Source organism: Meriones unguiculatus, chromosome 3 (assembly GCF_030254825.1).
Source record: "Meriones unguiculatus strain TT.TT164.6M chromosome 3, Bangor_MerUng_6.1, whole genome shotgun sequence".
Taxonomy (NCBI): Eukaryota; Metazoa; Chordata; class Mammalia; order Rodentia; family Muridae; genus Meriones; species Meriones unguiculatus.
Genome location: NC_083351.1, coordinates 151290033 through 151362121, shown reverse-complemented (window position 1 = coordinate 151362121; position 72089 = coordinate 151290033). Strand labels below are relative to the sequence as shown.

The following is a 72089-nucleotide window of genomic DNA, read 5'->3' as shown; positions in this document are numbered from 1 at the left end:
ACTTCACAGTGAGGCATTAACTTTGCCTCAGAGACTCTAATTTATGACTGTCTTGCTTTTCATTACACAGAAACCTAAGTCGTAACCTCATTTCTTATACATGCTTTTATATTACCCCCAAAAGACTGAAGGTGGATTGTGCGCCAACACATGCGTTTAATTTCAATCCATCCCTCTGAATAGCTCAAGCTATATTTAACAGAAATGCCCCAAATTACTGACGGCTGATTGAGAATTTGTGTGTGTGTGTGTTTCTCTTGATGAGAAGTTTCTGAAATAAAATATTTGGAACCAAAAGTCACAAACTTGACAGGAATCAAATTGATTCTGAAAGAATGTTTTGCTTGTTTATGTATTTGCTTACACAAAAATTACAATTTTTAGGCAACATCTGATCTTTCGGGTTTGATGTAGTTAATGTAAATACTCCAGATATCTGCACTGTCTTGGGAAACTCAAGCAACCTGGCAGGATTTGAATAGATTCTCTAATGGCAATGACTGACAGGGTCTAATAAGAGTTGGGAGGGTGTACGCTCCTGCGCCTCCTATCTGATCTACGTGTGGATTCAATTTGCAGCCTGTTCTAAGCATTGAGATCTTAGCAAAAGGTTTGTGGCTGGCTCTTTGATCACCTCCCCCTTAGGGGAGAGCAGCCTTACCAGGCTACCGAGGAAGACAATACAGCCAGTCCTGATGAGACTGGGTCAGAGGGAAGAGGAGAAAGACCTCCCCTATCTGTGGACAGGGGTAGGAGCATGGGAGGAGAAGAGGTAGGGAGGGTACGGTTGGGAGAGGATGAGGAAGGGGGATACAGCTGGGATACAAGATGAATAAATTGTAATTAATAAAAAATATTTTAAAAAAAGGTTTGTTATCGGCAAATCTCTGTATGATGCGGCTAACAGGTAACTGTTGTCTGCATACTCTTCGTCCTTTACCCCACATTTGAAAGCACTGGTGGGCCTTGCTACTCCTTTGGGGTGAATAGTGAGAGCTTATAAAGACATAGGTTGTGTATAGTATCAACCATGGCTTAGAAATGGAAAATTACTTCTAATCTTATCTGCCAGTTGAGAACTGAGCTGTAATTTCAGGGAAGAGAAAGAAAGGAAAGAGAAAAGATGGCAAAAGTCGGGTGCTGGTTCTGCCTATCAAGGCTGCTATTACCCTGACTACATCCCAGAGCCCAGACATTTGGTAGAATTTTCTGGGCTTTCTCATGGGAGGAAGACAAAGCACACTACCTTGGCCCTTTGTTATTAATGACAGGGTATTAATGCACAAGACTCATCCCTTAATCCTCCAAGAATCATGTCACCCATTAAACTACAATAGCAGGAGGATGTTTTTCTAATAAAGTCATGGATATCTCATTCATCATCATCAAGCACAAAAAAATAATCCCCTTGTTGGGTAACTGAAAGGATAACAAACTGGCAGCTGGGAGAACTACCAAGGAACTCATTTCTCGGGGCTTCAAGTTCTTCATCCATCAAGTGAGAGGATTAAGAGGGCTCCAACTTTCCTTGTGGCTGTAAGGCTCAATGATTTTGTTCAAGAGACGGTCCAAGATACTAAAGAATTCAACAAATGAAGCCATTTCCCTACGCCTCAGGAGTTCAGTAAAGGAAGGGATGGCTATAGAAAAAAAAAAAAACTCAGGAAGTAGAATTCCAAGCTAGTCACACACCATGTCCTGGACATAAAATGTAGAAGACAAGCCATGCTCTGTAAGTATGGACTTTCAAAGGAAGCAATAATTTCTAAGAGTGGGGATGATAGAGGACCTGCAAAGGGACTAAGAGCAAGGCTAGGGATTGAAGGGTGTTCAGATACTAACCACCCAAACGAAGGAGGCCCTCAAGCAGAGTTTCCTCAGCAAAAACCACATGTGGATTGTCTCCTAAACCATGCTTGAAAAGTCTTCCAACCTGTTCCATTCCCTCAAATGCATCTCCAACAGCTGATCCTTCTGAAAGTAAGTCTTACTAAAAAGTAAAAGGTCTTACTTAAAAGCCTTCCTGTTTAAAGCCTGCATGGCTTTTTCTACGGGATATATTCCAAATTCCCCAAAATAGCACAAAAATGACTCTGGATTCAGCCTGAAGGTGCTGCCACCAGTCCATGTCCTCCAACTCGCTCGCCTGTTCTCACACTGTAATGACACAAATACTAGTGCCCCTGAGGGGATCACAAGCATAACTGACAAATGGATCCAACATAAATTCACTTGCTGAAGCTGCTACCATCCTTTCAAATGCCTCCTTTTACTCACCTTCACTCCACTAATTTCCACCCATCATTGAAGGCTCTGTTTTGCTTCGTGACCCTTTCGTTTGTTAAACTTGTAATTACTTACTTGCTCATGGTCTTTCCCAACTAGGTAGTAAGTACAGGGCATAAACCCATCCTGTTTCTCCCCATATCTTCAGCACCTACTAAATGTCTAACACACTGTCTCAGATATGTGTTGAATGAATGGTTATAAAAAAAATGACAAAAGGGAAGAAGGAACTGCTGTGGAGCACGTGCGGTACCCAGCTCAGAGGTCAGGATGCACGTGAGCATCTAACACTGGCCTTACTTAACGTTAAAGAGCACATTGACATGAGACAGCTATAAATATCTCCTCCATTGATAGTTCAAGACCCAGAAGTCAGGCAGGATCAAATGCTGCACAGCGTCCCACAGCGCGCTCACTCTTCCATGGCATTAGACACAGCGTTTGAGCATTCCAATGTGAACGCCTTTAGGTTCAGACTTCACTCTGAAACTCAACCACGTTGCTATAGCAAAACAAGATTCACACTTTGCTCCCACGATGTGGAGCCTGAATCTCCAGTTACAATATTTTTTAGCTATAATGGAAAACAGGCTGAGACAAATAACTCAAAATTACGGCAGGGGCACTGGAGATGAGCTAAGAATCCGGCATTGTAAATGCCAACGCATCTCGTTTCCTCTCGTAAATCATTGTCAGTCCTGTTTTTTAAGGGGAGACGAGAGTATGTTCCAGGTGATGGCCACTTATGGGGAGACTGCAGATGGCCTTGAGTGCTTTAGGCTGGCTGGCTTAAAATGCTCCTGACTTGTGTCTGCTCCTTACTTCGGCGAATTGGAACACGGGCTTAAAACTTTCTTTAATGCCAAACAGCTGCTACTTTGCTGTGTTTCAATTAAAACTGAATGCTGCTACCCCAGACGCCCTGCCCAGGCAAATCTGTAGATGTCACTGAGCATCACCACCGATCCTGAAAAATGGCATCCCAGATGCATATTAATGAGCCATGGGTATCTGAGAGGTCAAAGCAGTTCTGACATTTATTATGTTATAGCACTATGTATAGCTATCAGCATACTAAATTCTTGTTCATGTGACTCGGAATCAAACATTTAGAATTAAGCCATCTTAAAAATCACTGGTCTGATGTCTTTTCAGTTTCAGAACTCGGCCCAGGGGATTTTTAAATTTTTTTCCAAAATCAAAAAGCATATATTGAATGTTCTCCCTAGCCAACACACCCACCACTAATTCTCATGAGGGCCCTTTCTTAATGCCTAGACTGGTATTCAGGTGTGCCTTCGAATGCCACCAACATCTAGCAAACTCCCACCTGCATGTTCTCTCCTATCCTTTGAATCACTTTTTCCCCTTAGCCTGAAGTCCTGCTTTGATCTTGGTAACTTTTCTTTATATTACCCTGAAAATCAGACAGAAGTAGCCATAATGGTAATTTTCACCCATTAACTTGCTCAGTTCCATGCTGGGCACAGAGGGAACAATCTCGGTGAACTTGAAACGAAGCTTTAGCATTATAAACTGTACACTATGACAGTGTGGTTACAGGCTATGTGAAGTCCCTTACTGTATCTCCCTGCCTTTCTTTGGTGTTGGGTACTTCAAGGAAGCCAAGAGACATCATGTTATTGATGAAGACATAAGACTTAGGGAATTTCTCTCATTGCCCTAGCAATAGAACCATGCCTAGTAGGCTAAGCTAATATAACAACTAAAGCCCAAAATAAGTTTGCTTTAACAGGTGTTTATCTCTTATTAGCTTAACAGTGTTAGACAAGTAATAAATTGACCTGATTTGAAATGATTCATGAGAGCAGGCTGATGATGGGACAGTCTTTCTTTTTTCCCCAGACAGTTTCCTAGATGTCCTTCCCTGTTCACACGCATTCCTGCTAGCTAGGAAAACAAAGGAAACATCAAAGAACAGATGAGAGGTTTGATGAGCCAGGCAGGAAGTGGAGCGTAACACCATGTTTATCCACAAGCTACTGAGGACAGTTCAGTCATTTGGAGACACCTCACTACAAAGGAGGCAGGGAAGCAACATCCCATTGGGTTTCCAGCAAGGAGAGAGCATAGCACACCAGTGATACAGGGTCTACTTCAACCATTGTGATGTGTCTTCCTTCTAAACAATAGCCCAGGGTTGTACAAATGAGGGGCATCTTGTATATATACTCAAATTCTTCCACCATTATGAGGTTAGAAACTCAGAGACATGTTGCTCCTCTCAAATGAAGAGAAGGGTATAGATGTAGTTAATGTCCTAAGCTAAAGAACGAGAATGTAGACAATAAACCAAGAATTTATGGTGGATCTTACGTACAGCTTGTCATAGAAAGTAACAGGTTTGGGTTTTTTTTTTTTTTTTTTTCAATACAACCTCATACCCCAACATACAGATTCAGGTTTTGAACTGAGTTTTCTCTCAGCTGAGTTTTAAAGATAAACCTATTCGATTAGGCACAAAAACAGCAGTTGCTGAGGTTCGCATGTCCTCGGAAGTGCTGAGCACTGCTCCTCGTCCGACATACACAGAGGGGATAACGTGTTGAATTCCTATCATGTCCCCCCCCATTTTTCACATGGAAAAACAGAGGCTGAGAGATGAAGAACTTGCTGGAGGTAAGTTAAAGAGCCGAGATCCTAACTCGGGGCTCCCGACAAAGTGATAGTTTTCCTCTATGAGCCACTGTTTCCTGTCAACTTTTCACCCATGTAGAAGAGCTGTACGTAGACTCTGCTTGAGTTTCTGGAATATTCTAGAGACTGTTAGAGATGCAGAATAGATATCAGTGTCATGACTTCCCTCCTTCCACATCCAGCTACCTGCCCACAGGAAGCACCAAGTGCAGAAACAACTGTGAGGCATTGCTCCCAAGTCCACTCCTTCATCCAGATGTATGCCTCCCCAGCCTCGGCTTTGGGAAACACAGCCTGGGAAGGCAGGATCAAGCCTGCTCAGAAATACAAGCTGAGGTATTAGCCTAGCAACTCCCCAAAGCAATTGTACAACATTGTTTGCCTAAGCCTTAAGTGCTCATGCCTGGCAGTATACAAACCAAAGTTCAAAGGGTTGCTCATTACCATAATGGGATGTAAGCCTTCGCTGTTGGCTGTGGAATAATGAAGATAATGCTTGTGGATTGTTCCTTCAATCTGTGTTTGTTTAGGTTTAAAAAAAGTCTGTGGCATAGCTGGTTTGTTTTTGTATTTTTTTTTCCTTTAAAAAAAATTTTTTTTGAGAAAAGCTCTCATTTCTATGGTCATTTCTGAAATAGCATTCAAAAAGATCTTTTATAAGGGTCAGAAAATTGTAAATTGGGTTTTCATCTCATAAAACATCTTATCCTTTATTTCCCATGCCCAATAAATAGCACACTAGATTAGCATTTCCATATTTGCCAACAGCAAGAGACTCGTTAGCCTGACAAAGCCAGATTTAATTAAAACACACACACACACACACACACACACACACACACACACACACACCAAATATCTCACAATGCTGCAAAACATTGGCAATGAACAGATGAGATGGGATTGAAAAATTCAAACATCTCTTTCCCCTCCGTGGTAAGTTCATCTGGAGCGATGATAAGGAGCTCACAGAGTAACACAAAATGCAAGTTTTCATCAGGATGTTCTAAGGCTTAACTTTCGAAAATTGATTTACAGCTCTTTGATGTGGCCTTTCTGCTCTCAGAGCCAAAACCAACTGAACCATTTGTTTTCAACTCTATATGCTTTGTGTTTATTCTAGAGACGGGCATTCCAAATGTACTAAGGTCTCAGCTTGGCAACTCTGACCTGAAAGGATAAAGAAGAAAAACGTATCATGGCAAACCTTATGTCCTGGAATGTTCGCGGCACCCCCAGCTCACAGGTTCCTCCTGTGTGAGCGGTGAAGCATTGTTCAGAAACTGTGTGCAAACAGAAAGTTCAAGGTTCAATAAAGAACTGGAGCATTTACCAGAAGGAACATCTAAAATAGGGAGAGGAAGGGTGAAAGAAGAAGGAAAGAGAGGAGGTCCAACTGGCCCTTCTACGCACTCCATCACTTTGTGAGCACCTTCCACCTAACCTTCCCAGGAGCCTGTGATGCAGAAACAGAGAACCTTGCTTTGTAGGTAAGGATATCCAAAGGATAAAATGGTCTTGATGTTGACTATCACAAGTTTTACTCTTCCTTGCATCCCTAGGAAGGTCGCTTACAGTTGTTAACTATCCTCCAAGGACTGACTGTCTGAGCTACTCCGCTTGTCTGTTGCTGAGATAAACCACCATTATCAAAAGCAACTTGAGGAGGAAAAGATTTCTTTTAGCTTATAGTTCCAGACCATCGTGAAGGGAAGTCACGACAAGAACCTGGAGGCAGGAACTGAATCAGAGGCCACAGAAAGAGCTGCTTACAAGCTTGGTCCCCTCTTATTCCTCCGTTTCCCCAGAGGTAGCACCACCCACAATGGACTGGGTCCTCCCGCATCAATCATCAGCCAGGAAACTGCCCCACGGGCTTGCAGATAGAGCCATCTCATGGAGGGATTTTCTCAGGTGAGGATTCCTTCTCTCAGATGACTTTCTGGCTTGCATCAAGTTGACAAAAAAGATGAGCAGAAGAGTGTTAAAGGCTTGTACGAAGCCTGTGGCAATGTTGGAAAGTGGCACGTCCTTTAGGAGGTTGGCCTTAGTAAGAGGACCTTAGATTGTTGGAGAACACCTTGAATAAGCATTGGTGGCCCACTTACTCTGTTTCCCCTTTGTTGCTAGCTGGGCAGATCTCCTTTGCTACACAGACCCACCCACGGACCTGAAATCTCTGAAACAATGAATGAAAACAAACCTTTCCCCTTTTTAAGATGATTCCCTGCAAGTATTTTGTCACAGTAACAGAAAGTCAACTCTGACCGTTACAGAACTGTGAGAAAAAGGCTATGCTACAGTGATACTCATCACCTTTCAGCCTGCTCTTCCTCTCAAGTAATTCTTCCCTTGATGAAAAGACTCTGGTGATCTCCCTCAGTGCTGAGGTTCAAATAATTACGTCCCAAAAAAAAGCATGTGAAGGAACACTTCTCCACTGCTGGTGGGAATGTAAACTTGTACAACCACTCTGGAAATCAATCTGGCGCTTTCTCAGACAACTAGGAATAGCACTTCCTCAAGATCCAGCCATACCACTACTGGGCATATATCCAAAAGAGGCTCAAGTACACAAAAAGGACATTTGCTCAACCATGTTTGTAGCAGCTTTATTTGTAATAGCCAGAAGCTGGAAACAACCCAGATGCCCCTCAACTGAAGAATGGATGCAGAAATTGTGGTACATCTACACAATGGAATATTACTCAGCAATGAAAAATAAGGAAATCATGAAATTTGCAGGTAAATGGTGGGATCTGGAAAGGATCATTCTGAGTGAGTTGTCCCAGAAGCAAAAAGACACACATGGTATATACTCACTCATATAGACATACAACATAGGACAAACCCACTAAAACCTGTGCATCTAAAGAAACTAAGCAAGAGAGAGGACCCTAACTAAAATGTCCAATCCCCATCCTGAAAGGCAAAGAGGATGGACATCAGAAGAAGAAGAAAACAGGAAACAACCTAGGAACCTACCACAGAGGGCCTCTGAAAGCCTCTGCCCTTCAGACTATCAAAGCAGATGCTGAGCCTGATGGGCAACTGTTGGGCAGAGTGAATGGAATTTTAGGTAAGAACTGGGAAATAGTAAGAGCTGGAGAGGACAGGGTCTCCACAAGGAGAGCAACAGAACATGAAAATTTGAACACAGGGAACTTCCCAGAGATTCATACTCCAACCAAGGACTATTCATGGAGATAACCCAGAACCCCTGCACAGATGTAGCCCAGGGCAGTTCAGAGTCCAATTGGGTTACATAGTAATGTGAAGAGGGACTGCCTCTGACATAATCTGATTGGCCTGCTCTTTGATCACCTTCCTCTGGGGGGAGCAGCCTTACCAGGCCATAGTAGAGGACAATGCAGCCACTTTTGATGTGAACTGACAGACTAAGATCAGAAAGGAGAGGAGAACCTCCCCTATTAGTGGACTTGGGGAGTGGCATGCAAGCAGAGGGAGGAGGGAGGGTGGGACTGGGAGGGGAGGAGGGAGGGGCTTATGGGGGGATGCAGAATGAATAAAGTGTAATTGATGAAAAATTTAAAAAAAAGGGAAAAAAATAATTTAAGAACCTTAAATGACTTTCAAAAGTGGAGGAAAACATGGAGTTAGTGAATTGGCATGGAGCACGTCTCGCCCCTGGGGGCAATGGTCTCCTGAACCTACTCAGACCTCGGACACCACCACTGCTAGTTCTAGAACTGACACAGGATGTTCCAACGAAGGGGTTAAGGCTTCTCATAATATTTCCTATAAGCCCACACCTGTTTGTCTATATCCCCCATTTTTATTCATTATTAGCCAGATAGAGCCAAGTAATTGTGGTAATGATACTTGCTTTTTTGCCCAATGCTGGAATGCTAGTAAATTTAGGTATGCCCTGGTTACTCGCATGCCTCACTGTGTGCCTGTGCCCGTTGATGCCCCTCACGCTATGACTCTCTTCAGACAGAAAAGGGATCTTGGAACTACAGCCACCATTGTTACTAGCATCTCATTGGCGGCTGTTGGAGCTACCACCGGGGCATTAGCCATGAGTCATACTGGGCAGACTGCTCAGACCCTGAACAATCATTTAGCCAATGTAGCTCATGCCTTAGTTGTACATAAAGGAATTAATGCTCAACTAAAAGAAAGCTTGATGGTGTTCAATCAGAGGATTGACCTCATGCAGGAGCAAATTGATACCCTATGGCAAATCGCTCAACTTGGCTATCAATGAAAATATGCTGGACTTTGAGTCACTAGCATATAACATGAGAATTTTTCCTGTGCTGCAAATCTGTCTAAACAATTGTCGAGCTATATTTTAGATAATTGGACTGGAGAATTCGATACTACGATGGAGCAGCTGAGAGTGGCCATTGTCACAGTAAATTCTACCAGAGTGGACGCAGGACTAGCCACAGGATTATCATCATGGATTGCTGCAGCCATGAAACATCTGAAGGAATGGGCGGGCATGGGAGCATTAGCAGGCCTTCTGGTGTTGTCACCTTGGTTTGCCTGTGGTATATATGCAAGATTAGAGTCTCACAACAGTGTGATGCAGCCATGATCATTCAGGCCTTTACAGCCATTGAAGCAGGACATTCTCCCCAAGCATGGTTGGATACCATAAAAAGCTAAAATGTTATGCTCAGGATGCGAGGCTAAGCACTGCACTCAGGGTCAGCCGCTTTGGACCCAGAGAAGAGCATGTCTGGTTGCATGCAGGTTGATGCCCCAGGTCCCGCCTCTGAGAAAAAGGTATCGGACGGGTCTGATGCTCTTTGGGTGGATGACACCTAAACGAACATCGGTACAAAGTCCCAATCTATTTCTAATATCAGAGATCAGACCTCTACTCTTGCCTGATGCGTCTAAAACAAAAAGGGGGAACTATAGAGAGCTGCGGAATGCTATGCCTTAAAGATGGAGCTGGTTTCCGCCTTCCACCTTCCTGATGGTGAGTGCTCTCGGTCACGAACAATTCCCATTTGGCTAAGGCTGAGGATCTGGCTTGCTTCCATGTATGTGGACCTATCTGCATTGCCCACGTGGCACGCCTGGGTTGGCTACCCAGAGGCTATTTAAGCTGTGGGCTGGCTTTCCCCAGGGTCCGAGGATTGTTCAAGGTTCCTGAATAAACTGCATTGAAAAAAAAAAAAAAGTATGTGAAAATTCAGTCCTCAGTGCAACACTGTTAGGAAGTGGGGCCTTATGGGAGGTGACTCAGTCATGAGAGCTCCCTAGGTTGTGTGGATGGATGTCTCAACAGGAAAGGCAGATGAAGAATGAGTTTACTCTACCCCTCCTCTCTGAAGCCATTTGATGAGGAGTATTTCTTCCCCACAGTGGATACTGCATTCAAAGAGCCATCTTGGAAGCGATTAGTGAACCCTTATCAAATATCAAGTCTGAATACACCTGGATCATGGACTTCAAAATGATGAAAATACATTTCTATGGTCTGCAAAAGATTGCCATAATAGTCAACACGAGGCTAAGGCACTGGGGAAACTTCACCACCCTTGGACAGAGAAGGGTTCATGATAGCTTCTCGTGTGGTCCAAACAGTAGCTTTCTCAAGCTCTGAAGGGCATATTGAGGTAACCAGCTGTCACCACTAGAAGGGGGAAGGGAGATGTGAGGTCTAGTCCAGAAGTGAGAGCAAAGACTGCTGTCCCCATTATGCTTCCTTTACCTCTTCATGGGTAACTGCAAGTGGTTTCCTCAAACATTTATAAAGAAACAAGCGTACACCAAAGGAAGCACATCGTTCTTGGAGACAATGGAATCCTATCATTTATTTAAAAAAAAAAATACATTCCTTCAACCAATGGCTTCAGAAAAAGTCCTAGTATTTCAAAACAAGACTTTTTTTGCTTTTTTATTTATTACAATTTATTCACTTTTTATCCCAGCTGTAGCCCCCTCCTTCTTCCCTCCCAATCCAACCTTTCCCCTTTCTTCAGCTCCCATTCCCCTCCCCAAGTCCAGTCCACTGATAGGGAAGGTCTTCCTCCCCTTCCAACTGACCCTAGCCAGTCTGGTCTCGTCAGGACTGGCTGCATCATCTTCCTCTGTGGCCTGGTAAGGCATTCCCCACTTCAGGGGGAGGTGATCAAAGAGCCAGCCACTGAGTTCATATGAGAGACAGCCCCTGTCCCCCTTACTAGTAAACCCACTCAGAGACTGAGCTGCCATTCTGAGCCAAGCATCCCTTTATAGGAGTTTTTATTGAAACTAGAACAAGCACTCTCTTTCTAAGGAATAGGGATAATATCTGTTCCCCTTTAAGTCTTAGTCCTCAAATCAGTAGCATGCAGGACAATATTTAAAATGTCCTTCATGATGATATAGAAGAAAGACAGAAAAGAAAGAGATTCTACCTGCAATCAATTAATGCCCTGGTGGAACTACACTGGCTGTGATTCATGACAAACTGCTCCAAAGCACAATGGTAGAAAAGTAGTGCTGTAACCATATTTCTGTGGTATCAATCATATGACAAACTACCAAAGACAATAATGCACATTGAACAGAAACTTATTTGGCTAACAGTTCTATAGGCTAAAAAGTCCGAAATTCAGTGGTGAAACCTGCTGAGGGCTTCCTGCTTCTTGCCCTGGGGGGGTTGGGGGTGGCAAAGACAGAATGGGACTGAATTTACTCACCTCCAAGATGACAAACACACTCTCGAGATAACATCTAAAACCCCCCCCCAGCTCATAAGAGCTGAGTCTCCTGCTGAAAGTCCTGCCTCTCAATCCCTATTACAGGAATTCAGAAGATATACAGACTCAGCCCTCAGCAGTCATCACCTCTCTCAATCAGAACTTGGTTCAGGTTGGCCAGAGCTTGCAATCAAGACTGAAACTGTAGTCTCTCTGAAAGCCTCATCAGAACATGCACATCCAACTGCACTCACCTGAGCCTTGATCCTTTGCCATAAGCAAACTGTAATGCATCATGCATCCTGCTTCACAGTTTGGTTCCTCCAGAGCACAGCACCCAAAAGAGAGTCAAGGAAGTGCTCAACATACAATCACATTCTTTCTTTAATAAATGTCAGTATTGACATCCTACTACTTTGGGATAGTGGTGTTGATTTGTCATTTTTTACAGATAGAAAATTGTCTTCTTTTCATTTTTTATTATAATTTATTCACTTTGTATTCCAGCTGTAGACCCCTCCCTCAGCCCTTCCCAATCATGTCTTCCCTCCCTCTTCTCCTCCCATTCCCCTCCCACAGTCCACTGATAGGGGAGGTACTCCTTCCCTCCGCTCTGACCCTAGCCTATCAGGTCTCATCAAGACAGTCTGCATCATCTTCCTCTGTGGCCTGGTAAGGCTGCACCCCCTTCAGAGGGAAGTGATCAAAGAGCCAGCCACTGAGTTCATGTCAGAGACAGTCCCTGTTCCCCTTACTAGGGAACCCACTTGGAGCCGGAGCTGCCTTGAGCTACATCTGTGCAGGGGTTCTAGGTTATCTCCATGCATGGTGCTTGGTTGGAAATTATCTTCTTAAAACTAAAATTCAATGTGATATGGATGAAAGATGAATGTGTTCACTGAAATCTGAGTCCCAGTTCCCTCAACTGCAAGACCTCTTTAAGCACATTTATACAGACTCTTAGAGCTTCCTTACCTATGCAATTATGAGAATTCTACTTATGAGAATTAAATGTATAAAAACATATCTAGTCTTTGACAACTGTTGGAACGTATATGTTTTCATGTCTCTAAAAGAATTTCTTTTTAATAAGCTAGAGGTAATTTTTGTGGTAATTTGGCCCTAGATCAGTCCGATTCTGCTCATGTCCTAAGAAATTAAGTAAGGTAGAAATTAAAAATCGGGAACTGATTTCTTAGATGGAAATGTTTGTATTCAAACCTGGAGTGGATGTTCATAATTAGTCAAGGCTACATTTGAATCCTTGATTCTCATGTGTCAGCCTTCTTAGTACAAGTCTAAGAATGGAAGATGCAGCCCGATGTGTTCTGGCTTGTCGATATATATTACCAATGTTATTATTAAAATTCTTAATAGAATATATGTATGCATGTATGCATGTATTGTTTGAAGTTCCATGCTTCTTCATGTTCTCATTAGTTACTATATGGCACGTAATGTTGAAGTTCTGCCTTGTAAGAGAATTATCTAGAGGTGCTAGATAATGTAACAACAATGGGATTTATTTAAAAAAAAAGAATTTCTTTTTATTCTTTGCATCTACCACACAATAAGATCTTAATACATAATTTGATGATGATGATGATGATAAAATTATCTACAAAAGGTAGTTATTAACAACCATGTTAATTAAGCCAATTAAATGTTTTAGGCCCCTTTTATTGATAGCCACACCAAGAGTGGGCTTGTGACTCTGGAAAATCTTTTGGTACCCAGGGTCAGGGATACAGATTTTTTTAAAGGTACAAACCACAAAGATCACAATTTACATCCAAGTTGAATGAGAATCAGAGTAGCCTTGAAACATTCATTCCTGGCAGAGGATAGTAATTATTTTAAACATAACATGCTAATTAAAATTTACTTATACCTTTTCTAGCTATTTTAGTTTAGTTAGTTTGATTAGTAGTCTAGACTATTGCCAAAACCATGGAAATCTCAACTGTATTGCTTCACAGTATTGTACTATATCTCAACTAACAGCTGTAAGGCAGATGTGACTGTGTGGGGAGGGCAATAGAGGGCCGAAAACTGTCTAAGCAAATACAAAATGGATCCAGAAAAAGATGGCAGTACCTTAGTCATTTTAATGATAGGTAATAGATGGATGGATAGATAGATAGATGGATAGATACATACATACATACATACATACATACATAAACAGACAGAAAGATGATAGACAAGTGATAAGTGACAGATGAGACTGACACAGACACAGATAAAATAAACATATAACAGATAAAATAGATGGTAAGTAGAGAGATGAATGCTATGGAAAGTACTTTCAACCAATGGAAGGCTTATCAAAGTCATCAAAGTGAGGGCACAGGGCTTCTGCATCCTCCACAAGTGTAAGCACACATGAATGAACAGCTGTCTCTCAGCCAAGTGGTGAGTTCCATCATTATCCAGGTCCTTAGGCGTACATTTCTTGCTTGAATAATGGTGCTCAGCTTGTCCACCTGACTAAAAAAGAGTGGATATTAACTAATGATATTAACAAATGACTGTGACTCAAACAAATCGTCTGTACAGACCAGTGTTATTTCTTCTGAGTTGCTAGTGCTGAAAATGAGAAGTAGGAATGAGCTGGGTTCCTAGGACAATCCTGAGTTCATTATTTATACATTAAAGCCTCACAGGATTCAGGTAGGTTACAAGATAAAATCCATGCTTCAAGTCTGCTTCCAAGATAAACAACTCAAGGATAACTACAAACGAATGTTCATATCAACAAAGAGAGCTGCTGGTCACAAATACAAGTACAATCGTGTGTGTGTGTGTGTGTGTGTGTGTGTGTGTGTGATGAGCATAGAAGCAAACTTCCCAGAAGAACTAAGAGGCATAATGGGAAGGATATGCAAGAACAGAAGGGAAAACATTGTTGGAGTACATTAGATACTACATGAAAACATCCTATGAGCAATGTGCAATAGATATATGATGATAACAGCAGAGAGGCAAAGACAGAAATGGCAGGACCCAGCACTACCAGGAGCATCCTGTGGCAGTGAAATATCATAGATGACACATCTCCTTTACCCTTCCTCCTCTCCTCGTCCTTTGTTCTTCTATTTTCTCACTTCCTTCCCTCTTCTATTTCTGGTCTACCTATTAGTTTCTTCTTGCTCAGAGCTCCTCTCCTTCTGCATAAAAAAAAAAAAAAAAAATTGTTCATTCTACTCTGTTTATTTTGAAGCTAATTTTATCCCCTCCCTAGCAGGAGGTAAGGACAGCCGTTCTCTTCTCAGACTGATGAAGACAGCAGAGGATGCTAGCTGCATCCTTGGATCAAATGTCTATGGCACAATCACTCCAAGGCAGGTATGCTCCTACCTGTGACCAGCTAATTGTCTCCCAGCAACACCAGAGTATACAAGAGCCTAAGCCTCTGGGTTCCTCCTAAAATACCCTCCAGTCTTCCAATTCCTGGCCGCACACATGAGGAAACGTGTGACTTTGTGTTGTCCCCAGGAAAAAAAAGTCCATTTTGTCCAAGTAGACAGGAATCCTGTAAAACTCATCAGAAACAGTGCCAGTTATTTGAAGCACAAGACGTCAATGTCCATAGTTATTGGTGGTTTCTAAGTTGTCTTGAGTCTCAGGAAAGAGAGAGGATTGGATCATCAATCCTGAGAAGTTTGCAGGTGTCATTACTTATAGTAGAGAAAATGTATCCAGTGATATCAAAGGAGATGAGAGGATTCCAGCTGATCACCAACGTCTCTTCTATGCAAGCATAGCTGACCGGCATTTCTAAGCTTCCTCTGCAAATACCTCTTCTCCAAAAACAGCTTTTAATTGTAGATTGTTTATCTACCATGCACAAGGCCCTGAATTCAATCCCCAACACAAAAGAAAAACCCATAACATAAGATCAACTTTATCTGAATATACAAAAAAACTCTTTTATTTAATGTACAAAGTTTGATATGTTGGGGAGCACATGGACCCACAAAGCTACTACTACACTCAAAGTAATAGATTTTCATCACTCCAAAAAAAAAATGTCTGTTTCCTTTGAGAGGCTCTGTATCACTTTGGTTTTGAAGTTTAGTTTTGTTGGTTTATGCGTGCGCACATGCGTGCGAGCGTGCGTGCGTGCGTGTGTGTGTGTGTGTGTGTGTGTGTGTGTGTGTGTGGATGGGTGGGTGGGTGTGGGTGGGTGGGTGGTTTTAATAACTAGGCCATAGGCCATTTAACATAAGATATATCCTCAACAAATATCCATCAACAGGTATAAGAAAATGAAAGTAAATAGATACAAATATTAATGATGCATGTGTGATTGACAGATTTCACAATGAGAGATTTACAGACAATGTAGATCAGCCCTCTACAAGAAAGCAATCTTGTCACTTGTGACAACGGAGAGTATTGTGCTAAGTGAAATTAAGTCGATCATGTGTGGACAAACTCTATAGGATTCACCTTACAAATGTACCCAAAGTAACCAAACTCTCGGAAGGAGAGAATACTGTGGTGATGAAGGGAGGGAGGAAATGGAAAGTGGTTCAGTTGGCATGAAGTTAGTCATGCAGAATAAGGTAGCCGTGGAGAGCTGCTGTCCAACACGTTGCCAGCCGTGAACAGCTCAGCCCTGTTCATTTAAACGTTCCTTTCGATCGACCTCAATCTGGCCAGTGGAATGTGGAAGATAGATATACTTCTTATGAAGAATTGGCTGGTGTAATTGAGGAAGCTGAGATGTCCCACAGGCTGCTGTCTGCAAGCTGAAGTGCCAGGAAACTGATGGTTTAAGTCTACAGTGTGGGTCCAACTACAATTAACGAGGGGGGCGGGCTCCTCTCTCCTCTGTTTCTCTATTATCCAGTCCCTCATCGGGTTAAACAGTAATCAAATGGGAGATGGCAATGACCTTTACTGAAGCCCCCGCCATTCTCATCCACATCCACCCTCACAGACACACCCAGAAAGAGTATTTAAGCTCCAGTCCCTGAAGCCCTGTCAGGTCGACACATGGATTTCCCAGCAGGTCTTCCTCGTGGAGCCCAGTCTACTGCATGCAGACAGTGAGATCACGTCATCTGCCCTTTATCTTCCCGAGCCGCCTTGATGTCTTTGTTTAGCGTTTAAATCATACAATCTTTGGTTCACAACATGTTATACATTATTTCCTAAGAATAACTGGGAATTCATCCTAGGAAATCTGTAGTCTCACTGACTACTCTTTGCCTTTTCTCTTTTTTAAAAATATGTTCTTAATTGAAATAGAACTACATCTCCCCCTCTTTTATTCCCTCCAACCCCTCCCAGGTACCCTTCTCCCAACACGTCCCCTGCCCCTCTCTCAAGTTGACACCTCATTTTTTATGTTATTATTCATACACACATTAAACATACATATGTATGTCTATGCACAAAAATATATAAATACAACCTGCTGATCTGGGTTTTTGTTCGTGTGTGTATATGGTTATGTGATTTCTGGGCTGACCATTCTGCATTGGACAGCAATATGGGGGCTCATTCCTGAAACAGGCTAATAAAAAAAAATCTATATCAAGATAACACATAATTTTTTGCTGTAGTTTTCATAAGATTCACTCTTTCTTTCCCGGCTCCCCTCAGTTTTTCATTAGTACACAAGTAATGGGTTTCATTCACTCACCAATACTTTGTTTTATCTGGTCCTTCTTCCTTAGTCCTCTCCCCCATTCCCTTGCCCCATTCCCTTTGATTTCTTAAAAAGCACAGCGATTCGCTGAACCCTCCACACACATACCTTATTTCCTTCCGAAATCACTACTGGGATACCCGGCTCCCACATGATCTGCCCTCCCGCCACCCTCCCTATAGGATAGACCTTGTGAAGCTGGACCTCTTCTGCCCCCTGCTGGTCATATGTAGCAGCTGTCTGACTCCAGCTAACCCTGCAGCTCTGCAGTATTCCAAAACAAAACTGGAGAGGGATCACCATTCAAAAGCGGAGACAAGCCAGAGTCCAGCTCTCTAAAGCTCTGTATCCTTTACAACACATCGGTTCCACCTTTCTTCTTCTGGATTTAACTTCTTCAGCTTTTTCATTCCTTTAAGCTAATCTCCCTCTCTCTCTCTCTCTCTCTCTCTCTCTCTCTCTCTCTCTCTGTCTCTCTCTCCCTCTCTGAAGTTTCTATCCTCACTGCTCAAAGTCATCAGTTCAGTCTTGTTGATAAATGGGGTAAGCCACTGCCTGAAGCCTGAATTTTTGTGGGACTCAGGAAATGACACATCTGAATTCTATGTTCCTCTGTCTCCTAAACTCTCTTTCATGATGACTGACATGACTTAGTTTATTAAATAAAGATGTGATGAGCTTGTTCCGTGTAACAAACACAGTCCCAGGCACCGAGAAACATCAGTGAGCAAAACACGGGGAAAATACTTTTATTCCACAATTAAGGCTTCCTTTACATGCAGATATGTGTAGATTTACATAAACACTGAATTATTCATATGTGCTTTCAGAGTTCTCTGTGTAGGTCGCGTGTCAGTAGGTGTAGAGAAGGAGCTGTTTAAGAAGCAAGGCTAAACTAACCTGGGTCCAGAGGGGCTTGCGGAGACTTTAGCACCAACATAGACTGGACCTTGGCCCCCTACACAGATGTAGCCCATGTGCAGCTCAGGCTTCAATGTGGGTGCCCTGGTAATGGAGGGGGGGCTGTCTCTGACATAGGCTCTGTTGCCTGCTTTCTGATCACTTCCCCCTGGCGGGGCTGTATTGACAAACCACAGGGGAAGAGGATGAGCTCTGTCCAGATTTGACTTAATGAGCTGGGGTAGGGGTGGGGGGCTCCCTTTATCTGAGGAATAGGGAAGAGGGCGTGAGAGAAGAAAGAGGGATAGTGGGACTGGGGGAAGAGGAGGGAGGGGGCTACGATTAGGATGTAAAGTTCATTAATCAATTAATTAATTAAAAAACAAAAATCAACAAGAATGAAGAAGAAGAAAAGAGAAGAAGGAGGAGGAGAAGGAAAAGGAGAAGAAGAAGGGTTACCTTTACCTGGCTGTTCTATGAGCAAAACATAAAAGCTCTCACCGTAGCACAATTTGATAGAGGATATAAACGCTTTGAAGCCACAGAAACATGTGTTTAAACGTTGGCTCTGTTATTCACACGCTCTGTGACCTTGAGCCAGATTCTTAACCTCTCTGAATTTCTATGCTTTCACCTGCAGAAACAGAGAAATCGATATCAATTTATCTGGATTGGAGCGAGAGATCGCATGTGCAGCCCCTGTGCAGTATCTGGCACAGAAAGAGTCTCCGCAGACGTCAGCCTCCTTTGTCATTCCCAGAGCAGCCAGGTCTGTGGCCAGGGACCCACCAGGAAGCCAGAGTGATACTAATAACATGGTCACTGAATGGCTGACGCTGCTGTAACAAGGGATGGAGATTTTTTATTTCACAATTAGAGTTGTTTTCGTGATTAGCGAAATTGCCAGACCTCATTTGTGGTCTGATCATACCTACTCCTTTAGTGAGCACAGCCAGCTTTGGCGACTCAGGGTGCCAAGCACAGCAGTTCTGTTCTCCCAGAGCCCTGGAAGCTGCTCAGGGCACTGAGGTTTCACACGGGCTTGAACAAAGGCCTAGCTAAAAAGTTATCAAGGCTCTGGGGCGTCAGAGAGAGAGAGAGAAAGCAGACACTGAGAGGAAGAAAGAACTACCCACCCCGTGTCACTTCCCACATCTGATGTCATTCTGTGTCATTTTATTTACTGCCTCTAGGAAATCAATTAAAACAGTGCTAATTTATGGGTCTTAATGAACAAGGTATTATGCAAACTGTTTGTAAGCATGGCAGGCTTCTGGAACTGGAGAACACTCAAAAGCGCAGTCACCTGATGTGACATGCTCTCCCTGCCGCCTTCCCTTCCCGATTCCAGAAGGCCACGGGGAAGGAGCTGAGCGGGGCCCAGGAGGAACAGTCCTGGAGCTTGAGGTGGCTTCTGCGTGACAACAGGGGTTCGAAGGAGACCAGGGTGTGAGCAGGCAACGAGGGGGTAGTCTTCTAACAGGGACTAGTCTAAGCGGGGTAAGTGAAGTAAACGTTATTGTGGAGTATGAAGACGGTCGTTTTTTTTTTTTCTTTTTTCAGTAAACATTCTTCCCTGGTCTCTCAGAGACAGGAGAGATAGAGGTGGGAATAGGTGCAAACTGCATGTGGTAACATTTCACACACACACACACACACACACACCACAGACACGGATACACACGTTCACACAGATACACACGCACGTGCACACACCAAGTGTCTGACTGGAACTTCACCTGAGTGTTTTGAGTCGGCAAGTGAGAGACAGACTTAAGGTGCCACGTGCTTCTCTGTTGCTCCTCCAGACAGTCGTGTACCAGATGGCAAGACCTTCAAGGTTGTCTTCTCCCCAGCTTGGAGCCCAGGGCTGGCTTATAGTGGACACATCAGCAGCTTTCTTTCGTAAAAGGAATCCGTTGAAAATGGGGATACTGTTTCGGTCGTCCTTGGGGACAGATGAGGATGGTGATAAATTATGACTCGGTCTGCATTGTGACCCACAGCACAAGAATGGTGGCTAGACAGGGTGATCCTGCTGGAAGAGCAGCCGGTAGCACGGGGCTCCCTGCCATCTGTAATGGTTAATCTATCTGTACACCCAGGAGAGACTAGACCATCACAGAGAAATGGAGGCAGTCCCACAATCCCATGCTTGTTTATTTGTTTGTTTGCTTGCTTGCTTCCTTGCTTTTGGAGACAGGGTCTCACTCTATATCCCAGAGTAACCTGGAACTGTACATAGTCCAGGTGACTACAAAGGCTTGGCAATCCTCCTGCCTCAGCCTGCTGCGTGCTAGGATTGCAGACATGAGCTTCCATACTCCAGTACCTCTCGTGATTTCTCAGGGGTGAAATAATGGGGGGGTAGAACGCAGAGAGGCAAGGGAAGCAGCTACTGCCTGGGTTCCCTGCCCGGCTTCGCTCAGACATTCACGGAATATGACGCTGAGCGCAGCGATGAAGCTCCATGTCTCAGTGCTCCGACATGAAAAAGGTAGGCACATTCTATGGCCTCCATCAAAGGAGCTTCGGGAGATGGGATGCAAACAAGGCAGGATGTATACATCCGTGCCTCACCTGTGTTTAGTCACAGCGCTGTCCTAGCGTCAGGATGGCTGAAAAGCCCGTGCGCTGAGAAGAGAAAATGCCAAGAAGAGAAACCAGCTCATGAAGAATGTTCCCTGTCTCTGGCCACCTCAGGCAAGACCTGGCTGGGAGTGGTAATTACTGTAATTAAAAGCAAGTTTCAGTGTCTCTGAGAAGCAGGTGGGACCGAGCCACTCGTCAGAATTTCAGTCTTGTGAGAAAGTGGTGCTGTAATAGGCCATAAAATTGTTCTAACCTTCCTTCCCTAAGCTGTCACATGTGGCCAGATCGATGGCTCCCCAGCACCTGCCGTGGTAGTAATTCCGGCTTGCTTTCAGCAGCCCCTCTGGGCAGCTGCACCGTGCCAAGAACAGCTCGGGGGACTGATAAAGAGACATGAGCGCTAGAGGCACACAACCAAGGCTGAACTGAGTGAGGACAGGGGAAAGGAGGGCGAGCCAGTGTGCTGGGACAAGGGAGGGGAGAGAGGTAGACAATGAAAGCCAGCATGGCTCGGAGAGAGACGCTCTGGCTTCAGTATCTCTCTGACCCGGGAAGAGAAATAGCAATGGAAAGCATGTTAATAGCAGCAAGATCTAAAGGCAATTCTTTCTCTTCTCCACTTTGCGCAGGGCCTGGGTGACGCATCATCTGATTTGTGTTCTCTGTACTCCCTGGTATTTGCCGCACAGGTATCTTCGTTTTTTTTTTTCTCTCCAACCTTTTAGAGCTTAGTAACTGCCTGCGCCTTTCTTGAAGCATGTGTTGGAGACAAAGAACACGGGAATGTGTCATTTCCTATAAAGGCCAGAAAGGGTGTCGTGACCAGCGGAGTGCTAAAATGACATTTGCACTTAGGTGACAAACCAGCCCATCCAGTTCCAGGTAAAGGCCCGGGGCTTCTTCCAGTTACTGTAAAACACCAAAAAGTCAAGGCTGCCCTCCTCAGGCCACTTTGGGAATGACAGCTGATGCTCCTGATGGAGGATGGGGAGGGGAAGTCTTTGCTGCAGCCAGGTAGATGCCCAGGGCCTTGACCTTGAACAATATTTTCCATGACACCAGCAAGTTAAGAAACAGCCAACCAAGAAAGAAACCGCTTTATCCTGCTCAACCCAGCTGCCTTTCTATATAAAACAAAGCCTTTGAAGTCTGATTTCAAATAAAGAAACTCTGAAGGACAACACTAAAAGAATTTAAAATAGACACATTAGACTGACATACCATCTGCGGCCAGACAGGACGCACTGTGAGGGTAGAGAGGCAAGGAGCCACTTCCCACCTGGCAGAGGAGGAAAATGTGAACATGACAGTCAAGACACGAGGTCACTCTGAGCTTCATCACCGGATGAACAACCTGAAGCCAGGCAGAGCGCAGCCCCACCACCAGACTGAGTTTCTCCACCCATAAAATGAGGCTTCTGGACCAAAGGATGTCCAGGGTCTTTCCATTCCAGACATGCTGTGATCCACAGCCTTTATTTTGTACTCTCGGGTAGCAGGGTAAGCATCCTGAGAGAGACAAAGGAAGCAAAGAAAAGAAAGCAATAAAATAAGAATGCTACACCAGCCCCTGGTTCACCCCAACTGACTCTCCCCAGGATTTGGGGACAAGCTCTCCACTCGTGCCTAACACGAACAATGACACCCTAAAGGTCATTTTCCAACACACTAAAGTCACGATATATTTGTGTTTCTCTAATTAACAGGCACCGGAAACCTCTATACTAGACTGTAGGGACAAGCCAGTGAATCCTGGGGACAACTCTAATTTCCATGAAGAAAAAAAACATCTACAGCCTCGACAGCCACTCTCAGTGAGATAAGCAGGTTGGCTGCCGAGCGTGCTTTGAAGCCAGCCCTGGGGAGTCTGTCTCTGTTTGAATCCCACACCGTGATCTCCTTTCCCTCGCACATACCTCTAACCCAGGCGAAGTGAACGCCTTTACAAAGTGCGGGGCTCTCTCTTTACTCAGCAAGCCCACAAATACTACAGTCAACTCTGGGGCTCTTTCCTTGGCTCTTGTTCTTATGGGGGGTGAAGAGATAGCTCCCACTAGTTCTGCTTTAAGAAAAGGCTGAACGAGTGATGCTGATTCTGAGCAACTAATACTAGGAATTGTTAAGTGTGTGGGACCACCAGCCTCTGGCCCCTAAAGAAAGTACATCAAGCAGATAGGCTCCAGGACAGCTTGCTTGCCCAGCTCTCCTGCAGCTTCTGTTTGTCTCCCTGCCCGTGCCTGTTACAGGGGAAGAAGTGATCCTGCTCAGATCAAGGTGTGTCCAAAGGAGAAAGAGCACACTGCATCCTGTCCTGGCACAGCCCACTCAGGGTCACAGTGAGAAACCCCGCACCTGAGACACTGCTGCCCAGCTCTCTGGGTGCTGGCCTAAGCCACTCAGACTGCAAGACATAGCATATTACATTTTCAGATACCATCCCGGGACCACATAACACGTCCACCTGCCTTTCTCTGACCTCGTCGCTCTCTTTATCTCCCTTCCTGGTATCACTCTGTCTCTGTTTTCCTCCTTTTGTCTCGTTCTCCCACCCTCCCTCCTCACTTTCTCCCTCAGAGAAAAAAAAAAGTACATCACTTGGGTTCTTATGGCTTTCTGTCATACTGTTAAATGGGATCTTTACACAAGCATTAAGACCTTTGCCAGTTCTTCTCCATTCCATTCCCTAGGACACATGCGAGGGTGTGAAGCCTCCAAGCATACCCACCCAAAGCGCCAGCTGTAAGAGTCCTGTCTAGACATATCGGTTCCACATCCACTCAGCCCTTGGGGTATGTTAGAAAGACCTTACCTTCTCCCACAGAGTGTTATACTCAGCCCTCCCCAGCAAATAAAAATAAATAAAATAAAGATAAAGCTTTTCCCCGGCTGTACCAAAGCCTTCGCAATATCAGAAAGAGCACCTTTATTAGCATGGCATACAGGCACTAGCGCCAAAGCCGGCACTCCTTTTGTTAGAGGGAAAAATGTGGATGAATAAAAGATAAAACAGGAGTGGAAAGAGGCTAACGTATGTAAGAAGAGAGTCCGGGAGGGGTAATGTTTGAAGACACAGAGATGACAGAGATGTCATAGAAGCCAAGTGGGGCAGGGCAACAGCCAGACAGGTGGGCAGTCGTGGCTCAGGGCATCTGAAGGTGCCAGAGAACATCATATTGTGAAAAGACGCAATGCTGCTCAACATTATTACTGCCATCACTGAAGAAACTCCAAAGGAAACGTAGCATGGTAAGCCCTTTCGGCTTCATTCATTTTGCCAGGCTGTCCTTTTTTAAGCTGACGTCATGCTTTGTATATTCTAAATATGAGTCTTTTATCAGACAAGTACTCTGCAAATTTCTATATGTACCTATGGCCCACAGTTTGCTTTCACGTGGTCTTAAGACACCATTAATAGGGTCTTTCAGGTCAGGGCTTGGAAGATGGCTCGTTAGGGAGTGTTGCTACTGCTCAAGCACGAGGACTTAAGTTTGGATCCCGAGTCTCCGTGTCAAAACTTAAGTGCAACAGCACACATGTAATACCAGCGCTGGGGAGAGGGAGGGGAAATCCCTGGGGCTCACTGCTAGCCAGTCTAGCCAAATAAGTGAGTGTCAGGTGTCATGAGAGATCTGTGCCAAAACATAAAAGAGAGAGTAACTGAGAAATATATCCGGCATCAATCTCTGACCTCCTCCTCATTCACCTACACGTTTGTGAATACACACATGGAAACGGACACGCGTGCACAACCACACAGACACAAGGATAGACGGATAGGCAGATAAATAGACAGACAACGATGAGTGCTGTGGGGGGTAATTGAGAAAGACCACCCAGTGCTGACCTCCAACCTCACATGCACAGATATGAACACACATATTCGTGCACGCGGAGAAAGAAAAGTGTATTTCAAGAGACAGGCATTTCTAAGCTTGTGTATGTGCCGTTGGGCAATTTTATTTTTTCATGATGATCTGTGGCATTTATATTACATACAAAGGCTTTGTTTGACTTATACCGTGTTTGCGTCTCAAGTTTGTGCAGCTGGGGGCTTACACATTTAGGTCACCTGAGGTAATTATTTTTACGTTAGCGGTGGGTCTGACCTGGGAGTTATTTTATTTCTAGTACATCAACACCCAAGTATTTCAGCCCCACTTGGGAAAAGCTATACTTCTGCCACCCAATTATGACATTGTTGTGGACAATTGGTGGCCCACAGGCATGCAGGCTGATCCCAGATTCTCGTCTGTCTCATTTCTCTACATGCCTGCATGCCTATAGATGCTTCTCTATGGAAAAATACAAGTAGCGAACAAATGCATAGGGTTATGCATTGGAAGCTGTTTGTGAAACACACCTATAAAAGTAGATGATGTTTTAAATATTAAAAATTTAAAGGGCTACTGAGAATTTGGAGCAACTCTTGCCGGTTGCTGGTAGAAGGCAGAGTCTGGAGATCTCTAGACAGGTCATACAGAGCAGACAGCCCTGTGACCCAGCCATCCCACTTATAAGTTACCAAGAGAAGTGAAGACACGTGGCCATGCAACAGATGAACAAACCCAAGCCCATCACAACGGTGGAAACTGTAATAAGAAAATGATAAAGCAATACCTTCGGTGAATCTGGGGAGTAGGAGACACTGGGTGGAAGGGTCCATGCTCAAAAGGCTGCATACTGCCTGAATTTTATTTTTCTGATGTTTTTTTTAAATGACCAAACACTAATGACAGGAAATAGTGGTTGCTGGGGGATGAAGGTGGGACATTGATTATAAAAGAGCATGAGAGAACTTTCTAGATAATCAAAATCTCTGTCTGAATTTTGGTAGTTACATGACTGGGTGTGTTTGTCCAAGCTCACAGAACTGTGTGGCTGACATGGAGAATCTCACTTACGTGGAGAAGACTGTAATTGGTTTGGCCTAAAAGAGCACACACGCTCACTGGCAGACGCCAGATCAGCAACGGAGTGGAATGAGACAAGAGAAAGCTCTCCAGCCTCAGGTGCCAGCAGCTGAATTAATGTCGTTTTATGTTAATTAAATTTATTAATATAACTCCATGCTAAGAGTACCTGTCTCCTAGTTCTGATATTCCCAAGAGGGAAGGGAGCAGGGGAAATATGCCAATGTGGCAAAATTCTATGAAGCTAATTACCGCAGGAATTTGTGTAAGAGTGAACCAACACAGGTGTTATACTCACGTAACAAATTAAAAATACCAGTCTGAAGAAGGGGGAGGGAGGGTGGGATCAGCAGGGGAGGAGGGAGGGATACAAAGTGAATAAAGTGTAATTAATTAAAAAAAAGAGAAAAATTTCAATTAAAAAAAAATACCAGTCTGCAGAGAGCTTTTGCAATATACCCAGGAGAGCTTGAACCTCACCAGACAAAGCAGGGATGGTGGTTATCCTGAGCTTTTGACACCGCTCTTCTCCAGGCGGGCGTTGGAGGGCTCCTGGGCACCTGAGCTTCATTTTCACCGAGTCCTTCTGTGCCTTCTTTCCTCCTCTGCTCAGCAACTGCTGTCCATGGTCTCTGCTTGGTGGCTAAAGAAAGGCAGGGCATGGAATCGCCATCCCGGCAGGGCGGCCCAGGGCTCCCGATTCTGCATCGCAGGTTCTCTAGGGAAACCCTGCAAGCTATCGACCTTCAAGATGGCCTCGGTCAGACAGAAGCCGACATCTCCCATGCCCAGACCATCAGACCCGGAGGTGTGCACTGATCTCAGACCTCAAACATAGGCGTTCTTAAACCGGAAGGCATCCGTCTGTCCACTCCTTGACTCCAACCTTAATTTTTAACAGTGTTTTCCGGCCTTCCCATCTCATCCCAACTGGCCCCGTGTCCCACTCTCCATGTGACCCATACTACGACGGTGTCAGAGTGCTGGCCGTGCAGCTGCTGACCTTTGGTGCCCGTCCTGTGCCCTGCACATCATGGAGGCACCCTCAATATGCGTTCAGTGCATCCCTCACTTAAACGTTACCCTGAATATTTCCAAATAAAACAATGTCTTCAAATACAACTCCTTAGGAGATAATGGATAGTCTCTGAAATAAAATCTTCACACTCACGTCACTGTAAATATAGACTCCAACATAAAGGCCAAAGAAAATTCAATCAATCCAAATATTATGGTTTATTGAACAATAAAACAATTTCCCTGCTGAATGCAATTGCTTTTTTTTTTTCTTTTTTCAATTGCACTTTTAAATAAACTGCATTTGGTCGTGTTGGTCTGTGTATGTAGACTGGAGACCGGATTATTCTGGCACAGGCTGCCCATCCTGAGTCCAGGGCATCGACTCAGAAGTTATTCTTACAGATCATTTCTACACATCCTGGAAATACTAGCAGAGTGTGAAAGTGCCAAAAGCCATTTTACCCGAGAAAACACAGTGCCTTTATTTTATCTATAATCTTGTTTTACCCAAACTTCTACCTGCTGGTTAGAGAAAAATAAATTAACTAAGCGTCTAACCTGCTTTAAATTTAGTTTGATCCAATAATTTAAACAGCCGCTTTAGGGAATACCCAGTCTCTCCTGAGTAAAATCGTTCTGCCTTTCAAGCAACTGCTCTCCCCCTTCACTGCCGCAGTGGGGCTCAGGGTAGAGTGTGCAGGAGGTGTGGAGGAAGGGGACTAGGGCGTCCACTGGCAATGGACTCATTCCCCTCATTAACACAAACTCACAGCCTGGGAATCAAGAGTCCTTCAAAAAGCCTTGCACAGCTGTCTGCCTTTTTAACTCTATAACTACCCAGGCTGGGGAGACCCTATCTCTACTAGTGAAACCCATACTCTTTATTGGGCGCCTTATATGTCTTCCCATTCCTAAGCAATAAAGTAGTAGTGACAGAAGCTTACACAGCCAGCCACCTCACTTTTCTCTCTAATACCTTAGCATGTCCTGCCCCCCACGTTCTCAGGAACATAAAATCCACCCAAGCTGCAGAACACATTCCTGTCCTCAGCTCCCGAACTTTAGCCTGCCTTCCCTGGCTTCACTCCTCAACTGTCCCTATAGAAACCATATTGGAAACCTGTAAAAAGTCAGGGCTTCCAGAGCCTCGGAACCTGCATCCGGAGGCTGAGTTCTATGATTTAAAACGGCTCTTCCCTGAGATAAGCCAGGCCTGCCTTGTTTTATTTGCCTGGGTGGAGGCAGATGGTGGGCAAACACTCCAGCCATGCCTCCTGCATATGAATGCACCCGACAGAATCACAGTGCTTGCTGACAAACTGTCAGTTTTCCTGGAAGAGGCAGCAGAGTTTATGCAGACACTCTGTGAAAACGCATTTAAGTCAAATGCGCACCTGACCTTTTGCCTCCTGTCTAGCTCCACCATTGCCTGGCTTCACCTGCAAGGCTCCCATCTCTGCCTTCACTTTCACCTCAGTGCTGCGACGCTCCCAGTATTAGCTTTAAAAAGAGAGAGAGAAAAAAAAAAGAAATCCTCTCACTCTTTGTCCTGCACAGTTGGGAGAACCCATGCTTAGACTGTCTTGGCCAGCAATGCAAATTCCAAACTCATCTCAACCTTCTGCTCTGCCTTCCTAGGTCGCCTCTCTCCTCTGATCACCCTTCAAGACCATCCACTCTCCTGACACCTGGAAGACCCATGCAGACTCCACTGTGCTCATGACATTTAATGTCTGCAACCCAGGAAAGGACTTTCATCTCAGTATGGAAGCCTGTGGGCTTCAACCTCTACCCAAGTGCAGGTCTTCAAATGGATTCACACTTTCCCTTCCATCCATCTTCAAACGTCTTATCTCGCTTTTTATACACACACACATACTACGGACAGAGAGAGAAAGATTCCCTGGTCAGATCAAGACAACCTTGAGCCTGAAGAGTAAAATGACCTTAAGTGTGCTCTTTACTTTAGCATATTCATCTCTCCATCAGGAAGACTGGAGTGAGTGACCATCGTGGCTCCTTCTGTTCAATCATACCAGTTTCCATTAATTCCAATCCTGTCAAACATGAGTCTTTTATTCATGTGAGCATAATGATATATTTTTTCCTTTCCCCTTTGCACACCTGCACACCACTTTTGAACTGGATGAATAAAAAGCAAAAAAACACTCTGCGGGGTCGCTTCTTGCCTTCCTTTCCAAATGTTTATCAAGATTTCAAGGGTGCCGTGCTGCCTGCCTCTCGCTAACGGGTTTGCTCGGATGGCGTTCTTCTAACCAGGCTGCTGGCATTTCTCTTTCAAACCGAAGCAATCAAAGCTAACAGAAACAAACACAAAGGCCAGGTTTAACTCAGAATGTTTCCTTGCATTAGGAGAGAAGTGTGTGTGGGTAAGCCAGGAGTATGTTGATCCTCTGAGCCCCCGCTTGGCGCCAGTTCCAAGCCTAGCTTCACCACCCCACACTGACCATGCCAGCAGCCCCTGGAGCACACTTCCAAGCTGCTGATTCGCCGATGGGCTCTCTCTGCCTTCTGAAGTTGTCACTCTCTGTGGGAGTTTGCTTGCTGGCTTTGATTACAGCCAGCGTCGCTTTCTTCCTCTCTTCTCTGTAATATGTCTACCCTGGCCATGTTGTTCCAGTTGATTTCAGAGCTTCGGGCTACAAATTTTTCACCAGTACATTAATATATTATACGCATATGTATATTTTGCACTACTTATTATTTTAAAGGAACTGTGTACATAATGGTATTAAAATTAAATATAGGATTTGGGCATGGTGGCACACCCTGGAATCCCAGCATTCAGAAGCAGGAGATGGGAAGATTGCCATGAGTTCAAGGCCAGCCTGGACTACATACAATCATGCTAGCCAAGGCTACATAGCAACACTCCAGGGAAAATTGTAATTAAAACATAAGATTAAATACTTTGTCCAAGAAAACCAAAGTAAGAAATAACTCTAATTGTCTCACATGGGCACCCTATGTTGAATTTCTGCATGTGTATTTTTAGAAATGGAGAAAAGGTTACTATAGAAATATCTCAGTCAGTTAAAAATACATTTTTCCCCAAAAAGAAATGTTTTGTGACATTCACAAAGGGAGTCCAGCTACACTCTAGTTGTATCAAACAATTGGTTAATTCAATGAAGTTGCCAAAAAATAGCAATCAATTCAGCAAAAAGAAAATCAATCATGGGAGGTTGTCTGGTTATTTTGTAGACAAAAACAGTCGGTGGAGTGATTGAATTTTTCACTTTTCAATGAGTTGTTTTGGCCTTGTGTGGATGCAGCCATTAACTCATTAATCACCCAGAACTCCTCAGCGGCTGAGAAAAGGAAATCATTAGTTTGTAGGTATAGATCGCATATTAACAATATGCAAAAGGCCTGCCAGGGTGAATGTGCTCAGTGACCCCATTTGAGAAAAATGAGGTTCACAAATATTTTATAGCATACGGAGGAAAACTCTACCTGATCTATCATTTCCCTTTCCACTTGTAAAGCTCTGTGTCCTTTGGTGCACATTCACCAAAAATGCAATGCATAGGAAACGCACACATTTAATCCTCACGATGGAAGAAATTTTAATTCTTGGAGTGCTAAAATCTAATCTTTGCAGTGTGTCACACATTCCCTCCATTGGTTTTATGCAATTTCAAAATGGAAGAGCACCACACACATCACAATTATCTCCCGCCCGTGTGGCATGCATATATGCCATTCTGATAAATATGTATATTTTCCCATATGGTGTTGAATGGTAGCTTCTAATTTACTTCTTAATTTTTAATTAATTTTAAATTACATTCTAAATGAAGCCGACAGGAGTCTAATTTGCATGCTTATTTGCATATCTGTAAACACACTGCTTGCATTGTTTATCTAGTCACACACACACACACACACACACGCACACACACACACACACAGAGGTTTTCCTCACCCCGTGTGGTGAATTGGGACGACCAGCACATCAAGATGTCCTCTAAGTCTTGCCAAGACCTCTCTAATCCAGAACGGATGATGTTGGCTTTCTTTACTCCACAGTGACCATAGAGGATTCAGAGAGGCCAAGGTCAATGATAGTAGTTAAGCCTTGTGCTTTCTCCGAAGGATGGTGGTATCTATGCTGCATTCTTAGAAAAGAAAACTAGAGACTTTTGCACAGTGTAGAGTTTTAAAACACCCCACAGCCTGAACTCTTGGATTATTAAAGCCAAATCAAGAAAAGTGTCACGTCCCATCCATTCCCAAGGTTGACTTATTCCTAATCCAGTCAGAAGAAGGTGACCCAGAATGAGGGCCACTTCCTAGGTGATAAATGATAGACAAGTATATATATATTTTTTTGGTCTGAGCAGGCTGTCCTCTGGCTGCACTCATGGCAGCTGTGGTCTGTAGATTCCTTGTCTTTTGATCTCACTTGCATGTGCAGCCAATCAATATGCAAGCTTCCTCAAAGACCCTTTGAGGCTGACAATGAACCCAGAATTCACGGAGATTTGTCACCTTCCTGTACAACTTACACCACAAGACAGGGCTACACTGATGCTCTTCCAGCCCGGAACAACTGGTTTTCCTCCTAGCTCCTGGTTCCCAAAGCTATGGCGGTGTGTCTAACCATCTTCCCTGCTTCTTGTTAGCAGGAAGCTTGGTGTTCTCATTCAGGGTCACGGGTTAATCCCACCAGGCGGGAATAAGTAAGACCACTGCCACAATTTTGAGCCCTATTTGAAGCAAGCTTTAATCAAACACTGGCCAGGATGATAGACTCTGGCGAGATCCATTCCATGGTTCCTAGAAAATTATGACAAGTCACATAGCACAGACGCCTATAAGGGTGAACCCACAAAGCTTCCATATTTCTCCTCAGGTCCAATCAGGGGCAAACATATTTCCTGACAAGTGTCCTGTCTACGTGCAATCAAGCACACCTGGTGCCACTGGGTCAAACAAACTTACTCAGGGGAGTGAAAACATCTGGCTAGTTATCTCCAGCCCCCAGCACCTCAGGAAGTATTTGTCCTTGGGCAAGGGGCACACAGGCTAGAGGCATTTTTGTTTTATGGTTCTCTTAGGCACAGTAATTAAAACTTAAACATAACTTTATCATGCTCTCTCACTCTCTCATGCATTCACACACACACACACACACACACACACACACACACACACACACGCACACCTGCTCTCATACACTGGCTCCTTTGTGACCTGAGCAAAATCCTTCCTCTCCCAGAGTTCTATTGTCTCCACGTTCTAAAGAAGCATATCAGGGGCGATCATCTTCTAGGTTGTAGTGAAGACTAAAGAGGAGAGTAACCTCCTAGAACCATTTTCCATGTAATCCTTCCCTCACCAAGGGGAAACAGATATCGAGTGCCATATATACCTACCAAAGAGAAAATACCTCGGTGGTACCTTGTGACATCTGAAGAGAACAGACTTGGCCTGATGGATAGGGACACCTGCTTTCTTGTAAATAAACTTCCCTGTCCGCCCTACCAAGAGATAAGCTCTCCCTCCCTGCCAAGTGTTTATCAAACTCACTCCTGCCCTCAGTGGAGCAAATTCAATATTAAATGTGCCACATGATGGTCTTTATGGCTGTACTGTCATCATTCCATCAATCAATCAATTGCCCACAAGAACAGCAATGCTTTCCCCTACAAAGCATTCTCCCTTCCAACTAGCCAGGAAACATTTACATCAAGCATTGGCTGATGCACATAGCCTTTTGTCATTTTGCAGGATGAATCAGGATTGCACAGGGGTCCCTTAATACTCCCCTAAGGGACTGTAGCTCCAAACTCACTGCCAAGGATTTGAGTCCAGCAGCAAAGCTGTATGCAGATACATGTAAATATGTAAACACACCAGAGAAACAAGAATGGCAAGGATTAAAAAATAAAAAGTGATACCAGGAGGAAATCACCTCACAGAGAGATTGCGCCCAGTTCTAAAATCAGGAACCTCAGCACTGCTCTTTGGTCTTCTGTATTTGCCACTATAAATAAATGAATAAATAAATAAATAAATAAATACGCTTGGTTTATTAGCATAAATGCACTCTCCATAAAATGAGGCAATACCTCTTGACCAAGAAAGCAATGTTTCCAGGCTCTCAGCTCTTAGAAACCTTGCCTCCCACAGGTCCCCGTAAAGGGAAATCTTTAAGTTTGAAATTACAAATGTATCCCATAACTGTGCCTTTTAGATGAATAAAAGGCTCAAAAATGAGTCTTCCAGCCCTTTCTGCTACTATAGCCTTTCTAGTTCGGGTAATCTCATGGAATGCCTTGTTTGAGAAAAGGCTCTCATCTTGGAACAATCTAAGACTGCTTTGTGTGGCTGTCAGGCTAAGCACTGTAGTTCTCTAGGCTGTGTGACTAGTGTGTCCCCGAGACTTAGGAATGTGCCATCCCTGGAGAAAACACTAAGTCAACATTTGTTTTATTCCTGGACACCCTAGAACTAGAGAAGTGGCAGGCGCAGGGCTCACACATGTGGCCCTATTAAATACGAATTCTAGCTTCCACTTGCTCTGTGACCTTGCAAATCTATCCGACCTTTTAGCTAAAGTGGAGTTAGTAATATTACTCACATAACAGGGTTAAAGATTGTATGCACACAGAGGGCTCAAACATTTAGCACAAGTACTGTGGACTATTTCAATGTAGAAAATACCTCAGTGGGCTTGTAATCAAATGTCCGTGATGGGACACACACATGGCTGTGGTCTTCCTGATATGTGGGTTTTAGACTGGATACTGCAATGGAATGTGCTTTCCTGCAGTCTCAACCACGGAGGTTAAGGAAGGGAGAAAGAGATTGACACTTCTGATCACTACTATAAACCCTGCACTGAGCAGTTTTTTTTTTTTCACACACACAATCTCATTCAACCCTCACAGCTATCCAATGAAGCAGAAATAGATAATCCGTGTCCAAAAGGAAGCTGAGCCCAGCCGTGAGTGAATATTGTGTCACGTGCCCACTTGCTAGAACCCACCTACAAAAGCCCTCTACAGAGCCCTCTGAGTCTCCAAAACTGACTCTGTCACTCACTCGGCCTGTTTGTCCGGTGACTCTTGTGTCTGCTGGATGTCACTGTTTCTTCTGCTAGGCACAGATCTCTAGGGGACCACTGGCAGTTTTGCCAGCGGCTTCTCTGTGTGTCCAAAGCCACCACCTTTTCTGAGCACGAGCCTTTTTTCCTTGTGCCACCATCACTGTGGGGAAGCTCCTGGCATCTCTTGCCAGTACCAGATGCTCACCAAAGATCATTGCTGTGGCTGTTCCATGCCTTTCTCCCATGCTGAAATGCCCGCAGCAGTTCGGGGGAGCCTCTGTCCATCCAGGTTATTGCACTCCACTGAACGTTTGTCATAGCAGAAATGGCCAGGCCTTGATGTTTCCCCATTGCTTTAGAAAAGACAACTCAGTACTTCTCTATCTCCAGAACACCCTGATATATATATATATATATATATATATATATATATATATATATATATATATCAGGACTGGGTGTGTCTGACCCTCTATGCTGTGCAGGCAATTTCTCTTCTTTCTAAATTCTGGGGCTTGCAATTTGAAAGAAAAAAAAAATTTTTGAGGGTGCCATAATCACGTTATTAATTCATTTAAAGAGGTGTTTTTCTTCCTCGGGGTAAGAACTATGCAAGTAAATGCTACATTTGTCTAAGTGTCACTATGCTTGCGCTGTAAACATTAGTAATATTCTCAGAGGAAATGTGGGGATAGGGTGACGATGGCATACCCTGAAATGAGAAGATAAATTCAAGCTCTGAGGCAAACAAAGGCGGCAACAATGGCTCTGCACCCCTCGGGGTCAGTGACTTAACCTTGCCCTTCTGAGCGACAAAATCAATGAGTAAGATCATCCTGTCAGAACTCAAGAAACAGTTACTGCCTGCGGAGGCCCGGTACATAGTGATTACTCAACGTAAGCGATCAGTTTTCTCTCAGTTGTCACCTGTTTGTAATTCACCTTGGATACGGTGAATTCCTTGGATACCGTGAAGCTGAGAGAGTGGATTCATTCGTTAGTCACGTGGTGAGGGTAAGGCTCAGGGGCCGCTGGTGTAGGCTTAGCTTTGTGCTTGATCACTGCCCTATGATGGAGACAAGGTTACCAGGTTCCTGTCCGTAGAGGTACCCACATTTCAGCCGGGGAGATGTAAAAGAATCAAGAAAACCTCTAGAGTACTACATCAGAAAACAGCGTTAGCCATTGTTATCCGGGGTCTGACCCAAGCATTTGAACGGTGTTAGGGATGGAGAATGAGAAATCTGGGCAAAACTTCCACAGAAACATAAGATGATCTCATTTCTCCCAAGTCTCTATGACAATGGGGACAGCAGGCTAGGGAGGGCTGCTGAACATGAGGAAGAACAACTGGTCTCCATTGTGGGAGGGCAACACAAGCTAAACTCAACTGATGTGTTCCCTGCCCCCCCCACACACACACACACAAATATCTTCAAAGCTGTTTCAGAGAGTCGTGGGTTTATTGTTAAGTTCCTTTGGGGTGAAAAGGGGTCTGGGATGTTATTATTAATTATTGCTGCAACTGGTGAGTTAGCAAAACAGGTTCCAATTCCAAGTTGGGTCCTACGGAAATACTACAGAAAAACGTAAAGTTGCAGACAGCAGACAAATGGCCAAATGTGCCATTTAAAAAGCTTAGAAAGGCACCATTCGGCTACAGGCAGAAGGGTGGACTCAGAGGGCGCACACGAGACGGACTAGAGGCAGCCATGACTTCTACAGAAAGGAGCCAACACTGCTTTATACCAGAAAGCCTAGCGCTGCCATTTTATTTTTATCAGTTCTTCACTATCACCTCCACCTAAGGGCAGTGTCACAAAGGGACAAGGACCTGCCCTGCCACAGCGCCAAAGAGAGATGGAGAGCCACGCGCCAAAGAGAGATGGAGAGCCGTGCACCAAACCACTCTGAGAGACTCGGCAGAGACAAACTCAGTCAGACCCGGGAAGACATTGCTGGGACTGACCAATGGGCACAAATATACACATGAATTCACTAGTCTTAGAAATTATTTTCTCGTACTACAAATTCCCTGCAAAAGTATTATAGGCCATTAGAAAAGCTAATAGAGTCTTTGTGCAAAGGGGCCATATCTCAGTCTCAGAGATCTTCACTTGGGATTAAAAATGTGTTACTTTGTCAGGATAATACTTCCTCAAAATGAGGTGCTGGGAGCCCATTTCAAGATGAAAGTCACCACTAATAAGGGTGCTCCGGGGCTGGATAGCTGCTGAACGATGACAAGGAGATGAGTTAGGGCCAGGGACAAGCCAGTAAGACTGTGGCAGGTCGGAGAAATGTCCTTGGCTCCTCAGGTAAATAGGGCAGAGACAAAGCACACTGAAGGTGAATATTTTGGTCTGGAGTGGTCTGGCCCAACCACCTCCTCCAGGAGACGGAAGAAACTAGTGTTCTCTGTGCATTTTCAAGAAGCCTGTCTAAGTCGTCATTAGACTATTCTATTTCTCACTAATGCAATAAACAAAACGTGTCCTCGAAAGGTCAACTTGAGACAGGTGAAAAATACCGGAGGCGTAATTAAAGGCAACGGTGGCTTTAGCTTGAGCGCACTTCCTATGAAACCACAGGCAAAAACTGGAGACGCGACCTCTACTGCATAGAAGTGTGGGACCTGGCTCTCCCTGCAGGGAGATGAGATGGTTGGATGGTGGTCAAAATTGCTCCTTCCCTCTGGGTCACTGAACATTGCAACCAGCTAAAGGAGCACTGCGCCACCTAGTGAGCAGACGGAGGCATCGGCGCTCGTTAGCAACGGAGGGTTTGGGGATTCGGGATTTTTTTTTTCATACATTTATGTTATATTATTTTGATTATATCCATCCATCACTGCCTCCTGCCAGCTCTTCTTACTGCCTCTCACCCTGCCTCCCTCCCAAATCCATGTACTCTTTTTTTTTTATTGCTCTTTATAACCCCCGAGTCTAATTAGTGCTGCACAGATGAACGTGTATCGACTGAGGCAATATTCGATATACCAGTGGACACATCCCCAAAATAGAGTAGTACTTTCTCCCTCGGCAGCCATAATCTGCCAGCAGATCCTCAGGTAGGGACGGGGCCTAGGGCCCCTTCCCATTCATATTGGAATTGTGACTTAACTCGATGTGTTCAGATGTTGGGCAGCAACTACAGCGGCTGTGTGTAAGAGCCATCCGCCCACGGCTCTCTCCTCATCCACTCCTCCTGCATGATGTTTCCAGAGCCTTTGATGGGACAAGACTCATTTATGCCTAAGCACTCATAGTCACTTCTTCGCAGCACTTTGATCAGTTATGAGCATCTATTAAACGTACACACACACACACACACACACACACGCGCTTTTAAGGAATACTTGAAAACAAAACCCAAAGCTGATATGGCAGTCATAGAAGTACTGTCAATTAAAGAGGATCTCTGATAGCTTTCATAGCAGACCAGTTTATAAATGAAAAGGGTTAAGATGTGATTCCATGCTAAATCCTCAATTTTCCATTAACACGTACATTTATTTGTGGTCGTTGCTGTACGTGCCCTGAGCCAAGTTTGCCTTGGTCTGTGTACTTCTCATACACTGCTGTGTGTCATCCTCACAACAGACATTCCACAAGTGAGACACTGAGACACCCACCCAGAGGTCTGTTGACTCTCCTAAGGTCAAACAGCTGATAGGAGGCAAAGACACTGAATCATGACCCTGAGCCTTGAGCACTAGTCTAGCTTTGCCTCTGTGATGACTACAACGCAGCAAAATGAGACATGTTTTTAGGAAGAAACAGGAGCACACAGTTAGAAACGCATATCCCTAAAGCTTTGGTCTCTGCTTTCAAATTGTTTCACATAGCACTGAGCTTCCTGGAGGATTGTGCAAATCACTTTTATAATATTGCATCCTTTTTACAATCATAGGATTTGCAAATAAGGGGTTATGGTTCTTTCTGAACCATATTAGTATGATTACTTTTGTGTATTGACATGTCTGTGCCATGAAGCACCCAGATATTTGAGCAAACATTATTCTTAGTGTATTTGTTAGTGTTATCTCCAGGTGAGATTAAGATTTGAAATTAACCTTTTTGATGTAGGACATGTCCAACCCTTTGAAATTCTGACCAGAATGAAATGGGCATTCTTCATGTCAGAGTGCTTCTTGCTAGGCCATCTCGAGCTGAGCTGAGACATCAGTCTTTGCCTTCTTTCAAGGTCAAGCAAGAATCTCAGCTCTTTGTGGATCTCCCGCTGGCCACTGCTAGTCTTAAGTGACTCATATGACAAGATATCAGGAGCACATCACAAACAACGATACCAATAACACCACAATATCAATAACACCACAACCATCACAAATAACAATAACACCAAGACCAACATCAACAATACCAACGATATCACTGCCACCTACAACAACAATACCATAACAGCAATACCAAGAACAATACCAGTAACACCAACAATACCAATAACACTGCCACCAATAGCAATACCAACAAGGCTAGCATCAACAATAACAGCAACAAAAATAACACTCTCCCTGTCTCCACTGTCATTCGTGCTGTGCCAGGCATTATTCTTTGATACCTAGAGGCTATGTGGGTCATTTTAGAGAGGAGTAAACTGAGGCCCAGGAAACTGCCCATGACTCATAATTGATGCTCCAGATGAACTGCAGCCATGCCCCATCCAGCTCACCCCCTTATGTACAAACTGGCTTTGTACATAGATAAAGTGGTCTCCTACAATTAACACTAACTGCAGCACATTTGCAGTCTCTAGGTAGCTCATTAACGTTAATTTCCGCCAAAAATACTTTGCCACTTCTTAGAAAACCGTTATCTTCCTTCTCTTCCGGCATCACAAGTTGTCACTTCAGCTGTTACTGTTGAGGCCATTTAGTCCGGTTTGGTAGGAACCAGTGCTTCTTCTTATCTCTGTTTGATCAGTCAGCAACTAATAGGTATTTTTTTTCCACAACTGCTGATAGGAAAGAGCCAGGAAAAAAATATATACTCCTCACCTAATAATTCCTGATTCATCTAATCTGAGCCTGATTCACATCCAAAGAATTGGGACAATGCATACATCTCTAGACTCTTTTCTCTTTCCTCTTTCTGAATGGCAAAGGGGATGTAGAGTCAGGTGCCCAAAAGATGAGCTTTGCAGCTCATGAGGGCATGTGCAGGTAGACCTGGTTGCTAAGGACAGAGTAAACCACATATCCCACTACAACTTCCAAAGGTGTAGGAGAGTGCTCCTCAGAAAACCCTTATCCATATAAACACACATGAAATAACTGCATAAGGTGAAATTGAAAGCATGGTTTTCTTCAAATAAAAAATAAGGAGTTTTTTTTCCAATCTAGAAAGAAAATTTAAACACGCCAAGATATAATGAAGTGATCTGTGTCCTTCCAGCTCCTGTGTCCCAAGGTATTAATCGCTCTTACAGTGCCAGCATCGGAACTCTGTGGCCCCAGACTCACTCCATTGTGGAGATAAGCTATCGAGGATGAGAAGAAAGTTTGCAGCAAATAAACAGATAAATAAAAGTGGATCGTAGTCTATCTGCCAGGAAGCACACTTTCTGCCCAGCCATTTGCAAGAAGAGCTGGAGGAATTGGTTGCTATGCAATTACAAGGCATTTTCTCTCCTGAGGTATGCCACCCCACACTCCTTTTTCATCCCAATTGCTGCATTTCCAGGGTACCACGCTGCCGTTTTTCTCCTTTCTGTCTAACACCAATCGCACTTCTGGACTGCTGTCTCCACAGCTGATGGTGTTCATCTCCATGGGAACCAGTGTCACTCAGAGGGTCAGTGTGTGCTTGGCAAGTCCTGCTGCAATCACTGCCGCCAAGGGTGGCAGAGCCCTCCTCACATTTCCGTCTTGTAAATGTTGCCATGGAGTCACACAGCTTACAGGCAGTGCCTCCAAGGAAAATTTATCTTAGCATTTTGGAGCAAATGCTGCCCCTGCCAACTTCTATGCAAACTACATTTCTGTGTGTCCCGTTCCAGAAGCCACCGAGCCCAGCAGTTAGAAAAGACTGAGGCTCTCTTAAACTTTGCTCCGGTGTCCATTATCCTGATTTGAGGCCACACATGCTAGTATAGATAATAAGAGTGATTTAATGGGGGCAGCAATGATCGTGGAAATAATTGCTCCTCTTTCACTGAAACATTCTTAGTCTTCTGTAGGTGGGGTAATTGAAGGGATGGGCTTTGGGGGATATGAAATCTGCTTGCTGGTTTTCTACAGAATGAAGATAGTAGAAGCAAGCTGTTGGGTCAGTTGGAAAGGCTCTCACACCCTTTACATGGCTAAAGCCAAGCCAGAGATCACCTCCCACCGGTATAGATTCCAACATACATTCTTACATGGGTAAACATCTCTCTCCTCTCTGAGGTTCACTTTCTAATGCTGCATCACTCAAGTTGTTTGGAAATCCTTAAATTCAAAAAGTCTGCCCATAATGCTTTTATCCATGTAATACTCTGCTCTCTGGGGAAACAATACTCTCCCCTCCCTACTCCCATTGGATCTCTCTTGGAGTCTCCCAATACTCAGCTCTTCCTGATGCAATATCCGAACCCCTCAGATGTTTTTGCGTGTTGGTATCCCCTGAAAGTCTCTTACAGACAGAATGCATGTCTCATTCTGTATGCTGCACACCTGTGTTTGATGACCCATATGTTCCATGGTGGACTTTATTTCTTTCCTGGTCATGGTAGCCCAGGCTAAACACTTCTGGTTCCTCTATTTTTTTTTTTCAAGTAAGTAAGCAAATCATGGCATTTTCCTGCCTTTGTCCTCCAACAGGAACACTAATGGGGTGAAAGGAAGAAGATTGGATCATATAATGTCTTCACTTCAAAACTATCCTTCAAATAGCATGCTATGTGGTAAGGGTAATGAAGTATCTCAGAAAGTCTATAAAGGGTGCAGTGAGTCCTTCAAACAGCCTTGAAAATTTCATAGTAACTGAGTATTTTACAATGGCAGAAAGCAGTAGGCATCCTCTCCCAGCTAGCACTCAGGAGGATATGAGACTGAAAAATCATAGAGCCTGTACTTGCACAGCTGAGACTGGTGATCACATCTGTGTCTTCTCTATATCATGTTCTTGACAACATACTACTCTAACTCAAATGGGAGGCTATGTGCAAGCATTTTATATGTTCCTGAACGGGCACCTTGGTATTTTAAATGTGAAAAAAAATTCACATAAATCTTGCAAGCTGAACTTCAGTCACTCTCTTCTCTGATATGACCATTTGTGAGCTAGTAGATACATATACTGATGGTATTTTAAGGCTTAAAAATGCTATTCCTGGTAATCTTGGTTTTGCTCTCACAGAAGAAAGATACGTATGAAAAACATATACAAGGTGATGGTATTGATCCTGTTTGTATTCATCATATACCAGAAGCAGGCAATGGTCTGGCATGTGGCAATTCATTCACAATAGTTTCTAACTGATGAATAATTTTTAACTTATTCATTCACGAGTTATCCATCATAAAAGTTCAAACCCAAGCTAAATTATGCTACCACTTGGCCTATTTTCTTACAACGTGGTTCATTTTCCAAATTCTAGGTCACGTTCCCAATAATCAATTGATTTGCATTTGGGAAAATTGTATAAATACTCATGTTTATTCAAACCATAAATGATCTGAAGCCCAAATATAGTAGAAAAAAAAAAAACAACACACAGAGACTACTCTAGAGTACAACTGGATAGCATTTGATTAGAGATTAGAATTTGAATTTGAAGCATATGCTCAAGAAGTAAGAGAAGGAAGCAGAAGAGAGAAAACAAAGAGCAAGGCTGGGGGTATAGCTCAGTGCTGGAACGCTTGGATACAAGACTCAAAGCCTCGGGCTTGAGCTCAAGGATCACAAAATTTAAAGGGGGGAAGACACACACACAGAGGGAGGGGGGCATTCTACCACGCCCTTTCACACCTAGTTCTTTGTCTTGATGCAGCACACTATGAAGACTGTGATATAGGGTTGGAGAAGAAGCTTTCTCATGCTCCGTTTCTGACTCTGCCAATAGCAACCTTTTTAGCCTAAGTTAGACGGAAAGGTCAGGGCTGGGAAATAAGGTGTCACTTATGATGCTGTTTATAGAGGAAACGTGAGTTCCACTCCAGAATTCAGGACCCTGGGAGCTGAAACTCCATGTCTAAAGCCAAACAGCCACAGGTCGAGTGAGAAGGAAATTTGTTCCATAGGAATCATATTTTGGAAAAAAAAAAAAAAAAAACACCTCTCCTGAGCCCTGAGAAGGGATCTGTTCATGGTACTACCTAAGTTCGTCTTACCAATATGCACTAGAAAGGTTCTCATCTAATGTCACAGGGAAAAAAGGAGTACAAAAGGTGATTCAAGCAGGAAACTATAAAAGCACATATCACAGATAGTTTATTTAAATTTCAAACACAGACTCATGTGTCCATCTATGAAACATAAGCCAGCAGCAACTTCCTAAATGTCCTCAAAGCTCTTTTGTATGAGGAACTTCCAGAATACCTCCTTTACAATTAATGGTTTCAATTTTCTTAACATGTCCAAAACATTATGACACTTGAGCATTCAACCACAGAGTTTCCTTTATTTTAAAAATTTTTAATCATCTTCCAGTCTTTCTAAAAGCATTTTGTTATTTTTGAGAGTAATAACTCTTTCCGTACTTGTAATTTATCCATTAAATATATGTTATAACCATAGTGCAATCTTAGAAGTACATTAGAATGAATGGATTTAGAAACAAACGCAATTGGTTCTCGGTGGGTATACAGCTCAGTTCTGAAAATAGGCAGATTCAGGAGAACAGAATGCAAAATACTATCAAAAAGTATTCTTTTGAGCATGGGCATCCACCATCACCCTTTAGAGCAATCATGGAGAGGCTTATTTGATCCAGTGAACATTTAAAGTCCCAAGCAATTCATAGGACATACACCTACCACTGCCTCTCCACATTAGAATAACATCCTTAGCATCAGATCTGAAAGGTTTCTGCAACAGATAACCACAAACTAGGTCTTTTGGAACAATGCAATGTTTTCTTCTACAGTTCTATGGACCAAATGCCCAAAATAAAGGTGTCTGTAGTTGTGATTTCTCTGAATATACTAGGAGAACATTTTTGCTTTCTTCTTCAACTTCTTGAAGGACCCTACCTCCAAAGAAGGTGGCAAACTTGGGCTCCAGGTAGATATGAGTATTTGGTAGACAATATCCAATTGTTGTCACGGTTTTACAGGCCTTCATCAATATACCTCAGACCTGCTACTTTCTCTTCTAGAGCTCCCCTCCCTATTCTTGATAAGTAAATCCTTAAAATTCTTCAATACTCAACCATAAAGATATCTCTCCTTCACTGATACCCTTGGCAGTGTTGGATAACATTCCTGACTGTTCTCTGGGCCGACTCACTGCCTATTTAATATACTTCATTTGTCTCCATTAACACCAACTTCCACCTTTTCACCAACTACTGAGTACCCAACAAATGCACAGGGGCTAGACAGAAGCTGGAACACAGTAACAAATAAGCCAGAGGTATCTGCCTTTCAAAGGAACATGAAAATTTAATTATTTTCATCACACACATATTGAAATATGGTTTATATGCATATATACATATATGTGTATGTATGTATAAAATCAGGATTCCATGTAGCCAAAGCTGGCCTCAAACTCTCTCTGTAGGCAAGGATGATCTTAAGTTCCTGATCTCCTCCCAAATGAGGGATTATTGCCATGGCAATTGGCATACATTTGATTTTAAACCACCAAAGTCAAATGTATTGAATATACTTATAAGTACAAAATTTTGCAAGACAGCTAATAAGAAGGGTGGGAGAGTTGCAGGCATGAAGATACAAATTTTTGCTTGAATAGAGGCTTTTGAGAGACTTAAGACATCATAAGGAAACATAATACCTCTCCTTTACTGAAAGGTACCAGAGGAATTCATGATGGAGATATCTACACAGCTTCTAAGGCATCTTTGAACTCTAAAGTCTCTCTTGTTCTCTCATACATCAAGTGATAAAGAACCGGGGTCTGTCTTGTCATTTTGCAACATAGATCAGTCGTGATGCATCATATTAAGACCTTACAGAATAGTGCACATATCAGTAAACATTTAATCCCTATGAAGGGTTAATTCTCATAAGCATACATACAATGTAAGTTAAACAACAAAATACTTGCTACTTGCTATTCATAAAAAGGCTGCTCTTCTCCACAAGGAGACCAACAGAGCCAAAAAAATCTGGGCTCAGGGAATGTTGCAAAGACTAGTGAATCAACCAAGAACCATTCATGGAGAGGACCTAGACCCTTTGATCAGATGTAGCCCATGGGCAGCTCAGTCTCTATATGGGTTCCCTAGTAAGGGGAGCAGGGGCATGAAGTTGGTTGCTTGCTCTTTGATCACCTCTCCCTGGTGAGGCCTTAGTAGGCCACAGAGAAAGAGGATCCATGCAGTCTTGAGACCTGATAGGCTAGGGTTAGATAGTAGGGAAGGAGGATCTCCCGTATCAGTGGACTAGGGGAAAGACATAGCAGGAGAAGAGGGAGGAAGGGAGGGGCCAGGAGGAGATGAGGGAGGAGGCTACAGCTGAGATACAAAGTGAATAAATTGTAAGAATAATAATAATAATAATAATAATAATAATAATAATAATAAATTTTTAAAAGAAAGAAAAAAGAGACTAAATTTTTCTTCTCTAGGATATGCAACTAGTTATATTTCCCAGTGTTCTTGAGTTAGGGGTGCCCATATAAGCGAATTCTGAACCATGAATACATACAGAAGTGTCTTGTATGGAAACAACCACTTCTGATTCATCATCAGAGCTTCCCAGATTTGCTCCTGCCTTCTCCTTCTCCTTTCTGCCATGCTAGTGATGGGAACCTCCAGCAAAGAGACTCTAAAGAAAGTTAACAAGGTCCCCAATAGGTGGACATTGCCGCTTGTGAAAGCAACTCTGAGTTGTTAAAATGGTTTGGGGTCCTTCCCTAACTGACATGATCTCACTTCTTAGATTTAATGTCTCTCATTGGATAGAAGTTAATTTTAACTAAATTAATTAATTTAAATTCATTGCATTTAATTAATTTACCTTTCATCCTGGGGGAAAGATGAAGAATGAGAAAATATTGGGGAACACTGCTCTAGGCAATATGTATTGGAGAAGGTGAGGCCTCTGTTAGCCTGGGCCTCTGAATGACCAAGTGAGAGAGAGATGTTCACTATCAAATACATTGAGTGAAAAACCGAATTCCTTTTGTGTGTAAACGGTTAGACAGCTGAGCTAATAGGAGTCTAGCTTATGTAGCAATTAGCCCACTGAAGGCGCTGCATCTTTTACACTAACTATTTCATGCATGGAACATGCATTCTAAGTGTACGCGTTCAAGATCATCGGCAGATGTTAGAGCACATTCCCAAGTCCAGTTCTGTGCTATTTCCTGGCCAGTTGTTGGAGGGTACATTGCCTGCTGTTGGAAGCACTGCAGCCTGATTTACTGGAGGACACAGAATACAATCTCTAGTCTAGGAATTACAGTTATCCTGTATTTACACACTTTTTCATGCATTTGAAGTTGATAAATGCACTCGGAGATGGGAACTCTAACTCAGGCTTGCAAAGCTGAGCTGCTGAAAAGCCTTTGTAGTCAAATGCACATGTTAATGAGGAGAAAAAGGCAGTGCATAGAGCAAAAATTATTATTTCTTTGCACAGGCACAGAAACAAGATGTAGGCACTCTGGATGAAACCTGTAAGAACTTTAAGTACAGGCTAGCAGTCGTCAAAGGGTGCCAGAATGTGGCTTCACACACACCAGAAAACATCAAGCCAAAAGTGCAAAGCCTGAGGCTGAGGATTTAGAGGGAGAGCGTGTCAGAAATGACTCCTTAGTCTCACTGTTCCAAGTTCCTGACCATATGAGCTCACACGCCTGATGGTGCCCGGCCTAGTCCTTAAGTTTCCTCCAGACACTACAGTCTTCATGTGGAAACCACAAGGCTTGCATTGCCCTCCCTCAGAGTATTGCTAATTTCCACAGGAGCCTTAAGAAGTGTGTTTTTCTTTTGCTCTTCTCTGTGTTGGTGCATGCGTTTTTAAAGTAGCATAAGCTGTAGAATCACTGAATGGCCTAGCAATTTTTAAACTGTTGGCCTAAGTTTAGTGTGGCGGCAGAGGAAAGGATTGTGTTCAAATCTTTGGAATTCTCTCTACAGGTTTTTGTGTGTGCGCTCTTTTCTGTGGTCGTTGGGTACACAATTGAACAATGCTTTCCAGAGAGTGTTGCTCTTTGAGGCTTCATTTTTATTCCAGTACTATTTAAATAAGTTAATTTGCCTCTCTAGACCTTAAATGCATCCCATTCCAACCTGAATAGAGTAAGTACGTACTGGTGGGGGCAGGGAAACTGTTGGATATGGGATGGAGATTATAAGCTATTTTAAGATGAAGGTTGGGGACAGAATTATCCTTTGTCCTTTATTCTGATATAGTGTAAAAGGGGTCGCAGCTTTGAAACACACTTCCAGATGCAGAATTAACATCACAGGGAATCGCCAGGTTCAGTTTTATATTTAATGTCAACTCTTCTGTACACCCTAAGTAGCCCCACCTTTTAGCACTTAGGAGATAAGTCTCTGCTTTGAATTTTCCAATTATTACCTGTCTGGTGCGGTTGCAACAGGACCATAGCAAGCATTTGAGTTTTACTCGGGAAACGTAATTACAGTTTGAAAAATAGTAGAAAATGCATTTCTATCACAGCCTTAGTGGCAGTTTATATGCTAAAAAGCAAACGCTTAGGGCCTAATTCATAAGCGCTTTGTGCTTCATTTACATTTTTCTACGCAGTTTACTTGGGAAAGAGCATAATGCACGTTTTTCAAGTAAAATATGCCGTTCTGGGATTCATTCAACTTGCTTTCCATTGTTCTCATTGAGGGCCAAGTGTTCTTTTCCACAATCCTAAAGGGCAGCAGTAAATGGGGTAGGTGGAAAGTCCTTAATATTAACTAGGAGAAATGCTTAGAGCCCTTGTAAAGAGTATTTAGAGAATTTACAGCCATCTCTAGCAGTGCAGTGTGGGAAAGCCTATTGTGTGTTTGCTACGCAGTCTGTTCCCCAAGCCCTTTATAAAGGATATTGAACAAATTACAAATCAACAAGGATATTTCTCAGGGCTGCTCAGAATCCACAACAAGATTCTAACCATTCCACATCCAGTCCATATTCTGTCATTCAGTTCAGCTCAAGCTGTCCAGACAGCAAACATCACAACAAACTGAAATTCTTTATATATATATAAAAAAAAAAAATCTTATTTCTTAGGGCTGCAGGACACTGGCTCAAGTTTGGAAAGCTGTAATTTGGCTGTTTTAAGTTACTCTGGGATTCTTCTACCTATCTCATGGCGGAGATAGCATCGCCATAGTTCAAACAAGGCCACCAACAGGGAGGTTCACTAGTAAGTGGAGCAAACAGATTCTCCTTTGCTTCAGTAAGCTGTTGTGAAGAAGGTCAAAATCACACTGTAGGAGATGGAAGTTGGGGCACAGGCACTAAGCCTTAGACCACCAGCTGCCACACATGGCTCCTCATACTTTTGTGTTCTTCTTCAGACTGTTTGCCATTCTCAAGGCTCCCCAAGGGGGAGAAAGGCCATGACCGCGAAGAATTGTTCAGTGATCACTGATACACTGGAGAACGAATGCTACAGATAACTGAAGAGTTATTCATTCAGACTACCAAGCCTACCAGGCCAATTTATTTCACCTGCTAAGTTCACTGACTACACTGGGTGCTTTGCAATCATGTGGAGATCGCCACAGCCTGCTCCCAGAAAACCGGGGATCCGACATTGTTCTATAAAGGAGTGGTCTCGTCTTGACAGAACAAGCAATGGAATGCATTCAGTGGAGGAAGGCCACAGGCCTTGCCTGGTTTGTCTGTGTGTGTGCCAGGTTAAAGTTTCAGACTTAATGCCTGCATGGTGATGAAAGAGATTATGCAGCAGAGATCCCTGAGTCATCCATACCTGGCTTCCCTCTTCCTGGCACATAAAGAGATTATACTTCTGTATTTGGGTAAATGGAAGTGATGCCTGTAGTTCCCAGGGCAAAGCATTTCATTAAAAGTACGAACTCTTCAACACAGAATCTCTTGAAGGTAGCTGAAGAAGTGTATGTTTTTCAGTGGGGTGGGGCATTCATCATCCAACACGACTGAAGTACCCTCAAGTAAGTCCCTCGAGGATGCACTTCAGCATACCAAAACCCAAGAAATGTTTCCTAGTAAACCAAGGGTTCTACATGAATACCTGGCAGAAAGGTTGAATGACCAAAATCCACAGACCACATCATCCAAAAAGGCTGTGATGACCAAACAGCCAAATATCATTTGGTCCCCGCTCTGCAACAGCATCAAGCTCCAGGCGACAATAAAGGATTTTGAAACATTTTCCGGGTCTGGGGAAGGCTCGGAGCTTTGGCTCAGAAGAAATTATTTTGAGAACCAAATGAGATAATGCACGTCAAAGTGTTCTGTTTACCATATGGAGCAGCACAAGAAAGAATTAGGCTAGACAAAGAGCCCATTTACACTGTTCTTGACTTCACATAAATTCCCCAGTACGCACCCCATCTTCTTGCTTTCTGCTTGAGGGCTTTTATTCTTGTGTTAAAAAATAGAATGAACATTGCTGGATAAGAGGAGCCCTGCCATCTTACAAAGCCATGGCTATGGTTCCCGCTCGCCATCAAGGTCCTCATGTATTGGCATCCCTCTGTTTCAACAGGTTACCTCCTAAGCTCCGGCTGGAAGGGCTAGAAATGACTGTGAGAGGTAGAAAGCGGAAAATCCTCTGTGCAGAACAATTAGTGACTGCTAATGTTCCTCGTGTTTCCACTGAGAAATCTGAATAAAAGTGCTGTAATTTCTACTAACTGCTGTCTTTGGGAAAACGGCTCAGTAACAATGAGGTTTGGTTTGATATATTTAAGATTTGATTTTTGTCCTTGTTAAGCTCTTTGGATAAGGTTGTTGCTCTTCTGGGACATGCTGGAGCTTCATTAAACAGTCTGGCTAAGTAAAGGTTAACCTAAATATTAAAACCCACAAACTCACTATTATGTATTTTTTTAAAGAGAGAGAAAGACCTATTTGAGGCTTTTCTAAGAGAGAAAAACCATTACGCTGTCTTCTTCTGTGTCAGTTTGCCCTAAAGCAGGCTGCTTCCTGAGCTTAATGGGCTCCTATTTCTTCTCAGCCCTTTCACTCTATTAATTACGGTGGCGGGTGCCTAGAGACACCGAAGCAATCATTTGTAAGATGATAGGAGCCCTCCTGGTTCTGTGAGGTGGGTTTTAGCCATCTAAAATTACCCAAACGAAACAGATGTTATGAACGAAAGTCCCTATTAGAATGTTTTCTTTTCATTACCTGGCAGAGAGCTGTGGCCCACAGGCTCCGGTGACATAAAGGAGGACTGCCTAAGAAACTGGGGCCTGGCCCTGACACCTGCCCTTCTAGCCACAGAACTTTGGATTCCCAAGGGGTTTTGGCTCAAGTCTCTGATGCAACACAAAAAGCCAGACCTAAGAAGTGGACCAAACTCCAAGAATGGAACTGCCAAATGTGCTGGCACCTGGCTCCTCCTACATGTCATTTTGAACAATTCCCAGACCTCTAGGTCCTGCCCTGAGGCTAATGAAGCACAAGACTGCATAAGAAAGATTTTGGACAAATCAGCCCACAAAGCACATTGTTGGTGCTGCCACTGTTTTTTGTTTTGTTTTTTTTTAATGGAATTTTCCTCTGTTTATGATGCATAGATAGATCCCTTTGCAGAATAAAAGATAGAGAAGAATAAAGCTGTGTGGTAACACATCTTGGCAAATGGTAAATGCCCTTATCCTTGCTGCTCTCTCTACCCTTCTGGTACCTAAACCCCATATTCTAGAATTAATTCACTCAGTAAGGTTTACAACGAGTCCAGCATCTCTGTGGTTACTGAGGAAACAACAATAAACTAGACAAAGCCCCAGTTCCCATGGAGATAACATTCTCTTGACTGAAAGATGGCTGAGACAATGATATACAATCCAATGTTGACCACCCATGCCCAGAAGAAACTCAAACAGAAAAAAAAAAAAAGAATGGAAATGGTCCTGGTTTTCAGTGCTTTAGTTAGGGAATGCCTCTTTGAAGCAGTGGTCTGAAAGAGACAAAGAAATAAAGGGTGGGAAAGGAGCCAGGGGGAAATCAGGGTAGGCACTGCAGGTAACCTGCAGGTGGATGCAGGCTTGGTGTTCCAGGCATAGCAAGAATTGGAAGGATCCTGGAACTGCAGCAAGGAGAGGGTTCTCTGGACGGGAGCAGGACCTATGTCTTCTCACATAGGAGAACCTAAGATGTTTGCCCTAAACAACATTATTTATGAGAAACTTGTTTGAAGCAGATTAAAGTAAGCATATAGACAATCTGGTTTTTTGTAAGACCACTCTGACATCCAGACATCCTGGCAATAAGGGGCATGGAAAAAGAAGTGCCAGTTCTGTTTCAGACGGCGTATGTAACTATACACCTGCACACCATCAAAGATTCTGCCATCACCTGTTTCCCTTTCTAGAGTAGTATCTGTTAGGTTTGGATTTAGAACAACTCTGAAGCGCTCATGCTCATGTATTTGGTCCCTAGCTGGAAGCACTACCATGAGGTGGCAGAAACTTTCAGAGATGAGACCTAGTTAGAGGACATATATCACTGACGATTTGCCCTGCTTGCTCTCTCCATCTCCCTCCTTCTTCCCAGCTTCCCCTTTCTCCTTCCAGGCTGTCATAAGATGATCAGTTATGCTCTACCATGCCCTCTTTGTTATGACATAGTCTCACTACAGGCCTGGAGAGATGAGGCCTACATTGACTGAAACTTTTGAAACCTGGGCCAAAATAAATACTTCCTTTTTTAAGTGATTGTCTCGGGTGCCTTTTAGTTTTATTTATTTATTTATTTATTTATTTATTTATTTATTTATTCACTTTATATCCCAGTCGTAGTCCCCTCCCTCCTCCCTACTCTCTCCATATCTGTTCAACATAGTACTTGAAGTCCTAGCTAGAGCAATAAGACAACTAAAGGAGATCAAGGGGATACAAATTTGAAAAAAAAAAAAAGAAGTCAAAGTGTCACTTCACAGGTGATATAACAGTGTAAGGGGCCCCCAACACTCCACCACAGCTGATGAACACCTTCAACAGAGCAGCTGGATACAAGATTAACTCAAAAGAAAAAAAAATCAGTAGCCCTCTTGTATGCAGATGACAAACGGGCTGAGAAAGAAATTAGAGAAACCACATTCTTCACCATAGCCACAAATAATGTATCTAGGATACTTTTTAATTGTGACAGAAATGTGGCTAATGTTATACTCGCCTGAGCCATGTAGTTCCTCTGCTTAAGAATGTTGATAAAACATTCTACATCACTGCTTACAGAACCTGTTTTCCCAAACGAAATGAACGAAACCATCCTGTGGCAACCTAGAAATGCCCACGGTGTTCTACATGCAGTAACCAATGAGAAAGGTTACATGGAGGGAAATAAGCAAACAAAATTCCTTTGCCTGCCTGCTTGCTTTTCTTCTTTTTCTTTCTTTCTTTCTTTCTTTCTTTCTTTCTTTCTTTCTTTCTTTCTTTCTTTCTTTCTTTCTTTCTTTCTTTTTTTCCTTCTCTTATAGAACTACTCCAAAAGAACAGTTCATCCATATGTCTCATTAAGGAGCCCTTCATGCTAGGCAAACAAGCCACGTGGTAACATTTGTTAACACAGTGAAATACTTGAGGCAGACTAATTTTACAAAGAAAAGTAAGGTTTTTTTATACTCACAGTTTTTTAGGCCCAAAATCTAAGGAGCCTCATAATACAGGCTCTAGTGAGGGCCTCAAGATAGATGGCAGGATGCATACTGGAAAAAGATCTATTCTCTCCAAAAAGAAATCAAGAAAGGTTGATATCCCACAATCCCTCCCAAGAGTCCATATTTGTGATTATTGGTTTTGACTGTCAACTTGACAGAACGTAGAGCCTGAGGAAAGAGCCTCAGCTGAGGACTTTTCTGAGCCTGGTTGACCTGTAGGCATGTCTATAGGGGATTGTCTTGACTGTTGACTGATGCAAAAGAGCCCACTGTGCATCATTCCCTCCTTTTGAGCCTTAAACTGTACAAGAGTGAAGAAAACTAGCTGGGCAGAAGCAGCAGGGCCCAAAGGACCCACATTTCTTCTTTGTCCTTGACTGCAGATATAATATGATTTAGTTGCTTGAGTCTCCTAAGTGACCGCCTCCCAAGCATCACAGCATCACTAGGTCTAAAGAGAAAGAGAACTACTGCATTCACTCTCTCCCAGACACTTTTCTGTATCAGCAAGCACCTTCATGCTATGAATGAAAGGACTCACTAGCACACATGTCTAGGAGAGATTGGGAAGAGTATTGGGTCCACTGTTGAGATGACTGTGAGAATCACATGCACAGAATGAATGTGTGGAGGGGAATAAGCATGCTTTGGGATGTTTCTTAACCTCTGCAGAGACACTAAGGTGGACCTCTGTAGAGAATAACCATGCTAACCCAGCGAAGAAAAGGAAGCAATCATTTCATGTGGAGAAATAGGTTATACGTTTGTTAGGCAGTCGAAGTGGGTCATAAAGTAGGACTTGAGCAAAGAAAATGAAAAATAGGGGTTTCAGAGCTGAAAAGATAACTATGAAGATGAAAGAAACACTCCAAGAGAGGGGAGTGAGTGATAACTAAGCAAATGCCAGATGTTCCTTTAAGCTAAGGTATCAAGTACAAGAAAAGAGGTGGGAAGAAGAAGTGCAGGCCAGAGAGAACCAACCTGTCCCAGGTAACAGGAAGCCATTGTGGGCACTGACAGGAAAAAGAGGAACGTAACATCAATAGGTATAAAATTCATAAAATGTAACACCAAAAAAATTTTCAATCTTGTAAGATTACATAAAGACTCACCTTGATAACGGTCCGCTTTGCAAAAAACTCATCTTGTCTTATGGTCTTACTAATTCAAGTTGTGGAGAAATTTCTTTTTTTTTTTTTTTCTTTTCAATGCAGTTTATTCAGGAACCTTGAACAATCCTCGGACCCTGGGGAAAGCCAGCCCACAGCTTAAATAGCCTCTGGGTAGCCAACCCAGGCATGCCACGTGGGCAATGCAGATAGGTCCACATACATGGAAACAAGCCAGATCCTCAGCCTTAGCCAAATGTGGAATTGTTCGTGACAGAGAGCACTCACCATCGGGAAGGTGGAAGGCAGAAACCAGCTCCATCTTTAAGGCATAGCATTCCGCAGCTCTCTACAGTTCCCCCTTTTTGTTTTAGACGCATCAGGCAAGAGTAGAGGTCTGATCTCTGATGTGGAGAAATTTCTTAACAGCTCTTCGCATTGGACCAGTTTCCTAAGATAATTAATTGGATTGGAGTATAAAGTAGGTCAATAATTCTATACAGAAAATGCCTCTAGGTACAATAGGCTTTATTAAGTGTTGAAATGTATGCTTCTGAATTATCTATACAAATTCACCATTGGTCATTGAAGAAAGAAATCTGAAACATCCTAGAACTAAGGTATATCTACAGGCTGATTGACTGATTTCTGGTTCCTCAAACACTTCTCAGTGGCACTGAAATTCAATCGTGGTTCAGGTAATCCAAACCCTAGAAAATATACAATTTATGCACATACATTTTGGAAAGATATTCAGTATGTGCAGGGAGTTTATCTCTCTGTTTATAATTTTCCTTGCATTCATATTAAGCTCACTTTACAATTCCCTTGATATAAATACCATAATGGTAGAGGTGGGGGGAGCAGTATGGAAAAAATAGAGGGCAATCTTACTTTTCCAGTTTGCCCTAGTGACTATTTCACAAAATGATTGCAGGGCAAGCAGATAAAATAAGAGCTGGTTATATAGAACAGACAAAGAAAGCTGCTCTCTGTTGCCCTCATCCAGAAGAACAAAAAGAATGGCTTCAGATTTCTTTGTAAAAGTAGGAGTTAAGAGAACCAGCAGAGTTTTTTGTTTGTTGTTAGTTTAAAGTGGAACACACACACACACACACCTTCCAGAGAGCACTTTGCCTGTTCACATCAGAGTTCTGGGCGCCATGAAGGAGAGTTTCACTCTCAGCTCACTAATCCACCAATAGAAAGGAACTAAGAGTCCAACAAATGAAACCTGCCTCTTATTTAATGGCCACTTTGTGATGCCTCTAAAAGCATTATCATCATTTTTCTTGTGGGTATTTTTAGTATTATCCGTTAAACAAGAAAACACAGAAAGGCAAAGGCCTGCCTTCACATTGGACTGGCTCTCTATGTAAGCCAGTGCTTCATAGAGGAGGAATGGGTGTGTGCTCAGGAGAGGCACCAAGCACACAGGACCGGATGGACAATGAATGAAAAGAATGGCCTCCCCACCCTTGCTTTACCGATGTCATCTGAGGTTTCAGGTTGAGGCTGCCTACCATGAACAGAGTTCTCAGTCCTTCATCCCCTGGAATTCTGTATCCTCCTCAGCCTGGATTTAACCAGATTAGTAAAAAACAGGGCCAAGGGGTTGGGAATATGACTCTGCCTCACTATGTACTTAGGACAGCTCTAAGGAAGGCATCAGAATCTCCAGATAAGAAAAATAAAACAAAACAAAGAGATCATCCCTTTTCCTCCTCCAGTGGCCTTCCTAGAGACACCAAGACCCTGCAGCCATATGGAGCTCTGTCTAGTATTCTCTGTGGCTTCCCTTTCTCAAAAGGTAAGGTCAGCCTTCTGCTCTCAGCTCTCTACCATTGTCCTCTCCCAAGGAAAGATGAGTATCAAACCAGCTTCTCTTCCTCTCCTCCACCTCTTGTGCATAAGAAGATGAGCCAAGACTGCTGAAAGAGAGAGAGAGAATAAGTTTTCCCCAGGGACAAGTTTTCCAATTGAATATCCAAAACCCAGGGATCTACCCTAAACACTTATACTAAACACTTATACACTTATGAGGAATACTAAATAAACGCAGTAGATTGTATTTCTCTTTGTTTTATGGTGTGTGTGTGTGTGTGTGTGTGTGTGTGTGTGTAATCTCCAGCATCTCAGAGTCAATAACATATAAAGCAACTTTTCAATTCTTTTTATTTATTTTTATTACTACATGTATGTGTGTGTGTGTGTGTGTGTGTGTGTGTGTGTGTGTGTGTGTGTGTTGTGGGTATGTTTGTGGGTATGCCACAGGGCTACTTAGAAATTAATAGCCCTCTCATTGTCCCTGGTCCATGAGCAATGGTCCATTAGTTGTTGCCAAGTCTTGAGGAGCACAGGAGGGTGGAAAACGGTGGAGACACGGGTAAGGCATGCATTGAGTAACCCGAGGCATTCACTCACAGCACTCAGAAGACCTAAAAGAATATAATGGCCTACCATAGAGCTTTCCCAGTGAGTTCCGAAGTGCTGACTTGCCCCGAGATTTACTTTCAAGTTATCCTACGACAAAGTGCCTTGCCACATGGGCTCCTGGGAATACGCGGATGCATTTTAGTTCGTGTTATGCTGTCAAGATTATTTAACATATGTTTTTATTTCAATGATCTTCCTAAAATAACGTAAAAGCATTCAAGTCGACTAAGCCCCACTACAATCATACACTGCCAAGTGGAGGTAACCTAGAGTAGCAGCAGCTGACTCTTGACACAGTGCTGCTCAGACTGGACCCTCCCGTGTGCATGGAAGGAACTCAAGCTCTCAGCTTATCACTGGACTGTGAATTGTCCCTCAAAGATTTGTAGTAAAGGCTTGGTTTCAAGCTGATGAGCTTTGGGGAAGCGGTTGGATCTTAAGGCCTCTGACTTAAGAGATCAGTTCTTTGGTTGATACATAATAGAATGACACACTTGGGAAATGGTAAAAAACTAGGAAGTGGAACTTCACTGGGGGAATCAGCTCACTGACGACATGATCTTGAATGTATATCTTGTCCTGACCTTTTCCTATGTCCCTCCCTCTGTCCTCCATAAGATGAGAACCTCTTCCATCACATCCTGCCACAATATGATCTTCCTGAGAGTTACGCCAACCAACTGCATGCTGAGCTTCCTGAAACCAGAATCGAAAACAAAGCTTTCCTCCACTAAGTTGTTGAAGTTAAATATCCTGTCATAGCAACCAGAAGGCTAACTCACACACAGGTATAAGTATACTTGAGAATGGAATGTTAATGGTTCTTTTCTTCCTTTTCCAACTTCACATGTTACAAACTGATGTGTTTCCTCTTTCTTGTAGTTTGAAAATAAAATGCACCCCATGGGCTTATATGTTTGAACACCTAGTCCTCATCTGGTAGTGTTGTTTAAGAGGGTTATGGAACCTTTAGAAAGGGATACTTACTCGAAGAAGTGTGCTACTAAAGGCAGGCTTTGAGATTTCATAACCTGGCCTCATTTCTAGTTCTCTCTGTGGTGGTTTGAGTATGTGTGGCTCCCATAGACTCATGTGTTTGAGTCACAGAGTCTCTTCACAGCAATAAAACCCTAACTAAGTGAAGCAACAGCCTAGAGACTGGGAAAGGATCTTCACCAACCCTATATTTGACAGAGGGCTAATATCCAGTATACATAAAGGACTAAAGAAACAAATTTGTTGTAAAAAGCAACAAATCAAGTAATCCAATTAAAAATTGGGGTACAGAGCTAAACAGAGAATTCTCTGTAGAGGAATATAGAATGGCAGAGAAATACTTAAAGAAATGCACAATATCCTTAGTCATCAGGGAAATGCAAATCAAAACGACCCTCAGATTTCACTTTACACCCATCAGAATGGCTAAGATCAAAAACTCAAGAGACAATATATGCTGGAAAGGCTGTGGAGAAAGGGGAACCTTCCTCCATTGCTGGTGTGAATGCAAACCCTTACAACCACATTTGAAATCAGTCTGGCTCTTTCTCAGACAATTAGGAATAGCGCTTCCTCAGGATCCAGCTATACCACTCCTAGGCATATATCCAAAATATGCTCAAGTACACAACAAGGACATTTACTCAACCATGATTGTAGCAGCTTTATTTGTAATAGCCAGAACCTGGAAACAACCCAGATATACCTCAATGGAGGAATGGATACAGAAATTATGGTACATTTACACAGTGGAATACTACTCAGCAATTAAAAACAAGGAAATCATGAAATTTGCAGGCAAATGGTGGGAACTAGAAAAGATCATCCTGAGTGAGGTATCCCAGAAACAGAAAGACACACAATAAATACTCACTTATAAGTGGATACTAGCCATATAATATGGGATAAACCTACAAAAATCTGTATACCTAAAGGTGAGCTAGAAAGAGGACCCTGGGTAAGATGATCAATCCTCACTCAGAAAGGCAAACCGGACTGACATTGGAAGAAGGAGAAAATAAGAAACAGGACAGGAGCCTACCACAGAGGGCCTCTGAAAGACTCTACCCAGCATTGTATCAAAGCAGATACTGAGACTCATAAACTATGGGCAGAGTGCAGGGAATCTTAGAAAAGAAGGGGAAGATAGTAAGACCTGGAGAGGACAGGAGCTCCACAAGGATAGCAACAGAACCAAAATATCTGGGCACAGGGGTCTTTTCTGAGACTGATACTCCAACCAAGGACCATGCATGGAGATAACTTAGAACCCCTGTATAGATGTAGCCCATGACAGCTCAGTAGCCAAGAGAGTACCCTAGTAAGGGGAACAGGGACTGTCTCTGACATGAACTCAGTGGCTTGCTCTTTGATGGCCTCCCCCAGATGGGGAAGCAGCCTTGCCAGGCCACAGAGGAGGACAATGCAGCCAGTTCTGATGAGACCAGATAAGCTAGGATCAGATGAAAGGGGAGGAGGACCTCCCCTATCCCTGGACTTACAGAGGGACATAGGAGGAGATGAGAGAGAGAAGGTGGGATTGGGAGAGGAGGAGTGAGGGGACTATAACTGAGATACAAAGTGAATAAACAGTAATTAATATAAAAAAATAAAAATTAATTAAAAAAATGTAGCCCATGCCCAGTTCAGGATCCAAGTGGTTTCCATTGTAATAGGAACAGGGACTGTCTCTGACATGAACTGATTGGCCTGCTCTTTAATTACCTCCCCCTGAGGGGGAAGCAGCATTACAGGCCACAGAAGAAGACAATGCAGCCACTCCTGATGAGACCTAATTGATTAGTATCAGGAAGGAAAGATCCTCCCCTACCAGTGGACTTGGGGAGGGGCATGCATGCAGAGGGTGGAGGAAGGGAGGGATTGGGACTGGAGGAGGGAGGGAACCACAGGGGGGATACAAAGTGAATAAAGTATAATTAATAAAGAATTAAAAAAAAAAAACTAACTAAGGTAGAAGTTGGTACCAGGGACTGAGGTATTGCTGTGATGGGCCTGACCTTGCTTTTGTTTGGAGGAATGTGGATTTTAGGATTTTGGATTAGGAAAGCAGTGGAATGCTGTGAATGGGGCTTAATGGACAATACTAGTAGGAGCATGGAAGACAGTGGTGCTGAGGATGATGTGAACTATGGGGACCTGGCTCTAAAGGTTTCAGAGGGGGATGATAGTGTGTGGCCTAGACACTACTCTTCTGATAGGAATGTGACTGCTTTTTGTCCTTGTCCAAAAAGTTTGCCTGAGGCTAAAGTGAAGAATTTGGGGTGAATTGCATTGGCAAATGAAATCTCAAAACAGCCTATGCTAGACTCTGTCATGTGGTTACTAGTGTTTACTCTAATAAAGAGCATTTTGATGAAAAGGAGTGAGGTGAGCAAGGAAAAGCATAAAACGTGTGGCTCAGGCAGAAAAGGAGCAAAAGGAAGTGGAATGGAATTAAGGGAAAATGGAAAAAAGGGAGCAGTAACCCTCAGGGCAAGATCCCACCCAGCTAAACTTCCATCTTGTGAAAAGGAGGTCCAGACAAGATTATACACACCTCCAATCCCAGCACTCAGGAGACAGAGGCATTCAGATCTCTGAGTTCAAGGTCAACTTGCTCTATAGACCTAGTCTGAGATCAACCAAACTTAGGTAGTGAAGGAAACCATGGAAAACAGAAAGCTGGTGAAGATGTAATTGAAGGAGGAGGCCACGTTACAGCCCCAGCGAGCAGCAGAACTCGGCAGCTTTGGCCATGTAGTCCTGTCTTTAGAGTCAAGGATATAAGAAAGGGGTTATGAAATCTCCCTCTGCAATTAAGGGAAGGCCATGAGGCCATGTGTACGGCAGGGGTGTCCTTGCATGGAGGCCCAGAGAGGCCATTGTGCGAGGCTGTGAAGGTATATCCCGGATTGCCTTGGAGATCCCTTGGAATGCCAGAGCCGTGGGAGATCTGCCAAGGAAAACTACTAACAAGAAGTAGAACCAACTCAAGAGAAAGAAGTGTGTCGCACTCACAAAGCTGAAAGGAGGTGGAGCTCTGAAGAGCGTTTTGGCATCAGACGTGGAGCTGTGCAGAGTTTGGAGTTTGCCCAGCTGGTTTCCAGGCTTCATTTGGTCCAGTATTTCCTCACTATGATTCATTCTGGAATGGTAGTGTATTATATCGTGTGCCACTATATGTCGAAAGTATGTAATTTGCTTTTTGCTTTTGATTTTCTGTGGGATTACAGGTAAGAGACTGCATGACTCTCGGAAGGGACTTTGAATTTGGACTTTTAAACACTGTAGAGACTCTGATAGACTACGAAGGATTTGAAGTTGGACTAAGTGCAACTTTCCTGGCCTGTTGTCATGTCCTCTGCTGTTACAAGCTCTATCCCTCTGGAACTGTAGCCAAAATAAACCCTGTCAGAGTATTTTATCACAATAGGAGAGAGACTAATATTCTTTTACAACCAATGATAATCTTTCTTATATCCCATCATTGAAAAGCCAGTGTGACCATGATATTCATTTGCCTCCATATGAGGCAAATGAGTAGATCCTTGATGCTCTTTTCCTGATTGTAGATGCTGTGCTGGGTTTCCAGTGTGCTCAGTCACCTGTATTGACTACATCATTTCAGATTGCCATGGCCTCGTGACTACTGTGTCCCAGAGGCCACAAGGAAACCCTCACTAGTTTCTAGAACAATCTAGAAGAGCTGTAGAATATTGGATGATGTTTCAGGATCCCCATGAAGCTTACCAGTCACCATTATTTAAATTATGGAATTAAATTCCAATCAGAACAAGTTCTTTCTGACTCATGAATTTTGGGAGGCCTATTAGGATGAACCAAACTAGAAAGTGAGTGGAGAAAAAGATCCCCCTACTAGGAAAAAAAAGTTGCAACACACACACGTGTGTGTATATATATATGTATATATATATATATATATATATATATATATATATATATATATATATGTGTGTGTGTGTATATATGTGTGTGTGTATATATGTATATGTCTATATTTACATATGTCTATATACATATTTACACACGTGTATATATGTATATAGACATATATACATATATGTATATATAGACATATATACATATATGTCTATATATACATATATACATATATATACACACGTGTGTATATATATGTATATATACATATGTATAAATATATGTATATATACCTATATAGAAAGAGAATATACAGATGTATATATTCTAGCTAAAAATAGGGAGTTGATTTCCCAGATGATCCTTGAGAAGAATTTAGATGTACCATATCAAAACCCATACTGTTCTGACTAACACCCACTTTATCTCCCTCGGCTGCTCACTTTCTCACAGATGAATTAAATAATGCCCACCTGTGTCACTCCACATCCTGCTGGAACACCACCTGATTGCTCAGAAGGACTCTATTATGGCAAACATCAAAAGCAATCATAACAATTTACCACATTTCACTCTCTCACACTACATGCCTACATGCACACACGTACCATTGTATCCTCGCCTTTCCCAGAGCTGCTGGGAGGCAGCCCTGGGACCTCATTGGGCCAGCTAAAGTAACATGATGGAATGACGGGCTGAAAAACGAGCATCTGTTCATCATGACTATCTGCAATAAAACAAAGCTTTGTTTTATTTGGTTTGGAGGTGATTCAATGTGGACCTTCCACTCTGCACGTGCCACTGACGCTTTTGATCTTTCTCATTCCTTCTCCCTTCTACCAACCAGCCCTTTACTGACCGGTGTACATTCCTGATAGCAACTCCTTTTTAACCTGATCAGCTAAGTATGATCCTGTCTCTCTCTTGCTGTCTGCCTGTCTCAGACTTTCACAAGCCATGCAGAGGGAAGTAAGCTGAGGCAGAGCCAAGAAAGAGAGAAAGAAAGTGGGTGTGGCTGCATTGTCTTCTAATCACCAGCTCCATCAGGAATTTGGCAGCCTGGAAATGCCAGGCTTAATATATGGAGCAAGCACTTTTCAAAGTGGATTAGAGAATTTTTTTTTCTGTTATAAAGCCAGGCAATTTTTCACTGATACAGCTAAATGAAATAACCCTTTCTGGGGTCCTTCTCTGAGGGTTATTTACATATTATATTATGTTAGACGTTGTTTTTCTTTCCCATGGCCTCTTTCCCTCCATATTTACATAACAGATACACGTCCTCGAGGTTTTTCCTCTAATTTTGTGACACTCCATCCTTCACATTCATGAACCTGCTGAATACTCATTCAGTTTCTTCCAGCAGCTTCTATTGCACGGACTAAGAACGTCACTATTAAAATTCACCCAGATCAGGAAATAAATACATAAAGATATGCTAAGCCTCGCATACAGGAGCAAAGTGTTACTGCAGCTGATAAAAGAGTTGTTATATCTCAGGCAGCTCGTAGCAAATGGGATTAGAATCACCGTGCTGGAGAAAAGGACCTTAGATACCACTTAGTGCAAACTGCTCTCCTGACATAAATCTGCTGGGCTTCAAGATCACCTTTACAGAGGCCTCGTAGGGGAATCAAATTGACTTGTAGCACACAGTGATTACACAAACAGAACCCCCTCACCACTGCTTTCCCCATATAACCCACAGCCAAACAATGCTCCACACTGCCACCCCGCTCAGCCTTGCCGCCCTCACGTCTCATCTGGATGGTGACAGCGGATGTCTAATTAGCTTTGAGGCACCCACATTCGCTCTCAGGTGATGACTCTCCATCAAATCCCCAAAGAGATCCTTTAAAACATGAATCCAATCATATTTTCTTTCCAAAATTTGCCAGTGTCTTCTCGTCCAAAAGCCATGGGCTCTCCCATTAGTCTAAAGACCCTATGTCACCTGGCCCAGGCTACCTACCTGACATCTTCACCTTCCTACCTGTACCACGGTGACTTCGTCCTATTCCTTAAGCACAACAGTGAGACAAGATTCCCAACTTTTACTGGTGCGCTCCCCACCTAAGCAGCTTTTTTCTCATCTTACTTCTACCCTTATGTCACGCAATTGCCTGTTCAAATGTCACCTGTCATGAGAAGCCTTCCTGTCTCTCTTTTTCTTTTCAAAAAGTCTCCAATTTTGTCACAGATTGACAAGCACTACATTGTTATACATTTATACCGAGCATTGAGCACCTGTTAAGACGAGAGTCTTTCTTCCTCCCATTCAGTAGCGTATTCCAAAGGGAGCTGAGTCAGGCTGGAGAGCCAAGCCTGGAGACCCGTAGTCAGAGACCCACGGTGACAGCTCTCTGTGTGTGAGATTCCGGGAAAGAACAGAAAAGAATATCTGTTTTCCCTTCCCCGGTTTATGAGGAACCAGAGTTATAATATGTAAGTTTCAGTGTGACGCAACCAAAGATCATTTCCCCCTGGCAGGGCTGCCTTGCTGGCCTCAGGAGATGAGGATGTGCTCAGTCCTGATGTGACTTGATGTGCTGGGGAGGGTTAAAAAGGGGGAGGGGAGTTCCCCTTTTCTGGAGGGAAAGAGAGTGGGGAAGGGGAAAGGGGGATACTAGGAGGAGAGGAGAATGGGGGGCACCGTTGGGATGAAATTAAACAATTAAAACCAATATATATATATATATATATATATATATATATATACAATTTTTTTTCCTTGAAAGATTTGGCTGTCTAACCTACATGGTCAACTTCACTGAAGCTAGAATCATCTAGGAAATTGAGATGCATCTTTGGTGTGTGGCAAGGTGATTTCCAGAAAGGAATGTGGGAGGCACCATCTCATGGGCTAAGGCCCAGATGGAATCAAAGGGAACCAGCAGCAAGCACCAATGTTGCCCTTGTCTCTGCCTGGTGGCCCACTGTGGTGTGAAGCCAGGGGCGCCACCACGCTTTGTTCTCCATGACAAACTAAATCTTCTGAAACCATGAGCCCAGACCCCGTTTCCTCCTTTTAAGCTGTTTCCTGAGGTGTTTAACTACAATGATGCAAAGAAGTAAGACATAAAGGCCATCCTGGTAACAAACTCTCTTTATAGGGCTTCCTTATTTTTGTGAGAAAATGTTAGCAATTGTACTTTTTGAAAAGCGGAAGTCACATGTGGTCATGGAGTCTGGAAATCCAGCACACAGGAGGTGACTCTGAAGGGTAGTCATGAGTTCTAGGCCAGGCCACCCCCGCTGCAGAGGAAGACACCACAGGGGCGGAGGGGAGAAAAAAAATATGGAAAAGATAAATATAAAATCCTCATCTGAACAAACACATCGGTTAACATAATAGTCTATACACTCTGGAGCCCAAGCTGTCTGGCCAAATCCTGCCTCAGTCACCTGTGTGCTGTGTTGTGGGTCACTATGAGTGGGACAGGAAGTGCCCAGGTATTTGGTCAAATTTTACTCTGAGCATGTTTGTGAAGGGGTTTGGGTTTGCTTAGGAGACCAACACCTGCACTGATTAAATAAAGCAAATAGCCCTCTGTATTTGGGGTGGCCTCACCCCAGCCATTTAAGGCTTAAATAGAACAGAAAGTCTGATGGTATCACAATAAGAGGGAATTCTCCCTGTCTGACTACCTTCAAGCAGGGATATAGATTTTCTTTTTCACCTTCAGATTAGAGTTACAGGACTGTCCTAAGTCTCCTAAGACTACACTGTCTGTTTTCCCACCGTGGCTCTTCAGACTTTTTATACTCTAGCTTTATTTAAGCCAATCTTTGTTTTGGCTACATATCTGCTTCTCCATCTACCTGTTGAGCACATTGTTTCCACTTCTCTGGACAACCCTGAGAACACGTGCTGTTAAACTCCTTCGCCAAACTATCTTAACTTTCAGTCCATGTCTAGAGATACAACAGTGTGAGACACGGTTGTAAAGCACATCAAGAACCTATGAGAGTCCAGCTGTTTTGGTAGTTCCCAGCATATAACAAGTATATCCGTGTCAGATATTGTAATTCTGGAAGCCAGGAACTTTTAAGAACAACGTCATTGCCGGGGAAGGCCATAAAAGGTAACATTCGGGAGGGTTGAAGCACCATCAGTGTTCATGAACCTTAACTTGCATTGTTCCAGGAGCCCAAGAGATATCGTAGGATATGGAATACCCATTCACAAAATAATCTCCCTGGCCGCTGCCTGCATGTCTGCAACAATATCCCAGGGTAGTAGCCTTAGAGTTCAGGACCCAAAGGGTTATTAACATAGCTTTGGAGTTTATGGTAGCTATTCAAGTCCACCCTAAAGATAAGAAATCTGGGGGAAAGGATATTGCCAGAGTCAAGGTCACATCACTTAATTCACTAAATCTGTACACCCAACAATAAGCCAAACCTGGCTGTTACTGCCCTTGGTCTCTGACTCCTCGAAGCCACTAGAATCCCGTTATCTTACTGAACCAAGATTCGTCTCACAGTACTTTAGCTCCCCAGGCCAGTCTGCAACTTACAGTTTAATTAAATCCTGTGGAGTTGCATTTTTGAAGAAGCTATTATCTTTAAGTGATTCTGGTTTATGACTGTCTGAGAGGAAAAAGAAGGGGGAGAGAGAGGAAAAAAAAACAGAAAAGGCAGAACAAGAGGTGACGGAGACGAGGAAGCATAAGAGCAAATCAAGCATCTTTGATCTGCGTTGATTAGTTATGCATCTTGCCAGTGGTAATTGAACGACACAAGGAGAATGTGAATAGCCCACAGAAGCTCCGGTGCCGGTGGACGCCCTCTCTCCATCACCTGTGTCCGTGGAGGACCGCAGTGCTGACACGGCATCACGGTTTTCAAAAGGCAATTTTGGACAGAGCATAAAATAGTTCTTCGCCCTTACAATTTACATTTAGATGCTGCAGAAAATAAGTTATGGGAGCACATCTAAGTTGAGTTTACAGTTTCAATCAAAATTTCTCCTTTCTTATGATGCTTGTTATTCATCATATAAAATGCCGTTGCATAGAGAGGAAATTTTGAAGAATGATATTTTTGCATTTCCCAGTTTGCCTTGAGTTTCTGGAAAGGTACAGCTTTGAGCTTTTTCGGTTGGTTGGTTTGTTTGTTTGTTTGTTTTTATACATTTTTGCTTTTCTGTAGTTGTTACAAAATGAAAATTAACTATTGTTTAGATTTCAGAAAGCAACTTTTGGATGAACAAGGACGAGGAGGGAGGTTCAGGAAATGCTCAAGCCTGTAAAAAGTGCCCCTCGCCAGACACTTTTATTCCTGCAGCACAGAAAACAGGGAAAGAGCACCTTTCCATGCAAATAGAATGGCCTCAGGCTTTTCTTTGCAATATTTATGACCAAATTATATTTTTAATGTCTTTGGAACTCCAGAAACAATTGCAAGTACATGATTAGCTGACAGTGCTGTGTTTTTAGTACACATAATAAATCTAGATGTAAATTTCATTTCGGTGTTGTATCCTCTAAGGGCGTTAGCTACTTGATCTTTAAATCCCTGCATTTGGAGCAATCTAATTCCACAGATGGTAATTGTTGCCATAGAATGGACACTGTATTAGGCACGGAGGGGCTGAGGGATACAGTTCCTGAATTTAATGAGCTCAGTGAGGAGGTTGGGATTGTTAAAGGAACCAAGGAAGGACATCAACCAAATCAAAGCGTAGAATAAGACGATGTCATGATGACACAGGAGGGTGCTGTGCAATGTCCAGATGTCCCCAGTCCTCTTGAAAGCCGCGTTGTCGGCATCCTCATTCTGTTCATTCTCCCCAAGGACCCACTGGTTCCTTCTCGCCTCTAGAACGTGTACCCTGTGACTCAGTGTCATTTACTCCACCGATATGCATACTAACTCCAGTATCTTCCTCGAACTCCTCCCACTGTCTTTGTCTTTCAGTTTCCTTGTCTTCTAGCCATCCTTCACTCACCCTCCGTATCTCTTCTTGCTGTGCCTTCCACCATTAGAAAAGGACTATGCTGCTTCCAGCGTCATGCTCTTCTCCAACATTCCCTCACCTAAATTCCTAACTCGCTCCTCCTAGAACAGCTCCTCCTCGCAGCTCTTACCGCCCATGGAGCTCATTCATATTCACACACTCCTCCCTCACCCTTCCATGGATTCCACAACCTACTGCATCACTCATGACACTGTACAGATCCTAAGCTCCCTTGATTAATTACAGACTCTACTCAGAACCTGCATCTGGGTCTCAGGCATTCAACCCACTGGATAGATGAGCATGTAATTATGCTGATTGGCTTCAATTCACATCAATGATTCCTAACTCCAAGTGGAACTGTCCTGTGCCCTGGGGTGCATGTTGTACTTCTCTAATAGCTGCAAGTCTTCTGCTCTCCAGAGGATACGCCATATCTTCTCTTCTTTCCTAAAGCTCTAGCACCCCTTTCTGCCATTCTTTCAGCCACGACCCAATTCCTTGTGTGTTGAGTAAATGGAAGCAGTCAGCAGAGATTTCCCCCATGGGCCAGCAGCCAGAAGCCACCTGTGGGTGCCTGTAACCACATAGTCTTGCTCTGGATTCTCTGTCTCTGTCTCTCTTCCTGTTTGTCTCTCTCATCTTGAACCATTCTCAAAAACATAAAGGCATACAATAACATCTACATGATAAAGAAGCCTGCCCAGACCATATAGTCTCTGCTACAACCATTTCTATGCTACTCTTTGCAGTCAATCTCAAGTCTTAAAACACTTTTTATTGATTCTTTGTGAGTTTTGCATCATGCACTCGAGTCCTGCTCATCTTCTCACCCCCTCATAGCTGCCCTTCACTCTTGCAACCTCCCCCAAAATTAAAAATGTACACATAAACAAACAAAAAGCATAGAAAAACATCTCTTCGTGGAAGTTATAAAATGTCACAGTGTGTCCCACAATATATCTCTCTGTCCAGACGTCTTCATTTGCAAATGTTCATTGCAATGAGCATTGGTCTGGTTTGAGGTCTCTGGCTTCTGTGACACTATCAATATTGTATCCTTACTGGGACTCCTCAAGTTATCCTGTTCTTGCCCTGTGTCATGAAGATCCTGAAGCTTTGGATCCTGCAGCAGGACTGGCCTTTCACATGCCCCAACCATTCACAGATGATATAAAAATTTTTTGGGGGGGGCAACTCAGAGCCCTGGATCTGGGCCTGGGTGGTCGCTGAGCTGGTGAGCCTGCAGGCTTTCCCTTATGTGCACATTCAGGGGGAGTTTTCCAGCACTGTTCCAGCTAAGCCACCTAATTCCTCCATTGGCAGGAGGCAGCGTCAGCTGTCCTGCTCTCAGGCCCCCAGGATGGCTCACCCTCACTCATGCCTCCAGAGCCAGCTCCGTTGTGCTGCCCAGTCAAGCTACAGAGGCCCACTACTCCTAGTGCTGCAGCCTGAGAGCAGCTGGGCCATCTCTCCCTGCTCTTGCCCAAGGATGGCTCATTTGCATTCCCTCCACACCAGATCCAGCTCTACTGTGCTGCCCAGGCAAGGTGCAGGGCCTGCTCTCCCGAGTAATCAGCCAGTGAGGGGTAAGACCTGCTCACCAGCTCTCATAACCTCAGGGTCAGCTCTCCTGACTGCTTCCAATAGTGAGAGGTCAGGAAACACAATCTCTATTTTTAAAAAGTTTCTTATACTTGCAAGGCCATGTTCCTCTTTACCAAATTTCTTTTGATGTGGTTTTTTGTCCCCACCACTTTGTTTCAACCTCCATGACAATTTCTCAGTTCTCCTGATCCTCTATATTAACAATGAGCTATAAAACTTATTATTCTTACCATTTGAAATGCTCGCTTCACGTGGCCTCTAGAACAAGGGTCCCAGTGAAAACGAGCAGCTTCAGAAAACTGACCACAGTGACACTCACGACTACTTCTCAAGCACTGGTATACGTCTCCCATGGCCAAGTGTTGTTGCCACTTAGCTAGCAGATATCTCAAACTCAGTATACACCGTACAAAAATTATATTGAACTGCTGGACTTCATCTTCATATCTTCCAAGGCTATCTCTTACGTCTGTCCAGTTGCTTATGCCCAAATTGTTGAGATTATCTTTGAGCAACCTCTCTATTTCCACATTTAATCCAACAGCAAATCATTTTTTTATATCACCTGCAAAATCCACCCACTTAATACCATTTCTGCTTTGTGACCTTTGTGCAAGCCAGCATCCTTTCATATGGGTTTTTGCAATAACTTTTGATGATAGTCCCTGTTTCTATCTTTGATGCCTCCGTTGCCACTAAACAATGAGAGCAATGTTTTAATATAAGTTACATTATACTACTGTGGTCTGAATGTATTCACCTCCGAAAAAATAAGTTGAAAAAAATAATCACCTATGCAATAGGATTAAAAGATGTAGGTCAAAGAGCTAGCCACTGAGTTCTCGTCAGAGACAGTTCCTGTTCCCCTTACTAGGGTATACTAAGCTTACTTGGATACTGAGCTGCCATGGGCTACATCTGAGCAGGAGTTCTAGGTTATATCCATGAATGGTCTTTGGTTGATGGGGGGCAAGGCCACAGAGGAGGACAATGCAGTCAGTTCTAATGAGACCGGATGAGCTAGGGTCAGATGGAAGGGGAGGAGGACCTCCCCTATCCATGGACATAGGTTGGAGATGAAGGAGAGAGGGAGGGATTGGGAGGGAATGAGGGAGGGGGCTACAGCTGGGATACAAAGTGAATAAAATGTAATTAATATGAAAAATAAAATTTAATTTAAAAAAAGATGTAGGCCTGGAGAAATGGTTCAGAGGATGAAGTTGTTTGTCATAAAAGCATGACAGCAGGTTTTTGGATCCCTGTAACCCATGTGTCTAGTCTCTTTTCTGCCTGTGATAAAATCCCAAGACAAAATCAGTTTAAGGGAGAAAGGGTTTATTTTAGTTCACCCTTCCAGGTTAATTATTGCAGAAAAGTCAAGGTGAAATAGCTAGTCACAACATGTCCTCAGAAGATCAGAGAGAAATTGCTTGTGCTGTTTGGTTTCCCTACTCTTACACAGCTCAAGGTTCACTGGAATGGGGGTGCTGCCCAAAGTGGGCTTAGTCTTCTTATAACAGCTAACTTAATTAAGACAGCCTCCACAGACATGCCTATAGCCCAACTCAATGCAGACAATTCTCAGGTGAGTCCAGGTTGTGTCAGGTTGAAAGCTGACATTACACCATGTAAAACTTGATGTGGTAGTGTGTATCTATAAATCAGAACCTACACTGACATGGAAGGATAATCCCAAGAATTATCTATGAATAGCTGAGAATGATAAAAAGATCCTGCCTCCAACAAGGCAGATGTGAGGAACAGCACCTCAGGTTATCTGTCCTTCAACCTCCACTTGTGCCTCATGGCACATGAACTGTACCCACATGACCACATGCGCACACACACAATAATTACACACATTAAAAACAACAACAACAGATATCATGTGGTGGCACACGTCTTTAATCCCAGTACTTGGGTGACAGAGGCAGGCAGATGTCTGAGTTCAAGACGAGCCTGGTCTACAGAGCAAGCCCAAGACAACCAGAGCTACACAGAGAAACCTTGTCTTGAAAAGAAAAAAAAACTAAATCAATAAATAAATTGATGAGAATAATAATTTATAAATATGAATAAATAAAAACATAGAGAGATGCAGCCTTTGAGAGGTGATTAGGCTGTATGCTGGTTAGATAGTTGTCAGCTGAACACAAGCTTGGGTCATCTGCGAATATGGAACCTCAGTTAAGAAAATGCCTCCATCAGGTTAGTCTGTAGGCAAGTCTATGGAGGATATTTTCTCCATAAATGATTTGATAAGGGAGGGCCCAGCCCACTCTGGGTTGTGTTACCCCTGGGCTGACATTTCTGGGTTGTATACAAAAGCAAACTGAGCAAGCCATGTGAACCAAGCCAGTAAACAATATTCCTCCATGGTCCCTGACTCAATTCCTGCCCCCAAGTTCATGCCTTGAGTACCTGCCCTGACTCACTTTAATGATGAACTGTGACCTGAGATATATAAGTCAAAACCAAAAATATTCCCTTGAAGCGGAAGTTTCAGGTTTCTTTGGAAACTTAGTTGTGTCATGTAAATATATTTTTTTGTTTTGGTCCAAAGTATAGGATGTCGGAATGTGCCACTCCCCCTCCCTCAGCTCCAGAGAAAACAACCCCCTCAGAAAACAGCTCCCGTGAAAAGGCACATGATGTTTGTCAGCTGAAAACTACCTGGTGCTAGGGGCGTGATTTTTGTGAGCTGGAAACATCCTCCTGTGGACTCTGAGAAGGGATAAATAGGAGCCCAGAGACAGTGAGACAGTGCTTTCTGCACCTCTACATTTTGCAATGGTTTGCAATGCTTTGCTGGGTTTTGCAGAGAGAAACACTCTAGAGAACCTTTCTTGCTGTTTGGGTGAAGTCTAGCTGCTTCTATTGAATGCTCCAAGGCGCTGATGCATGTTGCTGCTGCTGCTTTGCTGTTCAACTAGACTGCTGGTATCCTGACGACTGAGTTTGGTATATCCCAAAAGAACCTATTGACCTTTATCAACAGGAAGTGGCTCAAAGAGGTCTACAGCCCCTTTCCCTACTAATCTCCTACTTAAGGTTGGGGATGGGGTGTTGGAAGAGAGGTAGAGGCATTTAAGAATCTTTTTTTAATTTTTATTTTTATATTAATTACAGTTTATTCACTTTGTATCCCAGATGTAGTCCTCTCCCTCCTCCCCTCCAAATCCAACCCTCCCTCCCTCATCTTCTCCTATGCCCCTCTTTAAGTCCATGGATAGGAGAGGTACACCTCCCTTTCCATCTGACCCTAGCTTATCCAATATCATCAGAACTGGCTTCATTATCCTCCTCTGTGGCCTGGCAAGGCTGCTCTCCCATCTGGGGGAGGCGGTAAAAGAGCTAGCCACTGACTTCATGTCAGAGACAGTCCCTGTTCCCCTTACTAGGGTACCCACTTGGATACTGAGCCGCCATGAGCTACATCTGAGCAAGGGTTCTAGGTTATCTCCATGAATGGTCCTTGGTTGGAGTATCAGTCTCAGAAAAGACCCCTGTGCCCAGATATTTTGGTTTTGTTGCTCTTCTTGTGGAGTTCTTACCCTCTCCAGGTCCTAGTATCTCCCCCTTCTTTCCTAAGAGGCATTTAAGGATCTTAAATAAAGTAGGTGTTTGAAAAATCTAAGCCTACATTCCCTCCCCAACGTTGATGTTGGTTTGTGTTTTATCACAGCAATAGAAAGCAAATTAAAACAGATTTCAATCGGTGTGCTCCCAATGAATGAGACCTCTACAGAAGTCTAAAGGAGCTTGCTCCCTCCTTCCACCAGCATAAAGGAACTATGAAGCAGACAGTGAGACCACCCAAGACACCATATATTCTAGTACCTTATCATGGAGTCTGTCCCAGCATCTAAAACTATAAGAAATAAATTTCTCATGTTTATAAATCATGCAATCCAGGGTATTTTGTGATCGCACCGAACAGGAGATAAAATGCATTGTTTCTTTACTAAGGATATTCCAGAAGAGCCACACCTCATTAACAGTAAAAGCCACCACTTATTTAAGGCTGACAAAACCCATGAACTTGTCTTCATTGCTTGTCTGGTGCCATATTCTACCCGTCTTCCACAGCTCACTTACTGCTTCTGTACCTGATGCTCTTGCTGTACCTCAAATACGCCAAATTCCATCTGTCTTCAGGACTATGCCCGTCTTTTCACCTGGCCTGCAACATTCTTTTCTCACATATCTAGAAGGTTTGCTGCCCGCCATAACTCAAGTTTCTGCTTGACCATCGCTATGCCATAGGTCACCCAGCACACTATAAGTTATCCTCTGCCTTGTCCTACTCTGTCACCTTACTGTACTTCACTTAGCACC

At 43.3% G+C, this 72089-nt stretch overlaps 1 long non-coding RNA gene across 1 annotated transcript; it reads right to left on the bottom strand.

Moving 5' to 3' along the window:
* Window positions 1-18071: 18071 nt before the first annotated feature.
* LOC132652813 (uncharacterized) lies at window positions 18072-62561 on the bottom strand. The gene is made up of 3 exons (XR_009590369.1): window positions 62429-62561; window positions 26157-26319; window positions 18072-20122 (listed from the first exon to the last, which is right to left on the bottom strand). It is a non-coding gene; the product is annotated as an uncharacterized LOC132652813 (long non-coding RNA).
* Window positions 62562-72089: the final 9528 nt, after the last annotated feature.